Source organism: Malaclemys terrapin, chromosome 4 (genome assembly GCF_027887155.1).
Source record: "Malaclemys terrapin pileata isolate rMalTer1 chromosome 4, rMalTer1.hap1, whole genome shotgun sequence".
NCBI lineage: Eukaryota > Metazoa > Chordata > Testudines > Emydidae > Malaclemys > Malaclemys terrapin.
The window spans coordinates 53,853,317-53,925,405 of record NC_071508.1 but is presented as its reverse complement, the minus strand read 5'-3'; the positions used below and the strand labels follow the sequence as shown (position 1 = coordinate 53,925,405).

At 42.9% G+C, this 72,089-nt stretch overlaps 1 protein-coding gene across 3 annotated transcripts; it reads left to right on the top strand.

Annotated features, from left to right (window-relative positions):
* Positions 1-28,963: 28,963 nt before the first annotated feature.
* RIC3 (RIC3 acetylcholine receptor chaperone) lies at positions 28,964-71,388 on the top strand. Of its 3 annotated transcripts, none has more exons than XM_054026084.1 (7): positions 28,964-29,190; positions 40,799-41,022; positions 44,128-44,206; positions 46,727-46,820; positions 65,662-65,807; positions 66,978-68,760; positions 70,802-71,388. In XM_054026084.1, exons 1-6 carry the CDS (start codon positions 29,055-29,057, stop codon positions 67,469-67,471), a joined length of 1,173 nt encoding a protein of 390 aa, XP_053882059.1. In that variant the 5' UTR covers positions 28,964-29,054; the 3' UTR covers positions 67,472-68,760; positions 70,802-71,388. The 3 variants fall into 3 exon arrangements, with proteins under 3 accessions (XP_053882059.1, XP_053882060.1, XP_053882058.1); XM_054026085.1 differs by having other exon boundaries at positions 65,659-65,807; positions 67,164-68,760; XM_054026083.1 differs by having other exon boundaries at positions 65,659-65,807.
* Positions 71,389-72,089: the final 701 nt, after the last annotated feature.

The following is a 72,089-nucleotide window of genomic DNA, read 5'->3' as shown; positions in this document are numbered from 1 at the left end:
ACCAGTGTCTAAGTGTTTAGACAAATATTGGGGCTTTCAGACTCTGAACCAATGGAGAATGAGGGCATGGAGACACTATGGGTACTACAGTGGTGCAGCTCCGGTGCTGCAACCACATTGCAGTAGCACCATAGTGCAGATACTTCCGATATCAATGGAAGGAGTTTTTCCATTGATGTAGGTAATGCACCTCTCCTAGTAGTAGTAGCTAGATCAATGGACGAATTCTTCTGCCTACCTAGCCACATCTACATTGAGGATTAGGTCAGCTGAGCTACTGCACTGAGGGGAGTGAATTTTTCACACCCTTGAACAATGGAGATAGGTCGCTCCAAATTTTAAGAATGGAACAGGGCTGAATGTGGCTGAAGAAAAAGAAAGTCATCCCATGCAAAGAGCATTCCCTTGCTGAATAGACAAAGGCCAACTTGCCAAAGTAGTGGGCGGCTTTCAGTAAGGATGCAGGAAGTAGCCAAGTGTTGGAAAAAGGAAAGTGAACAAATGATAGGTGAGAAGAAGGGGAGAATTGTATATAAAATATTAAAAGGGATGTATAAAGAAAGAAGGGAAACAGATTTCTGTTCCTTTCCTGGGAATAATGAATGCACTCAGTAGTAACCCCAGGCTAAAAAATAGACCAGTGACTCATCATAGGAAAAGAAAAAGATTGCAGACATTTTTAAGTTAAGCTTTTTAAAAATAAATAAATCTGTAGAGTGCATCATAAATCAGCCATCTCCTTCCCCCTCCTTCCCCTCTACCCCCAAACATTAACTGAAGGGATTGGAAACATTTGTTTAAAAAATATATATAAGTGCTTTTCTTTCCTTTTTTTGCCAAATCATGCAGAAGATGCTGGCAGCTGCAAAGATTCAATTATACACAATGCAAAAAATAATTTAAAAAAATAATGGCACTTGAAAAAAAAATTGCCTCTCCAGAAATTGCGTGGAACAATAAATCTGTTAATTAGCTAATTAATATTCAATTGGGGTCAGTGGGCTTAATAGAACCTTTTTCTGAGACCCAAGAAATTTTCAAATCACAATGTTAAGTCTGCCCACTTTCATTATCATCTAAGTGCAGGCAGTCCTTATCTAGCTGCCAGATGTCTTAGAACAATGCAGTGCCATTATCATCCCATTGCAGTGGGTAAAAATACTACATTTATATGTTGCAGGCTGTGAAGTAAAAATGCTTGAGCATTTAGCGTAATTGATATATGGTTTCTGCTGTATTGTTTAGGGCTGTTTGTTTGCTCTACTGGTATTTAAGGCAGTGGAGCATCAGAAGATTGATTTTCATTGGCTGCCATTTTTTCTACCAAGTCAATGACAACTTGTCAATGCAAGACCCTGACCAATAGAATCTATTAAATAGTCATGACAGCATAGGGTTTATTTGCTATTCAGCTCTGAATTTGGAGGCCACATATGTGTATTTACGGAGATGCTGGGGCCAATGAACCTTTAATATATTTGTCGGATTTTGTCTGGCAGATGATCTAGGGTAACAGTTGCTTCTACTATTTTCATGTTAAACCAGAGTCGCTTTTAAAGGGCAAAATGCAACATCAGGCTTCTTATGGCTTTTTTAATTATCCAAGTGATTACAGCCCTCCACAGTGAGGCCAATTATCTCCTTCCTCCCTGACGATCAAAGTGGGGATGTTTGGACTATTATTACAACTTTTGGAGTTCACTGTAGTGAACACAGTTGTTTATGGCATTCCACAAAACTTTATAAAATAGTTGTGATCAGAATTAGATTTTTTGTTTAGTTTGTAGTAAATCTTCCAAGTTAGTTTAGAAAGGCCATTTAGGCCCAAGCAGTTTGACACAGACTCTTTAAATCACTGTCATAGACCCTTGACATGTAATATACTCTTTTGATGATTAGATTGTAAATGAAAAATACTGTCAGCATTAACACTACAGAAAATGAACATGATCTACAGTGCTACTACCTGCCTTTACAAGGCCTAATTTTAGCTCAATATTATAAGTGACACCAAACAATCTGAAAGTCGTCTAGAACACTTAGCAATTTCCTACTCTAAACTTTTATATTTTTCCCCCAAAAATATGTTTCTCCATGGAGGAACAATTCCTCTTTTTTATTTATTTTTTCCCCAGAAGTTTTGTTTGATAAATGATCTCAGAGAGCTGAAAAGTATAAAGAAAATGTTTCACTGAAAGTTCAGTCAGACATTTTTTTTCCTTCTGTGAAAGTTCTTTGCTGCCAGTGCTCAGGAGAGAAGATGAATGTCTTAAAAGAAAATTGTGAGAATTTTACAGGCATTTCATAAATAGCATGCTTTGTACTTGTTGGCTTTCTGTGTAGTTAACTTTAAATTAGAAACTCCTAAACATTGATAGTTTTGTACGCACGTCTGCTAAGAGAGAATAACTTTGGAGCGCTTCCTTTCAGGGTTAATCTATAGGTTAAATGATTTCAGTGTGCTGGTGTTTTGTAGTGTCTGCCTTCCTGCATGACTTTTATGCAAAAGGAGGTTTTCTTCTGAATTAATTACCATCACATAGGTACTTCTTGGACAAGGAGAAATATGAAAGAGGCTAAAATGGGGATTGGGTGAGGCACCATGAGATCCAGCTGTTTCCATTTATTCTCTTTGTTCTTTCTTACAGGAAGCAGAGGTTTGTTATTTATTTGTTTATTTTTAGCCTGATTTAGCAGGACTCAGATGTTTTTTTAATCAGTCTTTTTCGACTTTCTTGCAAGTCACCAGAATGTTGTATTTAATTCCTGCATTGCCTGTGTGCAATTGTTCAGATTAGATCACAGTTGCTACCTCTCTGCTATAAAAGCACAAGTATCGGAAACCTTATAAGAAAAGGAAAGCTACTATTTCATATGTTCAGAAATGAAAAGATGTTTCAAGTATTGAGAGATACTGAAAGAAATTCTGCAGTTTGAAGATACTTCAACTTAACTACTAATTGCAGAGGACCAGTGGGCGTAATTTTGGCACTATATTAGCTTTGCCACTCCATGAATAATTTGCATACAAAATGCTTTATTTTGGCAATCTATTAAAGAGCTATACAGTATTTGTGGCTTATCGCATTCACGCAGGAAGCAGGATCCTTGGCCATCTCGTTAAATTCTGTTGATGCATAACAATTTAAAGCATGGCACAAGCTGGTATGACATTTAAAGATGCCTTCACTTAATTATATTATACAAATATTGGGTTGTTTATCCTTGGGAATAAAGTCTTTTTGAAGTCAGAGTTGGCATGTGTATAAAGGAGTAAATTTTAACTCATCCCTCAAGTGGGCCTCCGAGCTGCAATTTGGGGTTCTTGCATTTTAAAAATTATTTGTGATAAGAAGCATTACATTTTTGAATAGTCACTGGAGTTTGGTTTATTCTTTTCCCCTCCTCCCTCCCCCATTTTTTTCTGTGGTGGAAAACGCTCCGTTTAACAATAAATCATGTCATGAAAACCCTGAGAGGTGAGGGGGGGAGGGAGGAGGGCTGAGGAAAGAGATGGTACAAACAAATACCACTTGCAACAGCGTTTCTGGCTCCAGAAAATATCAACTTTTGTCTTTAAAAGGAGGTGAAATAGTAATTTAAAGTTACTTCTAGCTTATCTATGCAGACAGAAAAAGAACAAAGAATAGGGCAAAAAAAGAGGCATTTTTTCAGTAGGATAATTAGCATGAAGCAAAAACTGGAGTTTGGGTTTCTCCACAGATAATAAATTGAAAGTCTGATAAGCTGAAATATACATTGTTCACTTCCAGTGGAGCTGCTTAAATATTCTCCAGTAGTAAAGACACTATTTCATCTTATAACCGGAAAGATGAAGGCAGTTGGACGACAGATAAGAGAGGAGAGGACGCCATCCCAACAAAAGTCATGCTCAACATGTAAAGATTGCAGGTGAAAAAATGAAATCTTCAGTCTTTCAGTATCTGGATGAGGTCAGGCTCATTCTGGTCCGTAGATGATGTTAGCGGAGAAGGGATTTAAATCGTGGCTTAGTGGACAGTAGCAGAAGGGATCGGAGTTTTATTTACCTGCTAAAACACTGTGGGAGGAAAATAAACAGTAGATTGGAATGCAATCTTCCCTGTCATTTTCTATGGGCCTCCTACTTGGACAAGGGACTGATTCTGCACAACTGTACTCCTCTGAGTAGTCCCAATTGACTTCTGTGGAAAGACTTTCATAAGTAAGGATCTGAGTGAGTAAGGGTGTGCAGAACTCGGCTCCTACTACTTCCTATGCTATGTGTGACTGGTTAGCTACATCATCGACGTTGCTCATGGATCCTACTGTCTGTCTGATCCTTACTTAGTGCAGGAATGGGAGGCTAGAGAAAAGTGGCTTTAAGCAGCCAGCCAAAGGCTGGATCATTCCCTACTGTGAAGCAGATCCGGGTATAGGCATATATTACACCCATCTACAATGGCCCTAAGAAAGATAGGCATGTCTTGGCCATGCCCCTTTCCCCTGGACATGCCCCATACAGCAGGGACTGGCAGAGATCATTAGAGTGATACAAAGAAGCTATAGCAGGACTGAGGATCTGCCCCTTTACCCCTTTTTCCAAGATGCAGGAGAGTGGGAATCAGATCCCCTCTATGTAACTTCAACCATAAGCGGAGCCTTTCTTTTTACTCAAGCTGAAGTGATTTTACTCTTAGTTTCAACATTTTCCCTATAATTAATTTAAAAATGAGCTGATGTCAAGTAATTTTTTATATCATGGACTATGGATAAAATAAGTCTTAAGTATTTTAGTAATTAGGAAAGTAAGAGGGTGTTAGGAATCCTTATGTCCAATTAAGTATTATAATTTAAATTACTATCCTCCCATTATACTCTGCGCTTCAATCTATAAACTGTCCTTTATTTATGATGGCTATGGATAGATGCACTCCCTGAGAGGCTAGAGTGTAACTTGGACTATGCATCTGTTCACAGGGACAGATTAACACATAGGCACCACTGGCCCGGGCCTAGGGCTCCAGTTCCTCGAGTCCTGTGATTACATCAGGATCTCAGCTTTCTGGGTTTTTATAAGACAATTTCTGGCCTTTGTAGTGGGGGGGAAAAAAGCTTAAAAACATGAATCAAACATAAGTGAGCAATGCAGACCTATCTTCCTGAATCTGCTGACAGTCGGAAACAATAGCTCTGAGAGGTGTGAACTATTTCCAGTATATAATAGCGTTTTCATGGGGTTAGAATTATGAAGGCAGTCATAGTGATAGTGTAAAGGAACAAGGAAAAAGCATTGTGGATCAATTTTAAATTTCCATTCAAATCCATGTGCTCTATACTGCAATATAGGAGATCGGCTCTCCATGCTGGCAAAGCTGGGAAACAGAGCCTCACTCAATGGCAACCTCTTCCCTGAGCCAGTTAAGGCCTTGTTTTCAAAGGGGCCTCAACATGACCCACTATTTGTTATGTATTGTGTGCTCCATTAGTGCCCAATTCACAAAGGATGTGAGTGTGTTATAGTCCCCTTTTGGCAAGACGGATTCTTTAGCTCAAACTATTGAAACTCATACTTTTAGCTCTGAAGGGGCCTAGTTCAATCCCTGGTTTCAACCAATATGGCAGCCATCACATATGCATACAGTTTTGCTCATACAAAGTACTGTGTTTTCAAAATTGCATGCACATAATAAATTAGCCATTCCTGCATTCAGAGACGCAAAAGCAGAACCTTATGCCTGCATAGAGCCCCATCAGAGCCTTAGGTACCACATTCTGAAAAATGTAGAAAGGATGTGGCCCTCAAAGGTAGGCAGAACCTTAGTGTGCCATCAGGAATATGGAAGATGGCCTGGTGGAAGAGGGAAAAATGCAATGTGTTATTCAAGTCTCTGACATGCTCCTTTAAATTCTACTCCCTAGAAGGGTCATTTTATGACAAATTGTACAGATTTATCATTTACAAAGAGCATTTACCAATTATGCCAAACATAGGACCATAAAATTACACATCAATGAAAAATAACTACTGTACATAGACCACATACTTAATAATTTCCAGTGACAAAAATTGATGTTGCTACAATGTTACTCTCGATTCTGCATTAAGTGGTTTTTCAAAAAAGAGTTAATTCGTATATGCTGATATTGCAACTTTTCATCATTTTCATTAGCTATCCATATAATATATTTAGAACATGTTAATGGTGGCATAGCAGACCATTACATTATTCAATATAATGTTGGCTGTTATAAATATGATATTTAAACATTTTAGAATCTCTGGCTAGATCGTCGGGCTCAATGGATAGTGATCAACAGCTTGATGTCTAGTTGACAGCCAGTATCAAGGGGTTGGTCCTGGGGCTGGATTTGTTCAACATCTTCATTAATGATCTGGATGATGGGATGGATTGCACCTTCAGCAAGTTCGAGGATGACACAAAGCTGGGGGGAGAGTTGGAGGGTATGGATAGGGTCTGGAGTGACCTAGACAAATTGGAGGATTGGGCCAAAAGAAATCTGATGATGTTCAACAAGGACAAGTGAAGAAGCCTGCACTTAGGACGGGAGAATCCCATGCACTGCTACAGGCTGGGGACTGACTGGCTAAGCGGCAGTTCTGCAGAAAAGGACCTGGGGATTACAGTGGATGAGAAACTGGATATGAGTCAACAGTGTGCCCTTGTTGCCAAAGAAGGCTAACAAAATATTGGGCTGCATTAGTAGGAGCATTGCCAGCAGATCGAGGAAAGTGAATATTCCTCTCTATTCGGCACTGGTGAGGCCATCTGGAGTATTGCGTCCAGTTTTGGGCCCCCCACTAGAGAAAGAAAGTGGGCAAATTGGAGAGAGTCCAGCGGAGGGCAACAAAAATGATTAGGGGGTTGGGGCACATGACTTATGAGGAGAGGCTGAGGGAACTGGGCTTATTTAGTCTGCAGAAGAGAAGAGTGAGGGGGAATTTGATAGCAGCCTTCAACTACCTGAAGGGGGGTTTCAAAGAGGATGGAGCTAGGCTGTTCTCAGTGGTGGCAGATGACAGAACAAGGAGCAATGGTCTCAAGTTGCAGTGCGGGAGATCTAAGTTGGATATTAGGAAAAACTATTTCATTAGGAGGGTGGTGAAGCACTGGAATGGGTTACCTAGGGAGGGGGTGGAATCTCCATCCTTAGAGGTTTTTAAGGCCCAGCTTGACAAAGCCTTGGCTGGGATGATTTAGTTGGGGTTGGTCTAGATGACCTCCTGAGATCTCTTCCCACTCTAATTTTCTATGATTCTATACCCTTTCTGGTTATTAAAAGACATTTTTGGTGGGATTTTCCACAGTGCCTAACAGGATGTCCAACTGTAGTAGCAAAGAATTTGCCAACTGGGGTGAGAATGTGCCCCAATTATTGTAGCTCACTGATAAATATTTACTTAAAATCATGAGCCAAACTATGCAACCCTTTGACTTTGTCGAGCAGTTACACATGTGATTAATTCCACTGAAGTCATTGGGACTACTTGTGTGACTAAGCACTCACTCGTGTAAGTGTTGCACCACTTAGCCCTAAGGATGGCATAATTCACAAATGTGAAAAAGTAGCATGATTGGCAATGACACAAAAATACTAACTTTTAACACCAGCATAAGGTCTGTCTTCCTTTATGGAGCAGAATCATGGAAATCTACAACAGAAATTGATAAGAAGATCAACACATTCCGAAGTAAATGCCTTAGTCTAGTGGAAAGAGTTTCTTGCAACTTCAGAAATACTAAGTTGAACAAGCCAATCTGAAGTATCAAATATAGTAAGAAGATGATGATGGACATATTTAGGACTTGCTTTAAGGATGCCACCAACACAACTTCTATGGCAAGTGATAATTTGGAAACCACCTGGAAAGAGAAGAAGAGAGCAACCTAGAGAAACATTACACAGAACAACTGGGAAAAAGGCCAAATCCATCAACATGACATTCAGAAGCCTGACCAGACCAGACCAAACCAGCATAAGATTGAAATAAATGATGGAAACTGGTGGCTGACCTAGGTCCCTGAGGGAGGATAAAGGAAAAAAAGATCATGTGCTGCCAAATTGAATTTCATCAATAAGCCACACCTCACCATTATTAAAATATAGTATTATAGCTACATTTAGCAGAAATAGGAGCGATAGATGTTGCTCTTAGAGAGTTGCCACTGCCAATCTATTGAGGCTGATTTTCTAAGGAATTGGGCCCTCAGCTACCACTGAAACCAAGTGGGAGTTGAGCATGTAACTCCCTGGTGCTCCTCTGAAAGTCCCAGCCACAATCTCTTAGTTGAGTGACGAAGGCCACGTGTGGAGTAGCATGTGAACTCCCCACTAATACTCCAGGGGACATATTCTTGAATGAAGATGAGACTGTGAGTAATAAAACAGAAATATTTAAAGGATAATAGCGCATGTAAATGGAAACAAACATTTATCCAAATAAACAATCTGCTGTTTACTAGGACACACATGAATCTTGTCTAATTTGTGTCAGAAATAATTGCACTGGGGAGACCGCATTACATCAACATGAGGCATGATTTAAGCAGGCTCTTTTTCTATATGTTGTTTTAGGACAGTATTTCTGTACAGATGTTATTTATTGCTGAGATGCACCAAAATTACAGTCTTATTCTTTTAATAAATGATTATTAATATGATATTATGCAGATTAACAATTGAAAATACCCGTTAGCCACTTTTAAAATACTAGCAAATGGAGTTATCACAGCATAAAACTGGGGGAAGGCTATGAGGATTCAGATCCAGTGTTTCCAATTCTTTTTCAGTATAAAATCAGATATTGCTGAACTGATGCTGGGTTTCAGTTTACAATAGCAACTTACAAACAATTAATACAGAACATGGCAATTGATGAGTCTAATTCCTATTACCAACCATTATGGCTCACTTGGTCTGCATGTGCATGGACAGTTGCGTATGTTGGTGCCAATGCAGGTTTTCTGTCATTAAGTGGATCAGCAATATTTTAACCCACTGGGGTCAGGGGATGGGGGGGGGGACACACAAGAATGTAGCAAGTGAGTGACCTGCTGCCCCACTCCCACCCTTCCCAGCCCATGGATTGCCAACCCCATAGTGTACCTGAGAGAGGCTTTTGTGGAACTGGTATAAGGGGAGACAGTACAGCAGTGCAGATACTTCCAGCTCTTAACAGCCCCCACCCCAGAGCCACCAATTTGTTGCTGCACCATGGACAGAAACAGAAGAAATGGCAATAATTAGGCCTGTGATAATTTTCTGAATACTATGGTTGACTGTAAAGAAGGAGGAACTGCTGCTGGTGCTGGTGGAAGTGAGGCTATTTGCTGTTGGATTTGAGAGTAGTTCTTACCGGTGGCTGTCCTTAGCAGCTGCTAGTCACTAGAGCCGTTGTTCTACATGTGTGTGAAATTCCCAGCCGTCTGGGCCTACAAATTATCAGGGAGAGCCACTACTTTCCATTGAAAAACCACAACTGCCCTTGAGACCAACAACTGCTGGGTATTTAGCTGGGCGGTTAATTAGTTCGTGGTAGCAAAGGGTGTTTCGTCCTGTCCTACTTTAGTCTAAATAGCCAGTTTTCCTCTGGTAATGGGTCAGATTCATCCAAATGGTGCCTTCCACATCCACATTGGTCATGCCCCTTTGCTGGATGACACCGCCCTCTTTGGGACCTGGACTTCCAGTTGTTCAGACACAAGCGGAGAGAGACTTTAATAGCTTTTCTTTACACTGCCTCACACCTCTGCTCTCCTCCCAACCCACATACGAACACACACGTACACTCTTCTGGTGGACTTCCCACCTTTTGGGGCTACCACTTGGATCTTAAACTGTTCTGCCATCTTAGTTAGAATCACTGATGTTCTCCTAAATCCTCAAAGGCACAGGTCTGAAACGCCTACAAATTATTTTGTAGATAACGGGGGGCTAAGAATATGTGTGTTACTGCCCCCTACTGGTTTCACTCATGTAGTAAGTTTCCAGGTACATTTGAGTTTTCTTTATATAATCTTGCTGCAGTTCTGTGCTCTGAGCAACCACCAGCTCTCTGTGTTAGAACTATTTGGATCCTTATACTCTACTATCACCTGTGTTGCTAACCTCTTCTTTTTCCAGGAGAGTCCAGATCTTATTTGGAAACAGCAATATTGCCCTTCATCCATGAGAAGGCTGGGTTTTCAGGGAGAAAATTTCACTAATTTTGTTCTTTCTCTAACTTGCCATTTTCTTTGTAACATTGTTTCACATCTTCAAACTTATCTGGCACGGCATTGGTCTTATCTAAATCTTACTCTCTCCTGGGCTCAAAGTTTATCACTGTGGGACCTTACACTTGTAGCATTGTTCAAATTGTTTGAAGGGTCCCAAAAAGATCTAGTTCAGATCCTATTTCATTTGCTTTTTTGAACAATATGGGTCATGACATGACTGCAGGTTTCAGTGTTACTTGTATAGTATGACAGCATCACGTAGATACGCAGGCTCAGATCCTCAGCTGATGAAAATTGGAGTAACTCCATTGACTTCAACTATGCACTTTCCCACCAGCTGAGGAGCTGGCCCATTGTTTTGATCTCTGCCAACCCAGTGTTGGTTTTCTGTGAGCCACATGGCTATGAGTGCAAAATTGTTGTTTGAATGTCCTTTAACTATCCCAGCCTGAATGCAGACAAGACTGAATGCAGACTTGTCACACAATGGGTAGCATTAGTGTGGATATCTGATTTCCTTCTTGATTAGTTCCCTGTGATAGCTGCATTATTTATCCTGCTCTTGGGACACACAATTTTGAAGTTACTTTGATATGGAACATTGTGCTGAACTCTATATCTGATTGTAGAGTTTCTAGAGTCATCATTTGAAAAGCCTTTCTGTGCTGCAATGTATGTTGTCATATATGAATGCCACAGAAGATACTGAAACACCTGTTGGACGTGGAAATTCTCCACAGTGACTTTTGGATTCCCTGCTACCAGGGCCGGCTCCAGCGTTTTTGCCACCCCAAGCAGCAGAAAAACAAAACAAAAACAAAACCTGTGATCGGTGGCACTTCGGCGGCAGCTCTACCGCCGCCGCTTCATTCTTCGGCGGCATTTTGGCGGCAGGTCCTTCCATCCGAGAGGGACTGAAGGACCCGCTGCCAAATTGCCGCTGAAGAGCCGGATGTGCTGCCCCTTTCCGTTGGCCGCCCCAAGCACCTGCTTCCTGTGCTGGTTCCTGAAGCCGGCCCTGCCTTCAGACTTGTAATGCAGACATGAGAACCAACATTTCCATCACTTTGCCATTGTGGGGTCTCCAACAACATTGTGAAGAAAAAAAAAATGAGGTTTAAGATTTTATTGTACAAATAAATGTATCACCTCTACTGATTCTGTTCATACCTTACAGATAATACCAGATAAGGTTTCCTTCATTAGAGATGATGATATAACCCTTGTTTATTAGAATTTCCTTCTATTTTATTTTCTTAAGACTCACTTACTTGATCTTGAATTTTAATTGTTTTCAGCTGATTGTAAAGTTTCTAGGATGTTTAAGTGCAAGAGATTGATTGATTAATTGGCTATTCCTGTTTTCTATGAAAGAGCATTATTATCATGAGAACCAAAACTGGCAAGTGCCATGGGAAATAATATTTGAATTCCTCATTGTAGTAATTCTTGGTTTAGCAGCTAAAGATTCCTGGACACTATTACCAATGAGTTCAAACTCACAGCTTTTGCAATACTTCCCTGACTAGCATGAAGCTGGAATTAATGCCTTTTATATGAAATATTATGGCTTGTGAGGCTGCTTCTTGCTGTGAAGTCCAATTTGGGACTATCTGTCTAGGGTGACCAGATGTCCCGATTTTATAGGGACATTTCCAATTTTTGGGTCTTTTTCTTATATAGGCTCCTATTACCCCCCACCCCCTGTCCCGATTTTTTACACTTGCTGTCTGGTCACAATATATCTGCCAGAGTTAGGCCATTAGCTGTGTTGCCACAGTTGCTGCTGCAGTCAATGTGATTGTTGCTGATGCAAATCCTCCCTATATAGTTATTAATGTCAAAAGGATGGTCTGACTCCACAGTAGTGATTTCAGACTGATTTCACTGGACTGAGTTCTGCTTTGTTGTTAAACCCTTGTAATCATGTTGAAATCATTGGGGTTGCATGGGTAAGACTGAAAGCAGAATTTGGTCCACTGGCTTTCCAAAGAATGCTGACAAACAAGGCTGGGGAAGTTTTCCTAAAGCACAATGACAAAATTCCCATAGCCAAGAATACCAGAGTTTCCTTCGTGCTTGTCTGCACTGAGCAGGCATTTCAAGATTCTACATCTTAATGGTTACAACCTCTGTTGATCTACCAATATCCTTGCGTTACCTCTGGCTAACAAACCAGGGCCTGATGTGAACTCCGCTGAAGTCATCTTTCCCTTCACTTCAATGAGTGTTATTGGATCAGGTCTCAGGTTATTTATCCTCAGTGCACTTAAATATTGATTATTGTCACACAAAATCAAGGGTCTTTTGAAGACCCAATGAACCATATGTATCTTTGCCCCATGCAGAGGAAAATACAAAGCCTACCAGTGACCAGACAAGGTTGTTCTCCCCTTCAACTGACTGCCAACTCCTTGAGACAAATGGATTTATGTTGTGAGCTCTTACAAGACGCTAAGTTGGGTACTGAGGGCAGGATCAGTTGTAAACTTTCAGCACTTTTTAAAAAAAAGTTTCAGTTTTCTGGCCTACTTGAATCCAGCTGAATGATTTTCAGGTCAAGAGAGAGGAATTCTAATACCGACTTTGCTAATTTTTGATTCTCGACAAAAGGTCTTAATAAAATGGGATGAATTTTGTGTGAATATGTTTTTAAGTATGGAATATCTCTTCACTGGCCTTCTGCCCATGGAAATGTTGTCTAGCTTTTTTATTGTGAAAAGAACCTTTTGGTAATAAAAGACCTATACAAATATAATAAATGAATGAAAAAAGAAGCACAATCCGTTCTTTTTATTGATCACTTATTTTTAGTAAATCATATGTAATCATAGCACAAACACTACGTGACAAAAAATAATCAGAAATTAACCTCAACCTGTAAATTACCTACATCAGCTTGCAGAATACATGAAAGCAGACTCAAGATATTTTAGACAATGTAGTTATTGTACTGTAATCTATTTAGCAGTGGAGTTAGCATATTACTACAACTGGTGCCGTGCTGTGTTCCTTACTCATTTTCAGTACATTTTGGGGGGGGGGGGGGGGCACGCTAAGGTCTTATGAGCACTGCAAGAAGTGTTACTCCATCCCCTGAAATTGGATTCAGTGTTCAGTTTTACTTAACAGCCACTGTAAGTATTTGTAGTTTTTGTAACACCTGTACTTACAATACCAATTGAGTGCGGGTGAAGGAGAAGATTCAACATACAACGTGAGCATGTGTAGCTAAAATTAATTATAGTATACAATCAAAATAATAGAAGTGAGCTTCTGCTAAATTATGTCTCCTGTTTTTGTTCAGATGGATTAACGTTTGTCGTGAACCCTTGAGAAACCAGACACACTCCAAAGTTGTAATGAGTGCTATCGTTATTGCCTTGGACATTCATTGAAGTATAATTATCTGATCATCCGCCTCTTTTTAAAAAATATTTAAAATCTGTTATAAATCAGTTCTGAGCTGACAAGTTACAAAACAATCTCCTTCCAATGCTGTTGTTTACTGTACTGGCACTGACATCTTCTGGGGAACTTGCAGCATTGCAAATGTTCTAGCTTTCTGGGAACGAAGCTTTCTGCGAACAAGACACTTTGTGACAGGGGGGTGGGAGAATGGTTAATTTTTAATAGCCAGGACAGTAAAATAGCTGCTGAAATATTTGTTGATACAAAATATAATGGTTGCCTATTGTGTGCGTCATTAAAGAAAGCAAAACTGGATGTGTTCTTGTAAGTAATATTAATGATCAAATAGAGCCTCCTCTGACACACTACAGAAATGAGGAGACTATGGTATGTTTTCTCACAAAAACTAGACCCATGTTGGTCTATATTTTGGCCAGTCCTTATGTGGGTTTAGGGTGACCAGACAGCAAGTGTGAAAAATTGGGATGGGGGTGGGGAGTAATAGGAGCCTATATAAGAAAAAGACCCCAAAATCAGGACTGTCCCTATAAAATCGGGACATCTGGTCACCCTATGGGGGTTCACAGTGACAATGTGAATCCTCCCCTAGCCTTGCATTGATGTGTGGCGTGTTGAGGATGGCTTTGTTGGAATTGCTAGCTGTCACTCTAAGAGCTGGGTGGGGGGGTTCCTGGGGCCTGCTTCCAGTCTAAGAAGTCCTGTAGCAAAGCTTGTGAGCATAGTCAGTTTGGAAACAGACAGCTTAAAGCAAGGTGGGATGAAATGTGCCTCTCTGCCTTAGGGAGCAGCCTCATTTGTCTGTCTGTCTCTCTGTTTTTGAGTTCTTGTGCATTGTTGTTCTGAATTCTAAGCAATAAAGTAATGTTATGTTGCAACCACCAGTGCTTACTTTGTGCCAGGGTCTGAGCCCCGGCACCGCTAGGCTCACTGCATCTGTTCTGAATGTAAAAAAATTGTTTGAGCCCCAGCACCTAATTGCTTGTGCCCCGGCACCTCTTTCATTACAAATTAAGCACTGGCCACCTCCCAGGAAGAGTATTTTTCAGACTTCTCCGTGTGTGTGTCATGAACATAACAGTCTGCATAAGAACCAGGAAGCACTGCAGTGGCTCAGAATTGCTCTTTAATTATTCGAATGCCACCCTGAAGGAGTCAGGGAGGGATCAGAGAGTACACAGATGCATGGATCCGATGCACCATTCACCAGCCAGCTAGTTCTGCTGGCCATTTGCCTAGAGAGGAAGTATGCTGTACCCTTTAGAGGAGTGTTGCAGTGTGGAGGTGCATCAGGGAGCCCCCTAACAGAACGCCTCCAGCTCTCCCTCTGGGGTGATGATGCCCCACATTGTCCCCAGGATCGGGTGATGCCAAATGGCGCAATCTAGCCCAATATGAGTAAGCCTGACACTGACATGGCAGTTGCAAAAAAGTTCAGAGGGGAGCAGGGAAAATGTGCAAAGAGCAAGTTCAGAATTTACAACTGTGAGTGTTCAAAAAGGAAACCTCTTTGGAAGATTGATACCCATCTACAGGGAATGGAAACCTGCCATATGACACATGTCCAATCAAAACTAACCGGCACAGTGTGAATTGTGAATACTTACAACAAACTGCTTGCAAGGCACCTGGAAGCCAAATATTATTTCCAGAAATTATCTGGGAAATAATTTTAAATAACAAGTAAATTTGAGTGTAACCACCCGGTGGCTGAATATGGGTTGTGTGAGAAAATGGTGAGCTGCTCACAGTCAACTTATGAACAGAAAAAGAGGAGCGATTCATTGGATACATTATTCACTGTGGACTATTTACCAACTCTAGCTCCCAGTTTATCAGCGCTTCCTTCTACCATGATGATGTACAGCATCGCTTGAAAGTGGGAAGTCAACAACCAAAACCAAAGAGATTCCAGAAATGAACAAAGAGAAAAACAAGAATTATATGCAAGTATGTGGCAAGATCCACTTCTGGAAACACTGGGCCATATCCTCAACTGGTATAAATTGGTGTAGCTCTGTTGACATCAGCCATGCCAGTTTATCTGAGCTGATAATCTGATATATTCAGGAAACTATAGAACAAAATAAAATGGCTGTTTACCACTTCTTTTGGGCCTTTTGGCTATGAGCTAGGGCCCAGGCCTTCATTTCTTTTACACCCAAAACTCCCACTGAAGTAAATAAAATATGTGAGTGCTCAAAAAAAAATTGGATCCCAGATGCTGTGTTAGTTTAATATCTAATACATTGTCTACCGGGTGACTGGCCCTTTAAGTAGGATCAGGGTCTAGTGCACCTGTGATTTGTTGGCTGTCTCCCAACTGGGATTCAGAGAAGGCATGTGGGCCATATAAAGAACAATCAAGGAAAGGTGAGCTGCCTGAGCGTACAATAGAGGGTCTAGCTTTCCGATCTTCTTGAGCTGAATGCTGGGAGGCTGAGTCATTGCACTATGTTTTGGACAGAAGAGTCATGAGACTAATCACTCTCAGGTGAATGGCCGAGAGAGTGCAGCCCTGGAACAAGGGCAGAAAGGACCAGGGAACCTGTGTGCTGGTGGACTAATGGGTGGATGACCTGGAAGTGATGTCCTTGGAGAGGGGAAATGAAAATGGTAGTATTTTTGTATTGTTTACTGTGGGACTTGGGAGTGCGATTGTACCATGATGGTTCTATGGATTATTGTTTGTGTACACAAATAAATTATGCCTTTTTATCACATAGTGAGAAAGACTGTGCTCTTTTTATGGCTGGACTGAGGGGAAACTGATGCACTTGTGTCATGGCCGTCAGGGGCCACCCATGACAGAGACTATATCATGCCCTTCCAAGGGAGAATAACTTAATGATTTAATGGGTCTTTCCCATCTCTGAGTACTCTGATCGTATTTTAGGAAACAATTCTTAGAATCCCACTGTCACCAAGTCTGTACTCACGTGGTCTTTGCTCTGATTACTGCAAGTTTCTTGCCCCCCACTCCTCTTTTGGCATGGATCCCACCCAAACCATCTTCTGGCTGAGGGCTCAAACTGTTACCTCCAACCTTATGGCCGGAAGTCAGTTCTTGTTTCTCAAGAACGTCCAACAGTGATTACCCCTGAGCTTTATCACCAGACTCCAGGACACTTTGTCTTCAGTAAAAGCAGTTTATTTAAGTGCAATGCAGAGAATCTCATATCATAAAACAAGGTGAAGTGAATGTAACCATATCTCAATCTCCTCCTGCTAAAATACAGTTAGATGGATGAGATAATTAGGGGGCAGATTCCACTGGGTGCAGCAGACAGGGGGAGGGGCTCCCTGATTCTCAGGCTAGTTTTAAGCATCAAGAAGTTTTAAGTTTTTAAGCATCCCAACTCCACTAGCTGGTGATGTTTCCCATGGCACTGCTCACCAGCTGGGGGCAGCCAGAGTTCAGTGTGCTCTGGCCCTACCCCTGCCCCTCCCCACCCTGACATACTCTTGGGGCTATAGCAGCTTTGCGCCTACCTGGGAGCTGCTGACGGGTTTTAGTAGCACAAAGGGGCTGCAATGGGCCAAAGAATCTGGCTCTGTCACAAAATATTACCCGTTACCTCAGACTCCTAAATAGGGTAAATCTTTGATTCCTTCCACATGTAGGTATGATGAGTCCCCATCTCAGGACATTCTCTCCTTTTAGTTTACAAGCATGTCCAGCTATCCCCTAGGAGTGTGCGCCCAGCAGCCTCCAGCTCCCTCCCAGAAGAATTTCTTTACCCCACAAGACGACTCATTTTTCTTTCCCATCTCCCAACAGGTTTAATGAATTTTGCCCATCACTTCTTGACGTGATCTCTTTTCAGTCCTGATCATATATAGCCATCAGCCGGAATAAACTCCTTGGCCACACAGTCAACATCCTTAGAGAGCTATGTCTGGATAGGTTCCCCCATGCAACACAAGTACAAAATAACATTCACATGTTGAAAGGATAACAGTGCTAAATCAGCTGTCCCTATACAGCCATCTGACTCACATACACCTATCATGCTAATATAGGTAAGTCACATCCTACAAAGGAGATTCCTGTAGAAAGCACAGTACTAACGATGACCCCAGTCCTACAATTACATCCATACAGAAGAACCTCTGCGCCCACACAGAGACCTGTTGGCTTCAGTGGGACTTCACATACATGCAGGAGTTTGCCCAGGCAGAGTCCACTGAAGTCAGTGGGGCACCACCCAGTGCAGGGGTATGCCTGCATCAACCCAATCACAGGAGGGAGGCCTCTGTATGTAGCTGCTTTATCTCATTGTCCATAAGATAAGCTATATACTTTAAGAAAGGCTTTATGTTAGGATGCTTTTAATTAACTGTACCTCAGCCACAATGAAAATTAATATTATCATAAAAGTTAAAGATACTTTTTTTTAATAACTTAAAATGAAAGTTTTGCCTAGTTTGACACGGTGGGCAGATGATATAGAGACCATGTTCTCTGGGTTCTACTGTACTAAATGCATCCTCCAGCTGAAAGAAAACAGTGATTATCAAAAAGTCAATTGTCATTCTGCCTCTTTAGAAAAATTCCCATTAAAGATAAAGCCAATTTTAATTAGATTAAGTATCCAATTACTGTAATTACATTTTTAAAAAATTCACATCATGAGGATGACCCTTTTTAAAAGGGTTACAAGAATAATTAGTGTATTCATATTAACCAAAATGTATTGGATAATATTTATACCCAGAAGGCAAAGTACATTACACATATTTCACCTTTGGGGAAAGCCTGCAAATGTTTTGGCAGTGGTATGAATATTTATAGGCAAAAGTGTGCTTTAGCAAGATTATATGAGAAAGCACTTTTATGCTCACAAATTTTTACCCAAGGGTAACGTATACATAAAATGTAGTGCAGAGATTATGGATATGCAAAGTATGATTTAAGTAGGGAATTTATATCTGTTTGTTTAATTAATTGGAGCAGAAGACTATTTGCCTTATTTTTGACAGAAGCGCCCAAGGAATCCAAGTGTGAGTTTGCTTTCTGCCCACTAACCACAGCAAAGGTAATTGGCAAAGGAGTTGCAAGGAAAAGTCCTTACCTCACCACTTGCCAGAACAAAGACTAAGCCAACCATTTTCACTCATTGCCTTCATTCTTGGTCATACTGTACCGTGTAGAATCCCCTGACTCTCCTTTTTCTGATCCTGGGCTCATCAGGTAGCTGGAAAGCAGGCAGTCTCTAGGGAATTTGCAGCCACATCACTACTAATTTGGGGTCAAATCCTTAAATTCTTAATATGGGGAAGAAGCAACTAAATGGAAGGGATTTAGGACCTAATCCTCAGTCCAGGCTCCCTGTATAGCACTAATATGGCACATAGGAAGACATAGATACAGTAACTCCTCACTTAACGTGGTCCCAGTTAATGTTGTTTTGTTATTACATCACTGATCTATTACAGAAGATACTTATTTAAAGTCACGTAATGTTCTGTTATAATGTTGTTTGGCCACTGCTTGCTAGTAGGTAACTACTTTGTGATGAAAGCCAAGCGACGCTCCCACTTCAGTGTGGCAGCCATCGTTGTTTACGTTGTGTCGGTACAAGCATTCCCTGAACATTTCTAACTCATGATTGTATCACCCAGCATCATGAGTCAAAAATGCCCAGCAAGTGATAGTGGAGTGCCTAGCAGTGATGACGATCCTAACAGAGAACGCAGCTCCAAAGTGATTAGAGGAGTTGGTGGTGTAATGAATTGCTATAAAGAAATGTACCAAGAAAAGGAAAAGCAAAACAACAATCTCTAGATGTGTTTTTTTGAGTTGGGAAAGTTCAGCAATAACAGCAAGAGGAGCAGCCAGATGATCCACCCTCTGACTCCACTACCTCAACCAAGCTTCACCATCATCATTGGTGAGTACAGTATTAAATTGTGTTTAAAATTATTTAAAACTTATACTGTATAGGGATATAATGTCTTATGTCTGGTGAAAAAAATGTCCCTGGAACCTAACCCCCCCATTTACATTAATCCTTGTGGGGAAATTGGATTCGCTTAACATCGTTTCGCTTAAAGTCGCATTTTTCAAGAACATAATTACAACATTAAGTGAGGAGTTACTGTCATATAGCCCACAGCTATCCCTACTTGGGAATCTTAGTGGAACCAAACAGGTCATCAATCCATTGGCTATACATCTGCCCTACTCACAATATTCTCTTTGCAGAGGAGCTGCAGAGATCTGCTATGGAGGCTCTCAGCAACCAATGCTGGTGGAGCATTTTGACTGATGTTATCCCTCTCACAGCTTTTAAGAGCTTTGGAGCCTATCACAGGTATTTAGGAGCGCCACAATTTGGCCTTACATTCTTACTCAGGAAAGGCTCCCACTGATTTCCAAAGGAGTTTGGCCTTAGTAAGAACTGCAGAATTTGGCCTTTTACTTTTAGACTTTTCTCTTCTACACTGCCACTCATCTTGGGTAGCTTTGCCTTTTTCAAAAGTTTTAGTACTGGATTGCAGAGTCAAATCAGCGCTCCAGGAAACTCAAATCAGTGGGAGGCACTTGGCCTGGTTCTTTTTTCACTCATGCCACTTTTACATCAGTGTACTACTGTTGAATACAAGGAAATTGTTCCTTATTTACACTGGTATAAATTGAGCAAAATTAGGCCCACATTTTAAAGTCCGCTCTCAGATATGATGAAATGAAACAAATAGACCCAAGATGATTCATTCAACTAATTTCACACCATATTTCTATTCACAAAATTATCAACAATTGAACTTTGATTTTTATGGATTTCTGTTATTCAAAAATGTTCAATTAATGTGTTACGTGAACAGATATCAGCCTATATATTGTTCAGGTGCTATCTGTTGTTACTCTTTACTTCAAGCTGTGCTGTTGATTAGTCACCAAAATCACATGGAAATGTTTCTGCTCTGTGGATGAGTGAAACTTTTGTAAAGAGGAAAAAGGCTTGAATAAGTAATTTGTGGTGCAAACATTTGCGCAAACACATATTTGCATGAGTATTCAAATACGCAGTGTAAATATTTGTGTTGCATACGGATTAGCACATTTTCTGTTTCTATGAACTTTTTTTACAAACAAAAATATCAAACGAATATTCTCAGCAAATGAATAAAAGCATGGAGCAACAAAGCAAATTCATGCATCTTAATGGAACAAATGTTGTCGAATGCATTTTCAGTATTCACCCAGTGCTAGGGATAAGTTGGGATGATTGGAAAGCAAGGGTCAGTGGGAGGGTGGGGGTGGGAATGGATGGGGTCAATGTCAGGAAAAGAGAATGAATAAAGAATAAAAAGAGAGAATTAAAGTCTAATTTCAGAAGTTCAAGATAAACCATTTTGGCTTTAATGGTTGGAAGTATTGCTATTAATATCCATTATATGCAAACATACACACATTACAGTAGCTAGAAGTTGTTTTGCCACATAAATCCTGCTATTTTGAATACCATAAGGACTGTATTTGGAACACAGTACAATACAGCAGATTCATGAATAAATATCAACTCTTATGCAGACATCACTTCTTTAAAAACACCTTCTATGTGATGGCAAGCAACATCCAATGTACCTTAACTGTAAAAAAAACCTCACTTCATGAGGCTGACCCTTTATAAAAATGTTGTGGGAATAACTAGTGTATTCATATTTGTGAAACTCTGTTTTGGGTAATAGTTATACCCAGAAGGCAAAGTACATAACACATATTGACAAGGCTTTCATCTTTTTGCTTATTCTGTTTGTTTATTATCCTATTTCCATACGTATATTTGTATATGATAAGGACTAGATGCTGTTTTCGGTTTAGTTAATGGGAGTTTTTCCACTGACTTCAGTGGATGTAAGATTGAGTCCCTAATACTCATGGAGTTTGATTCTACATACCTCATGCACCTAAAATTTTTACTGAAGGAGATGAAGATTTGGGTGAAGGAGGAAAATTGTTCTTCTAACCATAATTTTGGTGACAGAAGACTTTATACTGGGTCCTGATATCCATACCAGTATATCTTGTTTTCCTTGTTATGGCTGATTGGTCTTCCACTTTACTAGTTGTTGAATCTTTGTTTATTTGCTAACTGTATTATAAGTTGTTAAATAAAAAATATAAATAATAATAAAAAATTGCAGCAACTGTCTTGCTCCAACTAAACAAACAAACTAGAACAACATTTCAGAAAAAACATTTTTGGATGGTCTTATGTACTCAACTTGTTCATCTCCCTCACCCTACGAGCTGCAACAGCTACCATATGCTTCTTCAGTGGTCACTGTACAGTGCTTCCATAGTCTGACTGGGGATTTGATTATCCAGTGTGTGGAAAATGAGTTTTAGAGCATAGTGAGTATTTCCATTCCTCCCTATTGTGAAAAGTAAGGAAGGGGAAGCTAGAAAACTAGTGACCTTTGATAGGAATTTTCTATTCCTTCCACTTGTCTTATGTCAAGAAAAGTCCACTAGCAGTGATACTACCCTCTGTTCCATGCTGTTAAATGATTTCCTCATGGAAAAAGATCCCGACTTTCCATATATTAACCATCACTGGCTCGATGATACTTTCAGGACTGCTAATAGTGCAATTGTCTCCTGACAGTTATTCATTGCAGCCTGACATAGGGATGCTCATAGAGGTGCTAGAGATCTGTTAGTTGCCTCTGACCTATTACAGATGGTCTCACTATCTATCTTGAGTGCATGTCCTAAGACAGATTTAAAATGGAAATAATGCTTACATACAGGGTGCCCTGATATGGTACTGATTTCCTGTTTGAGTTGACTGATACTGCTTCTGGAATGGCAAAAGCTTTGTCTTGTGAAACTTCAGCCTCATGTAAGCTGATTCTTCTAAGCTGGTGCAACATCTCATATCCATCCTAATATTGTTAGGCAGATATTTGTTCTGACTCAACACACAAAGCTGTCATCCAGTTTGATGTTTGAATGACTATAGAAAGATAACTTCAAATCTAAATGTAAACGGAAGTCCAAGACTTTTGAAAATCAAAAGTTACATGCTATTTCAAAGATTTCTTGCCATGTGTATTAAAACAGCAAATGTAGTTCATCTACACCATATGTTGCACTCAGCACAAAGTTTACTTAATTTCAAATGGATGATACCTACCGAGGAAAATGTATAAATACCATATTTTTTACTTGTAATCACAAAAACTCATTCTACGGCTCATCTCTATATATTGCACTTTTAATTAAGCTTAAACGGTATTTTGTTGAGTGCACATTACCGTTTAATCTTCAGAGATAAAGAAAATAAATACCAGTAATTGATCCATAGACTGTGCTATGTAGCTATAAAGTCATTTAAATTCTACATCACTAGAAGACATTTATCAATGCAACCAAAGGGAGGGCCACACTCTGCCACCTAACATTAGGGTGGCAGAATCTGGTCCTAAGTGAGTAGTGGAACACCAACTACTGGCCTGTCTCTAACCGATCCTCAATAGAATCTTTCTGAAGGTAGCAGCAAACATGTGTCAGTCATGATGGGCTCTCCTTATCCTCCCCAAAAATTCTCATTTGTGGGTTCTGCAGGGATTGATTCTGTCATATACATTAAATGTCTCGGAGAGATGTCTCAGGGTAGCTGGCCCTCTGTCAGGGGGTGCCAGAAGACAGATAGCTCCTCAAGAAAGGGACTTCTCGGGGAACTGTCTAGGGAGCTCACCAGGACAGTGAATCCAGGAAACATACTCCTAGAGTTAAGAGGTTCTGAAAGGGGAGAGTTACAAGTGTCTAGCCCATAGGAGACCTGGTCTCAGTAGAAGGACCTTACCAGACAGCAGTTGATGGTTCACATCCCAGAGGAATTACACACTGTTCCAGAGAAGAGCTGTAGTGATTTGACCTCTGAAGGGGCCCTGATTTCAGAGAAGGAACCCTTTGCTGGGGCAGGTGGGGGCTGGGTCAAGAGGGCCTTAGTGGTAAAGAACCTATATGAAGGAGATGGGTGGACTCAAATGGGGCAAACAGACTAAGATTAACCCCCACTCCCTCCCCCAACTAGGACACTCAAGTGAAGACTTCCATGTGTTTTTGTTTGGTCTTTGATTAAATAAATTAGACCCCCAAAAGGGCACCATTCAGTCTGTAAACACTTAATTGAACTCATTGAAAGCCCATTGGGGAAATGGAGGCAGAGATGTATCATGCAGTTCTGACTGGGCCACAAGGAGGTGCTCCATGGGTGAGTGCCCACCACAACAAGAGCTCATAAGACAAAACCCAGCTCCACATTTCTTTCTCAACAAATAATCATATATGGACTTTCATAGTGCCTGGAAGAGAAAAGCATATTGGTGAAACAGCTGGTTCAAGCTAAATGCGGAGAAGACAGAGATGATGCTGTTTGGAAGCATAAGCCTCTTTGAGGAGTGAGCTAGGATACTAACCTCAGTCACCTGCCTCTGAAGGAATCTGCTTTCCTATTATCAAGAGAGTCTGCAGTCCAGTGTTAAATTCTTCATTGTTCCAAAACATACAAAAAACAGTGGTGAGCGATACCTTCTGTCGTATTTTTTCTTGGGATTTTTAAAAATCTGGGATGCAGCTTGTGTGTGATGTCACTAAGGTGAGCAGCATGACTAGACATTCTGAGTACTCCATATCATTTTTGGTTTGCAGACCTTTATCTGTACCTGCTGAGGGCATAGGAAGTGGTGAAGAAGAGTCCCACGGGGAGGAAGAAGTCTGCACAGAGTGGTGAATGAATCCCTCTAGGTCTGTGACAAGGCCATTGAGAATTGGTAAAAGACCTACTGGGCTGTTGAAGGAGATAGTCCACAGGGGCTCTCGTTAATGGGAAATAAGCTAAAGGCTGCCCTCTCCCCAGAGGTGAAGCATTGTATAAGAACAATTACTGGAACCATTAGAATGGTTTTCAAGTGTTCAGAAGCCCTTGCACTGTGATTTTACTTTTATAGTAACTTGAGACCTTTCAGTTTTGTGCCTCCATAGTGGTTTACTGTGCCTTAGTGGAAAGCAGGTCAGTCCTCAGTTCAAGTTCAATTACTTGTGGAAAGTGAGTTAAAAACAGCAGTTGCAACCCAGACCCTCTGGAAAATAGTCTAATTCAACTACAGTAATCTAGTGTAATATAAATATAATGGAAATACAAAACCATGACATTTAATTTGATGTGACACAGTTTCTGCCTATGATTGTAAGAATGAACCAGTAGAAACACAGAACCTCTCTCACCCTAGCAATAAAGAGTGAGAGCAGAGTAGAGTTTATTAGAAAGGTAGTGTGAGAGACGGCTTTCACAATAGCAGTCCATGCTTACAAATTATTTGCAATCTTCAGATTTCAGACTTCCTCCTGAAAAAAATCACTCCAAGAAGTGAGTATATTCCAAGAAGTTTTTGGCAGTTTTAGTAGTTGGGACAGATTTTTTAAAATTCTAGTGCTGCTTGGCACATTTCTAGTTCTGTCCTTTATATTTAAATAAATGCACTCACGGAAGGATTCAGTAAATACACAGTCCAGAGGCACCCAGGAATCAAGACATTGTCTAAATTAGCTTTTTTTTCCTGCTATTTTTTTCCACTGTAGCAGCTCCAGCTGTGCTAGTAACAATTCGTGAGCAGACAAATCCCAGGCAGCTGCTGGAATTTTAACCACTATGTCATCAAGATTTGTTCTGAATGGGGTTAGACAGCAATGGGAAATTTTAAGGGGAAATAGCTAATGTAGACCCCTTTCAATAAGTGTTTCTTGGTGCAGTTAAAAAAAACATTAAAAAAATATAACGAAGTACATTAAATACATCAGAATACATAAATACACGAACAATACTCTGTATTGTAAATAGTGGATCCAAAATTACTCCTTGCTGTAATCTTATTGCACTCTTTCTTCCTGCATCTTTCCTTCAGGAAAGTATGATCCATCGTTTTTTTAAAGTTTGAACTGGCATTCTATTGAGAGCTTTGTTGGATTTGTCATCAAAATATGCATAAGTGGCAATAATCTTATTAAGTGTTGACTGCTTAGTAAATTTTAAATACAGACTTGCTGCAAAATCCTTTAAAAATCTCAAGATAGCCTACTGGATTCTGAAATAATTAAGATAATTTTTATCCAAGCTGATAGACCTGTTGCCGGCACAGAGGGCCTGAGGGGGCAGCAGCGGGGTTCGTTGCCCGGTGCGCTTCGCACCAATGAACACACCAGCAGACAAAGTTTATTCAAGAGCTCTGAATAGGCACTAGGAGACCAGCATGTCTCAAATCAAGCGCACCAACATAAGCAGTTTCTCTCTTTTTATACTTTACTTTCTCCCCCCACTTTCTTCCCTACCCCCCGTTCCTCCATTTCCCCCTCCCTCCTCCTACAGCAGTTACATTTAAGCAGTTAAGTCAACTTGGCGGCTATAAGTCTAGCTCGTTAGTAACTCTTCTTCGAACCGTTATCTTGTCCTTTTCCCTTTGATCTGTTATCTTGCCTTTCAGCCAGAAGCATGCAGGCCTTATTACTATCGCTTCCCAGCTGCTGGCCTGTGAGGTTAGTAAAGTTTAACATGCAGGGGCTTCGGTTCACTTTGGCCTAGAGCGGGGGGCTTCATCGACTCTCGTGGTCTTCCAATCCCCCGAGTTACCTAGGGTGATGCCTAGTGACACCAACATATCCAATGTTAGGTTTTTCAAAAAACTCTCGTGGGGGCCCCTGCAGGGCCTGGGGCAAATTGCCCCACTTGCCCCCCCCCCCCGGCAGCCCTGGTTTAAAGTTGTGCAATGCTCTCTTATAACGTCATTTGGCAGCCACCTGCTTTGTCCACTGCTTGCAGGAAGAGCAGCCCGTTGCAGCTAGCTGGTGGGGGCTTGGAATCAGGGTGGACCAGCAGCCCCCCATCAGCTCCCCATTCCCCTAAATTCCCTGTGCAGCAGCTGCCCAGCAGGCTATCAATTTATTTACATTCCCCTATTTACATTCATTCTTATGAGGAAATTGGATTTGCTTAACATCGTTTCGCTGAAAGTCGCATTTTTCAGGAACATAACTACAACGTTAAGCGAGGAGTTACTGTACTAGTGGAGATCTGCAGCTGGGTGAGTTGTGTCCAGGAGGACCGGGGGAAACCTGGTTACATCCTAGCTTGGGGATGTAAAGGGAGAGAGTGTCACCTCTGTTGCATTGTTCTTCCCCAGACTTAGAGATGGGGATCAGCAGATGGGGAGGAGGTGGGCAAGGGACATGCGTAATTCTCCCTCTAACTTGCTGAGATCCAGATTTAAGTACTGATCCCCTGCAACACATGAGAGAACTAGAAACAGGAGTTTTATAGTGTCTCTTGGAAAGAGAAAAATCTCACTTTTTCAAAGGGATAGAGCACTTGCTAGCCTTGCTCACAAAATATTGGACCTGAACACTATACTATTGTCTCATATTGACAGAGAGTCTGAGGTTTGTCCACAATGTTTCACAGTAAATGGGTCTGGGGGATTTATAGCAAGAAAAATCTATTCTTGCCACTTGGAGAGACCACTATACAGACTGGATACAGCTAGACAGAAGGCATGATGTAACATCTATTGCCAAGGACAATGGATATTATCTTAGAATCCCACCCGCTTTGACTAGTGAACATGGCTAAAGTAAAGAGTTGCGAAGTGGCCTTTGAAATACTTAACTGGGAGCCAGGAAGATAGAGGATGTTAACAGAATGAAGGGAATGGTCATTGTATTTCCTTGCATTTTTTCCAGATGGCATCCCTGATTTCAGCCACTGATTGTGGAAATGTTTGATGAGAAACTCAATAACCAGGGATCTGTCTTGGATCAAGGAACTTGATAAGCAGGTCTGGAAAGCTCTCTGGGACAGCCAAAATAAGGCTGCATCAGGTTGAGGAGCAAATGGCCAGAAATACATATTTAATAAATGATTTTTTGCTGTACCTTGGGCATTCCAGGCTTATGAGATGTGTATATCTAGATGTGATATGCAAACCACTTCTGTTTTACTATCCCTTCCTCTGTTTTCAATAATTCTCTTAACCCACTTAATTGACAGGTCATCTGTCTGTAAGGTAACTTCACACATACAGCCCAAAAAGATGAGTTGGCAGAAGTACAAATGACACTGGTGTTTAGAACATGGATATCCCTCTCCTTGAGATCTGTACATTTGGATTCATGATACTGAGGAAATTTGGCATTACAAGTGGAAGAATACAAAAAAAAGTACTGTAATGGTTTTTAAACTCTCAATATCATTTAGGGTGTGTGCCATTCTCTCATTCACCGAGAAGGTGAGGTTGCTAACAAGTTGTAAACCACAACTGCCAATAAAATGTTCAGGCCAGACCCCACCATCATATGCTCTCACATGTGTTATAGGGGGTGCAACAGTGACCCCATAGTTAGGCTACCTATCAACTTCCATTATAACTTTTTTTTTTTTTTTTTAGTCTAATACTTCCAGTGTATGCAGCAACTCTTTGACATTTAGCAGAGGGATAGTCCTAGGGCTAGGGAGGCAACTTGTGCTGTCCTCATAAAGAATAATTTAAGTTAGGCCAAGTGATTAGTTGTCGAAAAGCACTATTTCCCATCTGCATTTTGGTTTTGTTCTTAATCATTACTAAGACTTGTGTGCACTTCTTTAGCGTTGCACATACACTATCCTGCTGCCTTTCTTAGCATAGGCCACAGAACCAAACCTCTGGATGGGAGTGAGGAAAAGTGTATAGTGAAAAAAAATTACATCTCGAGATAGGCTATTCAGCATAACAAGGATGCCTATGAGCCTGTGATAATGCATTAACCTTACATGCCAGTTACACGGAGTGAGCTGGATCACTCATTCCTGGGGTAAAGCCTGTAGGATAAGGAAAACTCCACAAGGTTCCCCTTGCAGTTGCCCCAGAAGGGCATTTAGCAGCAAAGTGACAAGTTTTACTCCAGTGAGTGACCCACACGCGACGCCCCCCTCCCTTATCAGCAACGGGAGAAGACCCTTCCGAAGAAACTGGAAACTCCGCCTCCCTCAGGCTGGGCCGAGCTGAGCCCCCGGACTCCCCCCTCGGCCGGTGCAGGGGCGCGCTGGCGATGCGTGGCTCTGCTCGGGGACGGGAAGCAGCAGAGACCGACCCGAACCAGTCCGGGCAGCGGACGGCACCAGCCCAGCAGTCGCTAGTGCGCATGCTCCCACCGCTCGGACACGCTCGATGATTAGCCGATTGCGAGGAAGGCGGAGTCTGAGCTTGCACCTGCCTCAGGCAGCACGTGCCGGAAGTACGTCAGGGGCCACAGCCCGGATGTTACCCTTGAAGCCGGCTCTCGGTTCCCATTGCGCTCCGCGGTTTCCGGTCGGTTGGGGGGTGGACGGGCTGCTCTGGGGCGTGCGGCCGTTGGGGGCGGCCATGGCGTATCCGACCGTCCGGAAGGTGGCGATGGTCTCCTGCCTGGTGCTGTGCGTCTCCCTGCTCCTGCCTAGGACCTTCCTGTCCCGGGGCGGGAGGCAGGAGCCCGGCAGCGCGCCGCCTGCCCCGCCCCAGGGTAAGAGGCCTCCCCGGGGCCTGGCCCCTCGCCCCCGCCAGGGACGTGGCGACCATTCACATCCCTATCAGGGGCCTCGGCTGCTGAACTGCCACCCTCACGCCTGGGGCTGGTCTCCGTCCCGTCCCCCGGCTGTGCACCCCCTTCCTCGCTGAGGCCCCTCGCTCTGTGTCGCTCTTGGGTGCAGGGGGGTGGGGGGCCCGCTCTAGCTCTAGCTCTGGGTCCCTGTGTGCAGAGGGGACGGAGCAGGTGTCTGCTGCTTGCTGTGTCTGAGCCCAGCAAGAAGCCCCCCTGCTAGAATCCGACCATAGGGAAACCCTGGGACTAGCCTCCCTGGGACTAGCCTGATCTCGGCCCCAGCCACAATTGGCAGCATTTTATTATTTGTGTTACCTACCGCTTAGGAGCCCTAGTCTTGGACCAAGGCCCTGTTGTGCTAGGTGCTGCACAAACATGGTAAAAAGCCGGTCCCAAGGTGCTTTGTGCATTTCAGTGGATGCTGTTTATAATTCCAGGATTCTCATTCTGCATTTTGCATTAGCTGGTAGTATAGAAGCTTAGGTACTAAGTTTAAAATACTACTGTAGGTAGGCATAGAGTCATTTTAATACTTTGCGTTTCTCACTTATGGGTGTAAAGTACTATAGGATCTGCAGATTTGCAAGTTGAAATGATCATTTTATTGAACTGTTTTGTAAGAATATGTTTGCCTGGCCAAAAATTCCCCCCTAGTATTGTATAGTGTCTGTTTGGCTGCAGCTCTGCTCCCCCAAGGTTACAGCTTTCATTTTGATGGTGGTGTTTGTGCAATGCTTGTATAAAATGCATTGGTGGCTTTTGGAATGAAAAGTATTCTATAATTCACCCAAATGTTTTTCCATCTCACCTGTTCTTGTTCTCATTTCAGAGATCTTTTGTATACCGTGGAATTTCAGAGGCGGAGTAGTAGCTCATTGTACCCATCTCTGACATGATTTACATTTCTTCTTTCCCAAAAACCTTTTAATCAAAACTCTCAAGTTTCATTTGAGTTTTATTTCTTAATGTGTGTAGTAAATTTTGTCTGAGTTATGTAAAGGGAGATCAAATTACAGTATCCTTCATTTGTTGTGTTCTGTCATTTATTTGAAAGACATTTTCTTATGTTGTTTTTACATTTTGCTTTTGAAGTGTCATGAAATAAAAGTTCATTTAAATCATCTACATTGTTTAGTTTCCTACTCCAATATTATTTCTGATTTTGTTACCAATATATCAGGTTTTCATAACACATTTTACATACATATAGTTAGGATTATTTATGTACAGTAAGAATTTTTTTTAAATATTGTGCTAATTGAGGTACATTTACTTCTTTGCCCCTTACTATGCAATCATAATCCACTAGAGAGGCCCCTTGTGCAGAGTCCTATCTTCATCAGTGGGGCTCTGCAAGGGGGCAGGGATCCACGCTAGCAGATCTAATTGCAGGAATGGGGATTTAATAAGGTGACTTCATTGTACACCACCTTTGATAAATTCCATTTTCTTCTAGTTCTGTGGCATCGATATGATCATATAGTTAAATAGTCTTACTAACTCTACTCTCCCTGGGATAACCTGTGTAAGCAACAGAAAGACGTTCTTATAAAGGTACTTGCTAGAAGACCTCATTTTGTATCCAGAGGACTAACATAGTGCTTATATCGTAGAGGTACACAAATCCAAACTTGTTGCAAATTTTCATATTTGCAAATGACTTCAGTACAGATTTACAAGCTTTTTCTGTATATAGTTTTGTCATCTCACTTTCAACATGGAAGGCAGAAAGAACGTGCTTATATGTCTAGTATTAGTTTTTTGGTAGCACATTAAGGACTGGAGCTAGCAAGGTGCTGAACTCTCTGCCCCCAATCCATCAAAACATTTAAGCACTTGACTTCAATAGGGCCACTCTCATGCTTAAAGTTAAGCTTGAGTTTGTGTGTTGGTGGATCAGGGACAGTGCTCAGCAGCCTCCAGGACTGACCTTACTCAGATGTCTTACTCTGAGGATGTAACCTCTGTCAGCTGCACAACTTCAGTTTAAGTTTATAGTCCATTTTTCAGTTTGATGGCAGCGGTTTCATTACAGTTGTTACAGACTAAACTTTCATTTTCCATAAAAAATGAAGTAAATCTTGATTAAACAGCTGTGATTCATTTTCTTGTCACTAGTTGTCCTCTTAAACAGTAACTATAATATCAATTTTTTCAAATACCCTATAAATTCAATCAGATGTTATTTTAAAACCTAAAGCAAATGCCTCAACGCTAGCCTGAATAAAACATGCTTAAAGTTTTCTGCTATTTGTTCGAATCAGACGTTGTCCAAAAGAGATTTATCATACAAGTCTATAACTTAGTGGGTATGTCAACTACTGTAACAGCAAAGCAGTGTTCAGAAGTATTTTTTTATTTAAGAAAGCAGTAAAACACACTACTGTAGGAGTTAAGCAGCAGGGGTGACGTATCTTTAATGTCCACTATGCCATCATACAAAATGCTACTTTAATTTTATTTCGGAAAACTCCTGTATCTACTTAAATCGGCAGTGCCTGTTTACATTATGTACAATCTTCAAATTTTTTAAGAGTTTGAAATAAGTTATTGGTTAGAGGAGAGGAATAAAGCCTATATTGACATTTTAAAAAAGTACTTTAAAATATAGTCTTCAGCAGTGCATCCTGTGTATTTTATAACATTGGTCCCTTTTATTCACTGTTATTTTAAAAAAAAAAAAAAAAAAAACCTTTGCGTCTGAATGGCAAAAAATATTCCTGAGCAATGGATTTGCAATTAGTTCTGTATTAAAAATTCTGAATCATAAAATCAAAATCATTCACCTGTATTTTGAGCGTACAACAGATTCTACTTTCGATCAGTCTTTTGAGCAACTGGATCTTGACACAATTAGCATTTGAATTTCCTTCAGTCAGGTTGGTTCTAGGTAGTGAGAGCTTTTCTGTTAAGGGTAACTATCTTGTCCTTTTTCACCTTCTCCCCCCTGCTCCCTCTCCTTGAGTGTTTATGCACACATTTTATAAGATCAAACAAAAATTAGTCATTTGGCAACCTAATTTCATAATATGTATATTCCTAAAACAGCTTAATGTTTTTTTTTTTTCAACTTTAAACTTTTAAGAACACAGCAAGAATCCTTCCCTAAAAAGCAGTCCTAAGCCGGGTTTCTATAAGAAATATATATTGCGTCTAGTACATTCTTAGGAGAAATTACACCAATTGCTCATACCAAAAGCATATATAGTTGTCTTCACCATTGCCTTAATAATTAGCAATAGCTCAAGTGACACAAGGTGTGTCAAGAAAATAAAACAAGTCATTTTGGGGGAAAATGTAAACTAACACGTGTGAAGAAAAATAACCAAAACACAGATCTAGTGAGAATTGAAAACCTGGAAAATAGAGGCCTGTTAATGATCAGTGATTTAAACATAAGCTTGTAATGTAAGGTGGCTTGAAAAAGGTTAACATAATTTGGGTCTCCTATAGGTAGAGAGATGATCTTTGTTTGGTTTGACTGTGCCTGGAATAATGCATTCAGTTCCCAGTAGAAAGATATTGGCAAACTAGCGAGAGTTCAGAGAAAAGCAATAAAAATTATTTGGTGGCTGGAGGAAAAATTTAGATTAAATATCAGGAAAAACTGCATTAGTTTTTAGTGAGGTGCATTAGTTTGTAGAATAGTCTCTCAAAAGCAAGTGATAGAAGCACCCTGGCTTATAACATATAAAACTGGACTGGAGAAAACATGAGAAAATATGTTGTAGGAAATAGGAGGGAGATGTACTGAGTGATCTGATTTTTTTTTTTAATTACTAATTTCAATGATTGTCTGAAAAACGGTTTTCTCTTTACTCCCTATAGTGAAAAACTCAAAGGAAAAGAATAAATGGTACCGATGCAACCCATAATTATGAAGTGTCATAAGTATAATTTGAAGGTAGATTTCTCACGATACTAGTATTTGCATTCCTAAAGTCAAGGATGTTTTTGTATCTCACTGCTATTCTTGCAATTTAGGGTAGTGGCAGAATGTCTGACGGAGTAGGTGCCTCCTTCATGGTTTGTTCTAGCTCTTCTGTGCTATGCATGGGACTTGAAGTTTATCATGAAGCCACTTTTCACATAGCTGGAAAGTTATATAAAAAACTTTACCTTGTAAATTTTGATTAATATAGAAGAGTTTTTATTTTTATTATTTTACAATTCAGAAGTTAATAGCTAAAAGTTAGACACAAATCTCATTTCTGTTTTAAAAGGAATTAACTGTTTGGAGTTTAATATTAGGCTCACTTAACAACTAGCACTTGTATAACCTTAGAATTCAAAGCACTTTACAAAAGTAAGCCAAGTTTACATTAGAAAACTGAAACACAGATGTGAAGTGATCTGACCAGTGCCACACAGTAGGCCAGTGGCAGAGCAGTGACCAGACCCTGTCTTCTAACTCCTAGGCTTTTTACCCCAGGTGCTGCATCATGTGTCTGTTTAACTAGTGCTGTTTGATTGTTCACAGTTTGTGGAGTGGTTAGGACACTAGCCTGGGTTCATTTCTGTGCTCTGCCACAGACTGACTTCCTGTGTCATCGTAGGCAAGTTACTTAGCCTCTGTGTGCCTCAGTTCCTGATTTGTAAAAGGAGAATAATAGTACTTTCCTCCCTCATAGGTGTTTGAGGATAAATAAGTTAAAGATTGTGAGCACTCCGATACTACAGTAATGAAGCCATATAAGTACTATAGAGGTCTGTATAGGTGGATTACAAATTTAACGTGACAGTGGGTTATATATACTTCCTGTGTGTCCCATTGATATCAAAAGTCAGCACTTTGCAGCTAGCCAGCTACGGCCGAATCCTGTATTACACCTTAAATCCAGTTTTATGATTTAAGCAGTTTAATCTTAATGAGAAATAAAATGTATAGATATTGATAAATAGTCAAGCTGGGTATAGTAACACTCAATAAAAGAGTCTCGCTAGTTGTACCACATGCAGTATCCTTACAGAAGTAGCTGTTACTGTGCTCTGAATGTTATCACTTGGAGTTTGAAGTGGATTATTGTATCGTTTTCCTTAATCACATTTAAATTAGAGTAGATTGTTTAAAACTTCCTTTAATCAGTTTTAGGATGAATAAACTCTGTGATTATGACATGCAGTCAAATTTCTAATTAGGATTTCACCTACAGTCTAGAGAAAACTCAACCTCTTAACACACATGGATACAGTGCAAATGTCAGTTTGACACTTACCTCTTTTATTTGAATCTGTAGCCCCACTAAAGTTAACAAGGTTAATGTGAGCTTGCCCTTAATATCTAATTTTAGCTAGTATGAAAGGTGATGTGATGTATTTATGATTACATAACTAAAGTTCTGATTTAGGTTAACTAAACTGCAAAGACATTCAAGGAGTGGTATGTGAGGCTTCCATACCTGGTATCTATCTCTGCAGGAGTGTAACAGTCTTAGTCAGGAATGAGTTAGAAAACCATTTAAAAGGGCTATGGCATGATATTTTTAAGCTTAAGAAAAGGCTGCATAAAGCCTACCATGAGATAGTACTTTCCCCTTCCCAAAGTGTTAAAGGGACCTATAGAAGCAGTACTTGCTATCAGTATTGGGGACTAGATCCTGCAGTGTTACTCAGATAGCAAAGGGGACAGAACAGGAATGTGGCTTTGGGCTCTATCAGGATTTGTATTTTGGTTAGGGGCAGGAGGGAAGAGGGAGGTGTGTCGTCATCTTACTGAGGCAGAATATTTAATGAGCTCAAGTTGAAAGAGAAGGAAGACAGTTTAATAACTTCTAGATAAAAAATTGTAATAGACTATTTGTGACGGGTTCGCCTCCCCTTCTGGGATGCCACCTGATGCACTGGAATTTCACTGAGCCTGCCTGCTCCACTAGCCTGGGCTCCCTCTCCCTGTTTTGCTGATTAGGCACTCTGGCAGAGCGCACGCACACATACCCTCTCCCCAGAATCACACAGAGTCTACAAACAGCTCTCTATGAGAAGACTCACCTAGGAAATTGCCCAGCACTCAAGTACAGCTCCCCTCTGGAAAGTACACCTAAAATAATATTGTCTTGCACTGTAGAGAAATGTATACAATGTAAGCTCATAAATTCGCCCCCTCCCTCAATGTGGAGGAAGATATGCACAACTTCTTGCCCCCAGTTTAGAAATTGCACAAACTAGGTTTAATACTAGTTTATTTACAATAAAAGGCAGATTTTAAGTGATTATAAGGGATAGCAAACAGAACAAAGCAGATAAGCTTATGCAGGTTTTGTTTTATTGGCTTAGTTAAGATCTTAAAGAGACTGGTTTCAAGAAGTAATTTTTCATCCTAAATGTTGTTTTAGGCAAGTTGCAGAGTTTCTGTAGCTTAGTGTTCCAGTTATTTCTCTTTACAGCCCTTGCCTTTCCCGCCACTCAATTCCTTTGTCTCTTCAGGTACTTCCAGCAGTCTTTTTTCTTGGGCAGGAAGGCAATGGAGAAGAGTCCTGTTTGCCTTACTACCTGGCCTTAAATAAGATTTACATAAGGCGGGAATCTTTTGTTTCCCAGTCTTGACCTCCCCCTCCTTTTAGTGGAAAATTACTAGAAGTCCAAGATGGTGTTTAGTACCAGGTGACAGGACCACCTGACTTAGTAGTGTCACAGCTATGTCCCAGGATGCTTCTCAGAAAGGCGAGAGATTAGTCTCTTCAAAGTCTTATTGTTTCTTCCTAATGGCCCATCAAGGCTGATGGCCTGTTGTCTAGTGGGTGTCTCCCAAATACACACACAGTTGTAATTGTTACATAGTCCATATTTCTAACTTTAGATACAGAAATGATGCATGCCTATAAATTGGATAATCACATTCAGTAAATTATAACCTTTCCAATGATACCTAACAAGACCCATCTTGCATAAAATATCTGTTATACCATATCATAAGCATAGTTCCTTAAAAAATATGGAGTGTAACATCACACTATTCTATGAATGTTTTGGTCCTGGAGGGCAGAAGTCCTTTATTTCCTGGTACCTACAAACTAAGAATAGCTATCAAGGACTATTCTGGTATCCTCCTGGCTGGGTGCTAATCTGGAAAGATATGAACCTTTTGGAGTAGGGGATTTAATCCCACCACATGGTGATGTGGCGATACTGACTCTTAGCACAAAAGAGGTGGAAATGCATCTAGTGAATCTAAGGGAGTCTGTCCAGGTGTTACACTAACACCACTTAGTGCATCACTTCTGAACTTGGTTGGCCCAGAGGACCCAACTACTCCTATGTGGTGCTGGGTTCTAAACTAAGTGTAACCACTCAGGAAAGAGGGCATTAATGTGGATAATTCATAAGAAGCCCTGCTACTGTATAGCCATGGTGTAGAAAACAATGTTGGAATGCATAAGAAATAGCATGGGAAATACTGACAATGTTATAATACTATTATATAAACTAGTGATACACCATTACACAGGCTATTGGGTTTGTTAGGGTCACCTCTCTCAGAACAGGTGTTGCAAAAATAGTGTGTGGGGGGGTGGGGTTTCAAAGACAGACAATGAAAAATATTAGAGTTGTAAAGAACTTCCATCTGAAGAGAGCTTGAAAAGATTGAGAGGATTGTTTAGAAAGGAGACCTGACAAAGTATACAAAATAATAGGTAGTACTGAGAGAGTAAAAGAAGATAAAAATTAATCCAGACAAAGTTGTGGCACTAAAAAGATGTATGCTTATCAATCTACAGACCTGCTTTATATTCATCTTCACTGGCCCTTCATTCATACACCATCTATTTGGATTTGCAAGCTCTCAGGGCAGCAATCTTTTGTATGTTATTTTTTGTAAATCACTTAGCACCCTGTTGGGGCAATGCAAATAATAATAATAAACATTCATCCTCGTGGGTGGCATAAAGGAACTTGGAGAAATTAAAGTAACATGTAACGAGTGAATGGTAACATGTGAATAGTGTAACCAGAAGGACCCATTTCAAGTAATGAAATCTGGAACCCTTCACCAATCATCAATTTGCATCCAGCCTAGGACAGTAGTGAATTTAAGTTTTACTGTCTGATGGATGCTCAGCAGCCTCTGTGAAATCTGGTGGTCTCAATCCAGTTGTCCCTGGATGACTGTGCATATCATAAACCCCAGTACAATGGTATCAATTAGTAATCTTGTTTATAGCCTCCGCAGAGAGGTCAAGGAGTGAATGAGTATGGAAACTGAACTACATCCAATGGCAGAGCTGGGTAAGGAAGCTCATGCTGGAAGAGCATAAGTTGTAGCTGTTCTATGTGTGACGGGTTGGATCACAGAAACCCCCTTGGGAACTGCCAGACTGATGTGCCAAGAATACTTCTGCCCCTGCTTTCCCTGCCAGCTCGGGACCCCAGCACCTTGTCTTGCTGAGCCGGACATGCCGTCTGCTCCAACACAGACCCAGGGTCTGAATTACTTGCTCCAAAGCTGCAAACTTAACTGAAAGTAACTTACAGAAATGAGTGTTCCTGTCTTTAACACTCAGATGTCCAACACCGAATGAGATTCAAACCCCAAATAAATCTATTTTACCCTATATAAAGCTTATACAGGGTAAACTCATAAATGGTTCGCCCTCTATAACACTGATAGAGAGAGATGCACAGCTGTTTGCCCCCCCCCCCCAGGTATTAATACATACACTGGGTTAATTAATATGTAAAGAGTGATTTTATTAAATACAGAAAGTAGGATTTAAGTGGTTCCGAGTAGTAACAGGCAGAACAAAGTGAATTACCAAGTAAAATAAAATACAACACACAAGTCTATGTCTAAGAAACTGAATACAAATAAAATCTCACCCAGTAAGCTTCCTTTTACAAACTAGTCTCCTTCTAGTCTAGGTCCAGCAATCACTCACACCCACTGTAGTTACTGTCCTTTGTTCCAGTTCCTTTCAGGTATCCTTGGGGTGGAGAGGCTCTCTCTTTAGCCAGCTGAAGACAACATGGAGGGGTCTCCCAAGGGTTTAAATAGACTTTCTCTTGTGCGTGGCAACCTCCTCCTCACTCCTATGCAAAGTCTAGCTCCAAGATGGAGTTTTGGAGTCACATGGGCAAGTCACATGTCCATGCATGACTCAGAACTACAGGTAGCAGCCATGGTTCACATGGTACCTTGAATGTCCTCAAGTAGATTTATTATGTGAATTGGAGCATTCCAAGATCCATTGTTCTTTAAGTGCTTCTTGCTTGGGCACTTAACTTTGCAAATTCCTTTCTAAAGAAGCGGACCAAATGCCTTACAAAGCTTACTTATAAATCAAGCAAGTATATAACTAATATTCATAACTTCAAGTACACAAATGATATAGGTGTACAAATAGGATGAATAGATTCAGTAGACCATAACCTTTACGGAGATAAGTTACATGGCACATATAGCATAAAACATACTCCAATTATGTCATATTCCCATAAAGCATATATCATCACACTGTGGATAGAGGATTTCATTTTCTAGGGATGTCAACCAGGCATCTTTTACAAGCACTACGTTCAAGTGACATACACACATCACTGAAAACTGATAATAGCACCTATTTATCAGGGTTTGTTGTAATTTTCACAATCAGCTGTGTTTTAGGGAACTGTTTCAAGTTGCATTGGGCTGAAATATTGGCTCTACGCAAATTTTCTTTTTTTAAAAATCAAGGTATTTTTAAATCTGTTTTTCTCATTGAGATGAGCAACCGCATAACATACTTATGTGTTTGTATTTTTTCCTCTGTCCTGCAACCAAGGGCTTAATAGGGAAACACAGTCTTTTATAAGCAACTAATACCAAATATGAAATAATGTTTTATATTACATATTTGTGAAAATTGCTTTTTAAAACTACTTTTCATTACTTTTTTACCTACTATTGGCACCAAAGTTTACTAGAGCTGAAAGAGATTGGAGGGGAAACTGTTTCCCTTTATTGACTGTGGATTTGACAGCACTTTGAACTCCATCATTTCACATTCTCCTGTGTAGTCAATTTCCTCTGTTGTTTGTGTGTGGGTGTGGGTGTCCTCACAAAGTAAGGGAAAGGGATGGGGAAGTGATTTTTTTTAAAAACAGAAAATATTGCCAAATTACAAAAATTGGCAGTGAAACTCAGGGGCAGGCGTAATATAAGAAACTACTTCAACTCCTTTTTTGTAAATGACTAGATTTCAAGTTGACCGTGTCCCTTTAGCTCTAAGTTTATCTCTTTATGCAAATTTAAGTTTTTAAAGGGTGGTTGGTGCTTCATGGAAGATGTAGAAAAATAATCAATTTAAAACAGTTCTGTCTCTCACATATTTCTGTCCCCTCCACCCTACAACTGATCGCTTTTATAAAGGGCATTTTAGTGAATATGAGATCTTTCCTAAGAGTTTTTCCCGCTCCTGCTGCTTACTCCCCACCTGAAGTGATAGTGCTTTGTGTATGACATTGTAATTGTTTCCATAGCAACCTGTTGTTACAAAACATTCCTGCTGTATCTACAAGACTCTTGTAAATAAGATATTATGTCTTACAAGGTACACTTTTAATAATTCAATAAAATAGACTATAGTAACTCTGAAAGAGCTGTTAGAGCTGTGTTAGATTGAGAATTCTTTGGTTAGTGACATGCACTCCCCCAGCTCGCTTTAACAAAAAGAAAAGCTGCTACTCAGTCAGCAACTTTTAAAATAAGGTCTTAATTAGTTTTAAAAAATAATTTCCTCTAAAACAATCTTTCTACTCACTGTAATTCATAACCTATACTCGGGGCCCCAGGTGCTATGTGGCCTAGTGGGATGCTGGGGCAAGTACCCCTCAATTCAGTGCCAATATTAATTTATTCCCTTTCCGTGAAATACCCTTCATTCCACTTCCCACCCCCTGCAAAAATACTTCCCTTGCTCTTTGTATCTATCAATCTCTCCATTAATATTTTGTAAGTAAATATTTTGTGCCACCAACACCTTTCTTGAATTAAAAGTTAGTAATTAAAATAAGACCATAAATACTAATTTATTACATGAGCTGTAAAGAATCCAGTACAGTTTACTGTGCCAAATAACATCACAGTCCTGTAACCAGATCTGCCAGCATGGATTCCTGCAGAGTTCCCTGAAGTACATGGGCACTGTGTCTGTGCTAACAGATTCTACTGCAGAATTAGGCCTGTCCAGGAAAGAGATGTATATTTAGTGATCTATAACGCACAGAACCAGGAGTAAGAGTTTCTGAGTTCTAATCCTTGACTTGCTCTATAGTTGGGCAAGTTAGCTATCTGTTTATCTCAGTCCTTATCCACATCTCTATTTCCCCATCTGTAACATGATAGAAATTATAATTACATATTTGACGATATTGCACATAGTGAATTATTGGAAAAATAGTCCACAATTTTATCTTCAGCCCACTACACTTTCATCGATGCAAATGTGGTGCTTTAAAACAAGAACACAGAAATGAAGCCAACCCTGCAAACTACTATTTCACTTCTATACAGAAAAATAAAAAGTAATCGAAGAAAAATCTTCAACTTGTTTTTCAGGGAAGACAAGTCGTTTTCCACCAATGATGCATCACCAGATGTCCCCTGATGGCAGGTCTTCTGGTGCCCATTTTCCAAGGTCTCACCTGGCAGAGGCAGTTGCCAAGGCCAAGGGTGGTGGAGGTGGTGGAGGAGGAGGTGGCAGTGGGAGAGGTCTCGTGGGGCAGATCATACCCATTTATGGATTTGGAATACTTTTATACATACTGTACATTCTGTATAAGGTAAGAATAAACATCTGTTTTTAAGACACTGATGCATCTGTGAAATCTCCTAAAAAGTCTAACTTTGGGCTTGTTTTAAAAAATTATTTAGACAAAAATATTTTTAGTTCAAGCCAGCTCAGAAGAGGATACAAATTAGTGAGTCAGCAATTTAGGGGACAGTGACAAATGGGCATATTCCATATGATAGCTTTCACGATAGCAAACACAGTAATTAAGGATGTGCCTATATTAGAGACACAGGTGTAATATCCATCTTGTGTAGATGTACCCACGCTAGCTTGCTAAATATAGCAGTGGGGACGCGACTGTGCGGCCCTAGCTGCTGCAGTGTAGATGTACCCTTAGGTTGCAGCAAAGGTCTTCCTATAATTTAAGTCCCACTATTTTCTGGGTTCATTACAATTCTTGTTTCTCCACAAAGTCTGAGAGACATAGTTAACTCTATTTTAACTATTTAAGGAAAACATCATTAGCTGGTGTAAATCATTGGAGTTGCATTAACTTCACTAAAAAGCAACAGAGAGTCCTGTGGCACCTTTAAGACTAACAGATGTATTGGAGCATAAGCTTTCGTGGGTGAATACCCACTTGGTCAGACGCATGTAATGGAAATTTCCAGAGGCAGGTATAAATATGCAGGCAAGAATCAGTCTGGAGATAATGAGGTTAGTTCAATCAGGGAGGGTGAGGTCCTCTGCTAGCAGTTGAGGTGTGAACACCAAGGGAGGAGAAACTACTTTTGTAGTTGGCTAGCCATTCACAGTCTTTGTTTAATCCTGAGCTGATGGTGACAAATTTGCAAATGAATTGAAGCTCAGCAGTTTCTCTTTGGAGTCTGGTCCTGAAGTTTTTTTTGCTGTAAGATGGCTACCTTTACATCTGCTATTGTGTGGCCAGGGAGGTTGAAGTGTTCTCCTACAGGTTTTTGTATATTGCCATTCCTGATATCTGACTTGTGTCCATTTATCCTTTTACTTAGTTACTGTCCAGTTTGGCCAATGTACATAGCAGAAGGGCATTGCTGGCACATGATGGCATATATAACATTGGTGGACCTGCAGGTGAATGAACCGGTGACGTTGTAGCTGATCTGGTTAGGTCCTGTGATGGTGTTGCTGGTGTAGATATGTGGGCAGAGTTGGCATTGAGGTTTGTTGCATGGATTGGTTCCTGAGTTAGAGTTGTTATGGTGCGATGTGTGGTTGCTGGTGAGAATATGTTTAAGGTTGGCGGGTTGTCTGTGGGCAAGGACAGGCCTGCCTCCCAAGGTCTGTGAAAGCGAGGGATTATTGTCCAGGATGGGTTGTAGATCACTGATGATGCGTTGGAGAGGTTTAAGCTGAGGACTGTAGGTGATAGCCAGTGGAGTTCTGTTGGTTTCTTTCTTGGGCTTGTCTTGTAGCAGGAGGCTTCTGGGTACACTTCTGGCTCTGTTGATTTGTTTCCTTATTTCCTTGTGTGGATATCGTAGTTTTGAGAATGCTTGGTGAAGATCTTGTGGGTGTTGGTCTCTGTCTGAAAGGTTGGAGCAGATGCGGTTGTACCTCAGCGCTTGGCTGTAGACGATGGATCGTGGGGTGTGTCCGGGGTGGAAGCTGGAGGCATGAAGGTAGGCATAGCGGTTGGTGGGTTTTTGGTATAGGACCTAACCAGATCAGCTACAACATCACCGGTTCATTCATTGACACCATCAGATCAGGATTAAACAAAGACTGTGAATGGCTAGCCAACTACAAAAATAGTTTCTCCTCCCTTGGTGTTCACACCTCAACTGCTAGCAGAGGACCTCACCCTCCCTGATTGAACTAACCTCGTTATCTCCAGACTGATTCTTGCCTGCATATTTATACCTGCCTCTGGAAATTTCCATTACATGCGTCTGACCAAGTGGGTATTCACCCACGAAAGCTTATGCTCCAATACATCTGTTAGTCTTAAAGGTGCCACAGAATTCTCTGTTGCCTTTTACAGATCCAGACTAACATGCCTACCCCTCTGATAATTAACTTCACTGGCATTCTCCTAGCTGAGGATCTGTCCCAAAGATAATTTTTTTTTAAAATCACAGATTAAACACTTCTCAGATAGCTTGAACTTTTTATGGATACTTATTACTCAGAAATGCCTAATACTTACTTTAATGAAAAATGGAGGTTTATACTACATGTTCATGCAGGGGGTGTAAAGTGTGCCGTGTATGGGCTACCTGCATCACAGGTTACAGCATGGGGGAGGGAGAGCAGCCTCTGCAGGACTGTTACATCCTTTTCCTCCCAGATTGCCAGGGAGCAGATGAGCTGAAATGGACATTGCCTTAATTCCAGTGACACGATGTGTCAGCCTGCAAAGGGGAGAAACTAATCTCTGCTGCATAAGGAGCTTGGGGAGATTCCTTCTCCCCGCAGAACAAGGGGTGAACCAGGCATTGACCGGCAACTTGGAACAATTGGTAGTCTCTGCCCAGGAGAGTCCCAGGATAAACAGGGCAGAAGTGTTCCTGCAGGCCAGGAAAGAGGCATATTGACTGGGCTGGTTAAGCACAGTTAGCAGCATCCAACCTTTATACAGATGAAAGGGCGTGACTAAAGAGCATATCGCTTTTTGGTAAACCCTGATGACATCTGTGTTGCTGTCACAGTGTTAATGCAAAGCCAGAAAAGTACATAAATGCCAGAAAACTTTTGCCAAAGAAAGAGAGGCAAATAGGTTGGACTTAATTCCTCCCCCAGTATTTTTAAAGACCAGTCTTTGCCCAAACAAAACCCCTTTTAGTAGTGGGTCTCTGTGTACAGATGGATTATAGGATTGGGGCCTTTAGAGTAATGTACGCAGTTTTTAAATGTAAATGTGATATTTTTCAGTTAATCCTTATTTTTGGTTAAAAAAATCGCCAGTTATAAATATGTCATAGCAGTTTTTGGTTAGCTAGGTTTCCACAGTTTCTTTCATGATCACTGTCTGTTTTTTCCTCTGGTGGTATTTTCTGTGATTAGTTTCTAGCATAATTTTAGCTTTCTCTCTTTTTCTTGGTGTGATGCTTGTGGGGCTTCTGTACTTCTGTTGCTGTAAATTCCTATAATAGTAATTTTTTTCCACTTTCAGCTCTCGTCCAAGGGAAAAACCACTACAGTGGAGAGGAAATCTCCTTCTCCTATACCTGGAAACATGAATAGGAAAATCAGTAAGTATTATTTCCCAGGTGATTAGAAATTACCCACATAACCATACAGTTGGACAGTGTCTTTGTCTTCTGGATACATTGTAAATCTGCAGTTCCATGTAAAGTTGATGTTAGATAGTAGTTTCTAACAAGTTGTTTCCCTGAATTTGTTCTGGAACCTTCAATGCCAAATAGGAAAATAGAGCAGCAAGCATTATCTTCTATGTTGCGGTAGGATAGAGGAGATGATGTAAAGCAAATTACTGCTCCATCACTTTCTAAGTGAATGTTTAAAATCAAAACGTTTAAAGGATTGACATGTTTACAATAAAAGGTGAAATGTGCAATGAGTGGGAGCAACACAACATAGTACAAGAAGTGTCTGTTCTCTTTTCTTTGTTCTGCTTGAATAAACAAATTAGTGAGGGTTATAGCTTAATATCACGGTGTTTTAAAAAAATGTTTTTTTTAACCAGTGCTCATTAGTAGTATAAAGAACACTCCACCTACAAATTCTAAAAGCTGAGAAGTAAACTTCTCACAGCTAAATGCCTTTTCTTAATGTCTATGTTCTGGGCAGTTACCAGGCTGTCTGTTACATTCTCTTCCCATTGGCATACCATTTAAATTGCTGAAACATTTGATATGTGTAGGTAAAGGAAGCAGCCAGCTTCCCCCCTCCACCCAGCTGTTACTGTTTCTTTTTCCCCAAGTTGTATGGTCACAATACCAATGAAATAACAAATCTGCCTATTTCTAAATATACACGTTTGTTGGATAATTTAATACATTAGCTTTAAAGCTCAGGTGAGCAGTTGTTTGTAATAACATTTAAATGTATTTTATTTAGTTGGCTAAATTCTCATAGAAAACACAAATACTTGGTAGAGTATTAAAAAGACAATGTTATCACAGGGTTCAGGTGATATTGTTGTAATAATCATGACATAAATGTACATCATGATGTTTTATAGAATCATAGAAATTAGGGATAAATAATATCTGTTGACTCTGTTTTCTACCATCTTTATTCCGGCCCCACCTCTTCCCCTGAGGCCCCCCCCCCACTTTTGCTCCTCTTCCGTCCCCCACCACCCACGGGTTGGGAGGGACTCACCTGCGGAACCGGGGCTGGGAGCTGCAGCCACCCAACACAGGTGGGAGGTGACCCCAGCTGAGTAGGGGCTGGCACAGATGATGACCTGGCACCTCCCCGCCTCCCCTGCCCTCAGTAACTGGACTTTAGTTGTCCAGTCAGTAGTACTGGCTGGACACTGTCAGGTCCCCTTTGGTCGAAAACCAGGCATCCTATTAAAGAATCTATCACTAGTCAGAGGGGAGGCAGCATAGTGGATAGATCATTGGACCTGAATCCTTGTTCTACCATTAACCTGCTCTGTGACCTTGGGATCTCACTTTACCTGTCTCTGCCTTTGTTCATCTTCCCACCCTGTGTCTACTTGTCTATTTAGGCCTCAATCGTACAAAAGCTTGAAAACCCACAGTGCATAAAATTAAGCAGATGCTTTGTGGAATCAGGGTCTTTGCAGAATTCGGGCCCTGACTGTAAACACTTTGAAGAAGGGACAGATTCTCATTACATGTTTGTGCAGTATATAGTACAAGGGACCCAATCTTGGTTGTGGCCTCTAGGTGTTACAATAATACATATAATAAATGGAGAGACTGCTTCCTTCTTGCTGCCTGAGAGCATATGTGCCATACGTGCCAATCAACAGCATTAGTTTGCTAGTGCACTGGGGTTGTGGGGGGAAGAAGAGGAAGTTCAGAGACAGCAAGTTGCTTCGCATGCAGGGCTGTACCGTACAGGCACGATTAATTTCCGTATCTGGAACCTGAATGTTTCCTCCCCTCCATCACTCCATTCTCTTATGGGCACTAGGGAAGTGTATGCTGCACTAGCAGCTCCACCATCCTTAGAAGGGGTCCAGCCTTCACCTTTGATGGGTTAGTAATGCTAGCCAGGAGGTTGGAGCCACGGCTATATCCCCCACCCAGATTGTGGCTGGCTCATGTGCATAGGTGCAAGTTCCTTGAGCTGTCTCCCTATATCCTTGCACATCATGAAGAGCCAGACATTATCTGACAGCAGAAAATATATTAACTTGAGTGGCTTTGAATCTTTATTCACAGGAATTTAAGAGGTACATTCCATGAGAACTGTTGATTTTACAATAGGGCAGCATATCACTAAATTTCCTCTAGAGCATCAGATTAGGTGGCTTTTTTCTGTCAGATCATTTCAATCTGCATATCAAGTGGTTGCTTGTTAGCCATTCTGAGAAGTGCTTTCTGTGCATCTCTGTGCCTTTGGGAACCTCTCTGCACTCCTTTTGTTATGCCTGGAGAAGTGAAAGCGAATGTTTCCAATAATTCTATGGAGACTGAACTTTCATCTGCTCTTGTTAGATCCCTCAGAACCAGTTTTGTCTTAATACTGTGTTTGCTGAGACAACCAGTCTGTAATACTACTAGAGGAATACGTTTTCAGAGCTGCTAGTGATTGTGTTTGTTTTTCAGCTGACTATGAGCTCACGCAACTACAAGAAAAGCTGAGAGAGACTGAGGAGGCTATGGAAAAATTAATCAATAGAGTAGGACCTAATTGTGACAGGTATGTTTTATATTACAGGAATTTAAAGAAGAACTCCTTTCTGTATAGGGTAGATAAATTAAATTTTCTCTTGGAAGAAAATCTTCTTTTTATCAAAATGTAAATCTCTTGTATATGTTAAAATAGTAATTATGTTTCTACTTCATAATGTTGACAATATTTTGCTCTATTTTTTTCACATTTTTCTTTTCACATTCTATATTCAATTATTTTTTGCAATGTCAGTTTCCTTAAGGGGAACCCCCCGGGCCCCATTGTACTATGTAATTTGGAAGATAAAGACAGATACATCTAAACTGAACATGAAAATGTCTTAGGCCCAAAAGCAAAGCAAAGCAAAAAAAGCCAATGAGTTTGCCCAAGACGACTATTTCATTTTCTGTTAGCTTCTAGTGTTCTGGATCTTTTTATAAAACAGTAATACGGTTATCCTTTACATAGATGCCTTTTTGAATCTCTGTAAAATGTTTCCTTAGAGGCAAGGCTGCATATTAATCTGCTCCAGTAAGCAATTTCCACCAGTTTAACTTGCAAACCCTCTTGGTTAGTAAATATGAAAAAAGAAAATTTGCTAAATTCGTATTTTTAAATTTGTTTTTTCTTTGATAATTTGCTCACTAATATTTGGTGTAAAACTTATTAACATATACGCTGTTTAAAATTATTTTGAAATAATGATTGCATATTCTTCCATAAAAAGCTGAATTATTAAAAAATACTCCAAGAAATATGCTTTGTATTTGGCTGTAATATGAAAGTTGAATACAGCGAGATTTTGTTACACATTTTACAAAATTACAAAATAAATGGTATGGGCCATTTTTAATCTGCTCCCATTTCCTTTTGATTTTAAATGTATACTCTTTACATCCAGAATGAAAAACCTTAGCCCTGCTCTAATTTTGTTTCTAATTGTTTATATGTTATTTTTAAGGGCTTGATCCAATGCCCAGTGAATTCAATTGGGGACCAGATTGAGATTTTGAAAACCACCTAAACTGGGGTTTGAAACTGGAATTTTTGTTTGGGCCTTTGTAAAAATAGGGTTGATTTGTAAAATTTGTTTCTGGATTCCAATTTTGATGTCCCCTAGGTCCCATCTGCACAGATCTCTGGGTTGATCAGTAAAGTGCAATATTTCTTGCAGGTCTGGCTTGATGTGAGTAATTAAACATGGGAGAGGCCTGATTTTTTGGAAGACAGGATTCGGGAGGTAACTAGGTCAGCAGGCTGAAAGTGGAAGGTTTGTGCTAAGATAAGCGAATGGGTCAGTAAACTAGAAGACAGAATGTTTGAGCTAGCTAAGAGAAGAGGGGGGAAAGGATTTTTTTTATAAGTATTAACAGAGAGGGAGGTAAAGAAAGATCTGGGATGGAAGAGGCACAAGTACAGGGCAATATAACAATGTCTAAACCAAGAAACAGATGACATTACTTACATAATATAGACTTCTCGATAGACACATCTGATTAAGGGCATCATGAATCATAAAGCTTTGAAACAATCTCAAAATTCTCAGTCTTCTCTTTTGAACAAATGTAATCCTTTCCCAGTTTGTGAATTCAGTCATGCTGTTATTATTTATTATAGCATCCAGTTAGGATCGGGGTTTTCTTAACATTTAGTTTATTTGCTGGTTTCCATTTCTTAGCATAGACCTCCTGGCCACTGCAAAATCTCCCTGCAGGAACTACTCATCTAGATTGCTCAGACCTTTGCTGAGATTCTGATGACGGAAAACAAAGATTTGTGGGTGTGTAGGGCTATTATCTCTGTTGTTCTTCCAGGCTCTTACTAGAATGTTTTAATATGGGGACATGGCTGCAATATGTGCAAAATCTTTCCATACGCATTCCAACAAATATCTAAACCATATGCCATATTCCTGTTTTCATCATTCTGTTCACTGTACAGTATATCTTGAAATATTTTTTTTTGCTAAATTTCTATTCAAGAGATGTTTTATTCATAAAGTTTCTATTCAAGAGATGTTATTTGATATCTAAATGACCAGCACATGTTAATCCACAAAAATACTACACAAGTGTCCTTGAATCTATCTTCAATTCTCAGAAAGGACAGTTTAAAACACTCTTTAACTCACCCTGTTGTGCCTTACCAAGAGGTTTAGCAGCACATGCAGTATATTGCGCAAGAACTTAAAGTGCAGTTTAACTCTGAAAAGTGATTTTCAGATCAAATTTGCTCAGGTTACAATTAAAAAAGATTTTTCTAAGTGCTCGTCCCAAAAACTCAGCCTGGGATCTGAATGTCAAGCTAGGATCTTTCAGGCTACCGCATCATAACCAGCAGGACAGGTTCTATAGGTCAAATGCTGCCCCCAGTGACACCTGTGCAACCCCAGTGGCCTCATGTTATATCCCCCAAACCTATTGGTTTCAGTGGGATTGTACAAGTGTAACTGGGGAAAATTTGCATACACTGAACTGGTGGCCCTACAACTGGAACTTAGTTAAAAATTCTGTTGATGCAAAGGATCCATCTGTCTTTCCTAAAGCGGTGTGGCTGTGCAGGAATGAGTCAAGCAAACAGTAAAATCTTCCTTTTACACTGAAGTAAAAAGGTCTGACTGACACACGGAGCAGCTATGTAGGATAAGAAACTGCATTTGCTAGTTACTTTTTATAGTGGAACTGCATTTTCATTTGACATAGTTTTGCAGTTTAAATTTGCTTTAGTCTTAGATAGTTTTGTTTCTTCTTTTGTTTAATTATAGTTAGCAAAGAGAATGTAAAAAATGGTATGTTGTCATTCAGCATATCTGCTCCAAAGGGGTTGCTTTTCAGACCTGGATGTCTGACTCTAACAACTAATGGCTCCACTCAGGTGGCCCTAAGATGCCCAAATATCTATTTGATACACCCATATGCTAAGTGATGGCTTGAGTTTCCCTAACACTCTCATTTTGGAACCCAGCTTTCAAACTTAGGCTCCCCAGCGCTCTGAGGCCTATCTAATTTTTTCTCAACAGTGCAGAGTCAATGCAACTAAAGAGCTGGATTTTATTCTGGCTTGTGCATCAATGAAATTGTCAGCTAATGTTCAGCTGCAAAAATCTTTATTTCTGATGATTAGGTAGGAGGTAGAAATGACCCAACTTCATTGTAAGGTACAAAGTCACATTTACAGAGATGGCAATTAGAAAAACCATCTTTTTACCACAAACTGAACAAATGTGCAGTGGAAATTGAGAGGGAATAAATATAGAACTCCATGGAGCCATTTTTACAATCTCTCTTCTGCCTATAGCTGTGTTTTAATGGTGCTATTTTAAGAGGATGAAGGCCAAGAGCTCCAAATTGAAGTGTATAAGACACCAAGTTAGATTACGGATTTTCATAGCAATCATGATAGCTCCTTAGGAACTGTTATGATCTCAGTGTAAATATATAAAAACATTGCTGTACCTGCCAGTGAGTATTTTGGGATTCCACAATGCAGCATGTGCTTCATTGACATGATAAATTGTAATAGCTCTTTTGGAGCTACAAGCATGCACAGCAAGAACGAACACCTGCCGGTCTCTGAAATGATCATTTCTGCCAGTGCAAACAGTCTGCCGCCTCCTCTTATGCAGTATCCAGGCATTCAGTGTCTCCTATGTGAAAGTCTCCCTGTATAGAAGACCACCACATAGCTTATGCAGAATTTAAGTTTCTTTTAAGTCCTAGTTTGAGGGCTTTGGTGGGATGTAAATAGTGCATAAGGACTTGTGCTGCCCCTCTGCATCGTGGTGAATTTCACTGTTTGAGCAAGACACTTAAAGCCACACTGTAGAACCTTACTCAGGAGTTTCAAATATAAGTAATATAGAGTGCTGAACACCTCTTCATAGACTTTTCCTTGTGCTAGGGCCCTGCCTCAGCACCAGGGCCGGATTACCTTTTGTGGGCCCAGTGCCAAACGTATTTGTGGGCCCCCACGGAGGCAGTTGAGCATGACGCAGGGACATCAGTCCCCAGAGCGAGGGGCCAGACGAGGCAATGGGGCATGGCATGGCACCATTTACAAACCGGCAGTTACCAGACGCACAGTGGCCTGCCCGGCCCTGTGCTGCCAACATGCCCCTTCCCCTTGAGGGTGGGCCCATCCTGTGCCACACTGCCCCCCCGGCCAACACCAGAACACCTCCAATCCCCCGATTCCCAATGGCCAGAGCTCCCCCGCCCCACAAATGCACAGCACCCTGCACAACACCACCCTTGCCCAGCGCCCCCCCCCCCCCCCCACCCACAGCCCCACCACCAGGGCCATCCTTAGGCTATGCAGTATTATTAAACTGGTGCCCCTATGCCCAACTTGGGGCACAGCCACCACCCCCACCCATGGAGCCCCAGAAGAACCCCCACCCATTTCTGCATATGCAGGAGACGCTGCGGCAGCCTGGGCTCGCAGCCCAGCGGGGAGGGATGAAGCACCAAAGGATACTGAGTCTCACGGTGGAGGAGAGTCACAGTTCCCCACAGAGACCCCTGTACCCTCTCCCTCACGCAGAATGTGCCGCGCTGGTGCGGCCCCTGCCTAAGGATACTGCAGCGTGCGCCAGGTGTGCAGGAGCCAACCCGCTCTTATTTGCTGTCCCAGTGGTGCCCCAAATTTTCGGGTGCCCTACGCAGCTGCGTATGCTACATATGCTTAAGGATGGCCCTGCCCACCACAACTGCCCAGCACCCACCACAGAACTTCCATTCCCTAGTGCCCCACCCACACAGATCTTCCCCACCACCTCACAGCCCAGCATCCCCCAGAGACACACTCCCCACCCCCTGCCTCCTGGCCGCACTCACCGGCCCTGCTGGGAGGTGACTGTGTCTGCCAGGCTGAGCCAGCAGCGCAGCCAGAGCTGGTCCCGGGGCAGGGAATTGCTCTGGTCACTTGGGAGTGGTGCAGTCAGCCCAGGCACGCTCCCCGCATACTGTCACGATCCCCCGCCCCCAGACAAGGCTGAGATTGGCCAAGCTTCTCCACCAGTCACTTCAGCTCTGGGGAGACAAATGGGGCCCCACAGGTGGAAGCAGAGACTGCCCAGAGCTTGAGGTGCACTGGGGTCCGGCCAGGGGACAGAGAGGAGTAGGGGGATAGGGCCAGGGGGCAGAGAGGGGCCATCGGCCTGAGGATCAAGTGATGGGTGGTGAGGAGCCAGTGGGCTGACAGGGTCTCGGCACGCAGTGCAAGTGGAGCAGGCCGGGGCCCTTCTGAGCATGGGCCTGGCTCCATGGAGCCACTGGCACCACTGTAAACCCGGCACTGCTCAGCACAGAGTCACGTAGGCTGCTGTCTCAAGGAAATATTTCTTCAGTTTATATATTTTTTGTCTCTGGAAAAGGGGGATTGGGCTGGCAGTTCTATTTCATCCACAGCCCAGGGTAGAAAACTGACAAAACTCATTTCATATAGTATGATACATTCATCTCAAATACATGTCTTCAAATTCCACAACTGCACACTTCAGATATTTATCATTTGTGATCTTAGAACCAGACTAATTTTATGGAGCGGATTCCGCCATCAGAGTTTAGTGGAACCCAGAGGTGGAATTTGGCCCTATCTGATTTATAGCATGATGGTGTAATTTTATCAAACAAGGCTTGTCAAATCCATAAAGACTTGCCCTTTGGAAGTTCCCTATTGTCTGTCAGACCTGCCCATTGTTGGTTAACAAAACTGGAGCTAATAAAGTTCCAGTTCCATTGCTAAAATCCAAGTAAAAATGAGAACGTAGCAAGATCATAAAATCCATCAGCTCTGTAAACAGCCTGTTTTCTAGTATCAGAGTGTGTAGAGAATTTCAACTATAGTAGGAATTTGAGTGACGTACAGGTGTCTTCTGCTAGTAAGAGTGTGAACACGAGATGGGGGATGTGTGGTGGGAGTGAAGAAAAAATATAGCCTGTTGTCAAGCATCTATTTGGCCCATATTTGGAAGTTCTCAATTGATGTTCGCAGCTCTCATCTTTCCCAGAGCAGCTATACCAGAGTGGAAGTTGTGTGCAGAGCAAGGAAGCTGCAGAGCGAGCCCTGCATCCCCAATTGTGTGCTGTTTCAGGAGCTCTCCCCCACTCCCTGTTAGGTTTGATATTCATCTTACAGGAATACTTAAAAATAAGATCTTCTGTTACTCACAGGGCGAAATTTTGATCTCCGTCCCTGCGATGCTACCCAGCGGTACCCATGGTTGTGGGGCACCTTGCTCCCATCTGCCCCCATAGCGAGAGGGAGCTCTGTCTCTGCCTGCTAGAGGTCAACTACCTAACTCTCCCAGTCACAGGCAACACAAGCACTCCCCTCTCAGCCCAGGCAGGCTTGCTGTCCCGTACGCAGGCGAGCATACAGAGTGTGCACACGCCAACCCGAGTCCAGCATCTTGCTGCAGTGGCCAGCCCCTGTTCCACTGGACACTCCCAGAGAAACTGCACACCTCAGCTTAACACACAGCATTTAGATTTGTTTATTGAAAAAGCAAATGTAAGTTTATTTAACAAAGAATAGAGAGTCATATGATAGCAAATAGAAATACTGCGGGGAAGGAGGGTTATACAGTAGAACCTCAGAGTTATGAACACCTCAGGAATGGGCTGGTCTACACTACGAGTTTAGGTCGAATTTAGCAGTATTAAATCGAATTAAGCCTGGACACGTTCACACGGCTAAGTCCCTTTTTTCGACTAAAGGGCCCTTTAAATCGGTTTCTTTACTCCACCTCTGACGAGGGGATTAGCGATAAAATCGGCCTTAGCGGGTTGGAATTGGGGTAGTGTGAACGGAATTCGACGTTATTGGCCTCCAGGAGCTATCCCACAGTGCTTCATTGTGACCGCTCTGGACAGCACTCTCAATTCAGATGCACTGACCAGGTAGACAGGAAAAGCCCCGCGAAGGTTTGAATTTCATTTCCTGATTGCCCAGCATGGAGAACACAGGTGACCATGCAGAGCTCATCAGCTCAGGTAACCATGATGGAGTCCCAGGATCGCAAAATAGCTCCAGCATGGACAGAAGGGGAGGTACAGGATCTGCTCACCATATGGGGAGATGAATCAGTGCTAGCTGAACTCTGTAGCAGTAAACAAAATGGCGAAATATTAGAAAAGGTCTCAAAGGCCATGAAGGACAGAGGCCATAACAGGGACACACAGCAGTGCTGCGTGAAAATTAAGGAGCTAAGGCAAGCCTACCACAAAGCCAGAGAGGCAAACGGAAGGTCCGGGGCAGAGCCGCAAACATGCCGCTTCTACGCGGAGCTGCATGCCATGCTAGCGGGTGCAGCCACCACTACCCCAACCGTGTGCTTTGACTCCTTCAATGGAGAAACACACAGGGAAGAGGTTCGAGGTACGAGGAAGATGAGGATGAAGATAATGTAGATAGCTCACAGCAGCAAGGAAGCGGAGGAACCGGTTTCCCCAACAGCCAGGATATGTTTATCACCCTGGACCTGGAACCAATAACCCCCAAACTCACCCAAGGCGTGCTCCCAGACCCTGAGGGTACACAGGGGACCTCTGGTGAGTGTACCTTTGTAAATATTACACATGGTTTAAAAGCAAGCGTGTTTAATGATTAATTTGCCCTGGCAATCGCGGCCAGTACAGCTACTGGAAAAGTCTGGGGATGGAGCGGAAATCCTCCAGGGACATCTCCAGAACGCTCTCCTTCATGTATTCCCAAAGCCTTTGCAAAAGGTTTCTGGGGAGGGCTGCCTTATCCCGTCCGCCATGGTAGGACACTTTACCACGCCAGGCCAGTAGCACGTTGTCTGGAATCATTGCATAACAAAGCATGGCAGCGTATGGTCCCGGTGTTTGCTGTCATGCAGACAACATCCATTCCTTATCGCTCTTTGTTATCCTCAGGAGAGTGATATCATTCACGGTCACCTGGTTGAAATGGGGCGATTTTATTAAGGGGACATTCAGAGGTGACTGTTCCTGCTCTGCTGAACAGAAATTTTCCCCGCTGTTAGCCACGTGGTGGGAGGGAGGGGTGAAGTGATCATCCCCAAGAATTGGGTGTGGGGGGGAGGAGGGTTAGTTGGGTTTGTGCTGCATGTTAACCCGGAAACCGCAGCCCCGCCTTTTACATTGCAAACCCATTTTAAATGGCCAACCCAACGGGTGCTTGGTATGGGAAATGAGGGCACTGCTGTTTGAAACCATTCCCACATATTAAGAAGGTTAAAAAAGCCAAAAGACTGTGGCTTACCATGGCTGCCTGCAAGCCGAAATCTGTTGCCTGGCACTGTGTGAGTGATCTCTCAAACCAAACTGGCAGGCCCTCAATATAAGAGGAAAAATGTGACCTTGTAACGAAAGCACATGTGCTGTGTAATGTGAACAGCAAAATTTAACGTGAAAGAGTGTACCCATTGTTCTCTAAAATGTGTCTTTTTTAACCACCTCTCCCTTCTCCTCCACTAGCTGCAAATGTTTCTCCTTCACAGAGGCTAGTGAAAATTAGAAGGAGAAAACGGCGGACTCGGGATGATATGTTCTCAGAGCTCCAGATGTCCTCCCACGCTGACAGAGCACAGCAGAATGCGTGGAGGCAGTCAATGTCAGAGTGCAAAAAAGCACAATATGAACGAGAGGAGAGGTGGGGGGCTGAATCGCGGGATGAACAGAGCAAGTGGTGGGCTGAAGATGATAGGTGGCGTCAGCTTGCAGACAGAAGGCAAGAGTCAATGCTCCGGCTGCTGGAACATCAAACTGATATGCTCCAGCGTATGGTTGAGCTGCAGGAAAGGCAGCAGGAGCAGAGACCGCCGCTACAGTCCCTGTGTAACCAACAGCCCTCCTCCCCAAGTTCCATAGCCTCCTCACCCACACGCCCAAGAACACGGTGGGGGGGCCTCCGGCCACCCAGTCACTCCACACCAGATGATTGCCCGAGCATCAGAAGGCTGGCCTTCAATAAGAGTCAAAGTTTTAAACTGCACTCCCTCCTCCCCCACCCATCCCGGGCTACCTTGGCAATTATCCCCCTAGCTGTGTGATGAATTAATAAAGAATGCATGAATGTGAAGTAACAATGACTTTATTGCCTCTGCAAGCGGTGCTCGAGGGGGGCAGGGGAGGGTGGGGTGGTTGGTTTACAGGGAAGTAGAGTGAACCGGGTCGGGGGGGGAGGAGGGTTCATCAAGGAGAAACAAACAGAAGTTTCACACCGTAGCCTGGCCAGTCACAAAACTTGTTTTCAAAGCTTCTCTGATGCGCACCGCGTCCTGCTGTGCTCCTCTAACCGTCCTGGTGTCTGGCTGCGCGTAATCAGCGGCCAGGTGATTTGCCTCAACCTCCCACCCCGCCATAAATGTCTCCCCCTTACTCTCACAGATATTGTGGAGCGCACAGCAAGCAGCAATAACAATGGGGATATTCTTTTCGCTGAGGTCTGAGCGAGTCAGTAAGCTGCGCCAGTGAGCTTTTAAACGTCCAAATGCACATTCCACCACCATTCGGCACTTGCTCAGCCTGTAGTTGAACAGGTCCTGACTACTGTCCAGGCTGCCTGTTTACGGCTTCTGAGCCATGGCATTAAGGGGTAGGCTGGGTCCCCAAGGATCACGATAGGCACTTCAACATCCCCAATGGTTATTTTTTGGTCCGGGAAGAAAGTCCTTTCCTCCAGCTTTCGAAACAGACCAGAGTGCCTGAAGATGCTCGCGTCTTCAGGCACCTTTCCCGGCCATCCCACGTTGATGTTGGTGAAACATCCCTTGTGATCCACCAGGGCTTGTAGCAGCATTGAAAAGTACCCCTTGAGGTTTATGTACTCGGTGGCTTGGTGCTCCGGTGACAAGATAGGGATATGGGTTCCTTCTATCGCCCCACCACAGTTTGGGAATCCCATTGCAACAAAGCCATCCACTATGGCCTGCACGTTTCCCAGAGTCACTACCCTTGATATCACCAGGTCTTTGATTGCCCTGGCAACTTGGATCACAGCAGCCCCCACAGTAGATTTGCCCACTCCAAATTGATTCCCGACTGACCGGTAGCTGTCTGGCATTGCAAGCTTCCACAGGGCTATCGCCACTCGCTTCTCAACTGTGAGGGCTACTCTCATCTTGGTATTCTGGCGCTTCAGGGCAGGGGAAAGCAAGTCCATGAAACTTCCATGAAAGTGCCCTTACGCATGCGAAAGTTTTGCAGCCACTGGGAATCGTCCCAGACCTGCAACACGATGTGGTCCCACCAGTCTGTGCTTGTTTCCCGGGCCCAGAATCGGCGTTCCACGGCATGAACCTGCCCCTGTAACACCATGATTTGCACATTCCTGGGGCCTGTGCCTTGTGAGAGGTCTATGTCCATGTCAATTTCCTCATCACTCTCGTCGCCACGCTGCAATCACCTCCTTGGCTGGTCCTGGTTTTGCTTTGGCATGTCCTGGCTCTGCATATACTCCAGGACAATGCGCGTGGTGTTCATAGTGCTCATAATTGCCGCGGTGATCTGAGCGGGCTCCATGATCCCAGTGCTATGGCATCTGGTCTGAGAAAAGGCGCGAAACTAGTATCTGACGGACGGAGGGAGGGAGGGGCAAGTGACGACATGGCGTACAGGTATAGGGAATTAAAATCAACAAAGGTGGCTGTGCATCAGGGAGATACACAAACAACTGTGACACAGAATGGCCCCCCCGAAAGATTGAACTCAAAACTCTGGGTTTAGCAGGCTGTTGATTTCACAGAGGGGGGGGAAGCAAATGAATACAGAACAAATCTATTTTTTACATCTTAAGCAGACAGACGACGGTGCAGCATGACTGATAGCCCTCGGCATCTTCTGGGTGCTTGGCAGAAAATACTGGGCGCTTGGCAGAAAATAGCATACTACGACTGATAGCCATCGTCGTCATTGGGAAGGCAGTACGACGACGACGGATACCAGTCGTAATATACCATCTTCTACCAAAAGGCAAGGGGCTGCTGCTGTGTAGCAATGCAGCTCCACGTCTGCCAGCCCCATGTCTGCCAGCACCCAGATCGCCGATGAAGGGTACCAATCATACTGCAGCATCTACTGCCAAAAGGCAATTAGCTGCTGCTGTGTAGCAATGCAGTACCACGTCTGCCGGCACCCAGATGACATATGGTGACGGTGAACTGAGCTCAGCTGAGTGGGCTCCATGCTTGGCGTGGTATGCTGTCTGCAAAGGTAACCCAGGTAAAAAGGCGCGAATCGATTGTCTGCTGTTGCTCTGACGGAGGGGGAGGGGCCTGACGACATGTACCCAGAACCCCCCGCGACACTGTTTTGCATCATTCAGGCATTGGGATCTCAACCCAGAATTCCAATGGGCGGCGGAGACTGCGGAAACTGTGGGATAGCTACCCACAGTGCAACGCTCCGGAAGTCGACGCTAGCCTCGGTACTGTCGATGCGGTCCGCCGACTTAATGAACTTAGAGCACTTTATGTGGGGACACACACAATCAGCTGTATACAACCGATTTCTATAAAACCGGCTTCTATAAATTCGACCTAATTTCGTAGTGTAGACATACCCGAATGGAGGTTGTTCGTAACTCTGAAATGTTTAGTATCAGAGGGGGTAGCCACGTTAGTCTGGATCTGTAAAAAGTGACAAAGAGTCCTGTGGCACCTTATAGACTAACAGACATATTGGAGCATAAGGCCTGGTCTACACTAGGCGTTTATGTCGAAGTTAGCGCCGTTACATCGAATTAACCCTGCACCCGTCCACACCGCGAAGGTATTTAGTTCGACATAGAGGTCTCTTTAATTCGACTTCTGTACTCCTCCCCGACGAGGGGAGTAGCGCTAAATTCGACATGGCCATGTCGAATTAGGCTAGGTGTGGATGGAAATCGACGCTAATAGCTCCGGGAGCTATCCCACAGTGCACCACTCTGTTGACGCTCTGGACAGCAGTACGAGCTCGGATGCTCTGAACTGCCACACAGGAAAAGCCCCGGGAAAATTTGAATTTGAATTCCTTTTCCTGTCTGGCCAGTTTGAATCTCATTTCCTGTCTGGACATCGTGGCGAGCTCAGCAGCACTGGCAACGATGCAGAGCTCTCCAGCAGTGATGGCCGTGCAATCTCAGAATAGAAAGAGGGCCCCAGCATGGACTGATCGGGAAGTCTTGGATCTCATCGCTGTGTGGGGCGATGAGTCCGTGCTTTCCGAGCTGCGATCCAAAAGACGGAATGCAAAGATCTACGAGAAGATCTCTAAAGACATGGCAGAGAGAGGATACAGCCGGGATGTAACGCAGTGCCGCGTGAAAATCAAGGAGCTGAGACAAGGCTACCAGAAGACCAAAGAGGCAAACGGACGCTCCGGATCCCATCCCCAGACATCCCGTTTCTACGAGGCACTGCATTCCATCCTCGGTGCGGCCGCCACCACTACCCCACCAGTGACCGTGGACTCTGAGGATGGGATAGTGTCCACGGCTGGATCCTCGGACATGTTAGCGGACGGGGAAGATGAGGAAGGAGATGAGGAGGACGAGGCAGTCGACAGCGCTCACAACGCTGATTTCCCCAACAGCCAGGATCTCTTCATCACCCTTACAGAGATCCCCTACCAACCCTCCCCAGCCGTTACCCCGGACACAGAATCTGGGGAAGGATCAGCCAGTAAGTGTTGTAAAAATCTAAACATTTATTTGTAACAGAACAGGAATATTAACAATTTAAAAAATGGGTTTCTCATGATTAGTTTGATTAGCTTAACGGTTCAGTCATGGGCAGTGCAACTATTGAAAAAAAATCTAGCAATGTCCGGTTTTGCATGATTGTCCTGCCCAAGCCGCTCTACTGGTTAGTCACTGCTACAGCAGCTACAGTAAAATGCGGTCTATATGTCCGGGGATGGAGCAGAAATCCTCCTGTGACATCTCGAGGAAGCTCTCCTGGAGGTAATTGGAAATCCACTGCATTAGGTTCTTGGGGAGAGCGGCCTTATTGGGTCCTCCGTAGTAGGACACGTTGCCACGCCACGAGACTATCAAGTACTCTGGAATCATTGCTCTGCACAGCATGGCGGCATACGGCCCTGGTCTTTGCAGGCTTTCCCGGAGCATTCTCTCTTTCTCGCTGTCAGAGATCCTCATGAGGGTGATGTCGCTCATGATGACCTGCTTTGAATGAGGTAGGGGAATGTTAGTGTTGGGACTGCTTTGCCGTTCCTTTACAGAACTGTAACCGCTGGTTTGCAGCCACGCGGTGGAGGCGGGAGAGGGGCAGCCGAAAGGGATCGTTCCCGGGGACAGCCGCGAGGGTGTGGGACAGGAGCAGACTTCCTGCTTGCCGAATTGCTGGCAGCAGGGACCGACATTGATTTCAATGTGAAATGAGGCCATTGCTAATATTAAAGTTTTAAGCTGCCACAAGTCTACGGCTTACCATGTCTGCCTGCAACAGAAATTCCGTTCTCCTGAGAGGCTTCTCAAATGTGCTGTAGAAGACCCCAGGCACTGAATGCGAAGGCCGAGAATTCGACCTTGTGCTGAGTGCGCATGTGATAGGTGCTGTGCATGGTCTTGTTAACAGAGAAAGACTATGTTCTTTGTTCACAACTACATTTATCTTTCTGAGGAATTCACTCCCTTTTTCCCATTCCCACAGCCCCATCTGCGACTGTCTCACAACCTAGCCTGTCATCACACTCCCAGAGGCTAGCGCGGATTAGGCATAAGAAGAAGAGGACACGGGAGGACATGTTCTCGGAGCTTATAGCCTGCTCCAGAGCCCAGGCAGCACAGCAGACCCAGTGGCGGGAGAACTTGACCCGAATGCACCAAGCCAACATGGATCGGGAGGAGAGGTGGCGTCAGGAAGACCAGCAGGCGACTCAAACCCTGCTTGGACTAATGAGGGAGCAAACGGACACGCTCCGGCGCCTTGTGGATGTTCTGCAGGAACGGAGGCAGGAGGACAGAGCCCCGCTGCAGTCCATCTCTAACCGCCCTCCCCCGCCACCAAGTCCCATACTCCCCTCACCCAAAGTGCACAGAAGGAGAGGCGGCAGAGTCCCTGCTAACTCTCACTCCACCCCTGCAGAGAGCTCGAGCAGCAGAAGGCTCTCATTCCCCAAAATTTGACAAGTTCTTTCCTTCCCGCCTGACACAAGCCCCCGTCCAAGTTTCACTTTCCCAGTTCCATGTTTGGTTGATAATAAAAAATACGTTTCTGTTAACTACTGTTTCCATCATGTTCTTTTGGAGGAGGGGGGGATAGGGGGTTGGTAATTCGACAGGACAGTCACCTTTGGCAGGGTATATAGTCGGGGGCAGGCACAGCAGCAGGGCACATACATAGTGCAGTGATGCAGTGACTAGTTACCCTGGTTAGTCTGGGAGGTTGTTTTCATGTTATGTGGTGGGGGGTGGGTTGCTCTGTGACTTTGTGGCAGGGGAGGGCAGTTACAGATCTTAAGCGGCGGTCCTTAGGCAGGATCACAGAGCCACACAGCAGGGGATCTGTAACCGTCCTCCCCCTGCCACAAAGTCACATAGACCACCCCATACACACAGTCCCTATCAGGAGGGGTGACAGGCTCCGTTGAAACAACCATCCCACCGCAGCGGAGCCTGTCAATCCTTGAGTTTAGAAGCTGCATTCGCGCCACTACAGTACACCCGCTCCGCACCACAGTCTGCGTCCCAGTTTTAAAAAATTCCCGCAAATACAGTATTAAAGAAAACGGTGTGCTTTAACAAAGTAGAACTATTTTTATTTTGAAACGTGTGTTGGAAGTGGGGTGAAGGGGGTATGTAACTGGATAGGATAGTCAACATTAACTGGGTAAAGAAACGGGGGCAGGTTTAGCTTCTCAATACACAAACTTTAAAGTCACAGGTTACCCTGCTCACTCAGGAACTTTGCTTTCAAAGCCTTCCGGATGCACAGCGCTTCCCGCTGGTCTCTTCTAATCGCCCGGCTGTCTGGCTGTGAGTAATCAGCAGCCAGGCTATTTTCCTCAACCTCCCACCCCGCCATAAAGGTCTCCCCCTTGCTCTCACAGAGATTGTGGAGCACACAGCAAGCTGCAATAACAATGGGGATACTGGTTTCGCTGAGATCACAGCGAGTCAGTAAGCTTCTCCATCTCCCCTTGAGACGTCCAAAAGCACACTCCACCACCATTCTGCACTTGCTCAGCCGGTAGTTGAAGAGTTCTTTTTCAGTGTCCAGGGCGCCAGTATAGGGCTTCATGAGCCAGGGCATTAGCGGGTAGGCTGGGTCCCCGAGGATGACTATAGGCATCTCCACATCCCCAAGAGTTATTTTGTGGTCCGGGAAGTAAATACCTTGCTGCAGCCGTCTAAACAGACCAGAGTTCCTGAAAACATGAGCGTCATGAACCTTGCCCGGCCATCCCACGTAGATGTTGGTAAAACGTCCCCTGTGGTCCACCAGTGCTTGCAGCACCATGGAAAAGTAGCCCTTTCTGTTAATGTACTGGCTGGCCTGGTGTTCCGGTGCCAGGATAGGGATGTGAGTTCCATCTATGGCCCCACCGCAGTTTGGGAATCCCATCGCTGCGAAGCCATCTATGATCGCCTCCACGTTTCCCAGGGTCACTACCTTTGGCAGCAGTACATCAACGATTGCCTTGGCTACTTGCATCACAACAACCCCCACGGTAGATTTGCCCACCCCAAACTGGTTCGCGACTGACCGGTAGCTGTCTGGCGTTGCAAGCTTCCACAGGGCTATGGCCACTCGCTTCTGGACAGTCAGGGCTGCTCGCATCCGGGTGTCATTGCGCTTCAGGGCAGGGGACAGCAACTCACAAAGTTCCAGGAAAGTTCCCTTCCGCATGCGAAAGTTTCGCAGCCACTGGGATTCATCCCAGACCTGCAGCACTATGCGGTCCCACCACTCAGTGCTTGTTTCCCGTGCCCAGAATCGCCGTTCCACGGCATCAACATGACCCATTGCCACCGTGATGTTCTCGGCGCTGGGTCCCCTGCTTTCTGAGAGGTCTGTGCTACTCTCAGACTTCAGGCCATCACCGCGTTGACGTAGCCTCCTCGCCTGACTTTTCTGCATCTGCCTCAGGGAAAGGTGTATGATAAGTTGCGAGGCGTTGAGAGCGGCCACAACTGCAGTGATGGTTGCAGCAGGCTCCATGCTCGCAGTGCTGTGGCGTCCGCGCTGTCACTGACTAGAAAAGTGCGCGAACTGATTTCCCGCCGGCGCTTTCAGGGAGGGAGGGCGGGAGTGATGGACGGATGACGACAGTTACCCAAAAGCACCCTGGACACATTTTTTTTACCCAGAAGGCATTTGCGGCTCCACCCAGAATTCCAATGGGCAGCGGGGACTCCGGGAACTGTGGGATAGCTGACCACAGTGCACCACTTCCAATGTCGACGCTTTCCCCGTTAGTGTGGACTCACAAAGTCGAATTACTGTCCTTAGTGTGGACACACACGTTCGACTTTGCAATATCGATTCCAAAAATTCGATTTAAGTAAAATCGAACTACTCTCGTAGTGTAGACAAGGCCTAAGTTTTCATGGGTAATACCCACTTTGTCAGATGGATGCCATGAAGTGTTTGAAACTCTGAACAAAACCCTATGGTTGTTCTTTCATACGTTTACTACTAAACATTGACTTAACACAGCTTTGAAACTTTACTATGCAGAAGAAAAAGGATGCTTTTAACCATCTTAATTTAAATGAAACAAGTACAGAAACCGTTTCCTTACCTTGTCAAATCGTTTTTTTAAAAACTTTCCCTTTATTTTTTAGTAGTTGACATTTAACACATCACTGTACTGTATTTGCTTTTTTGGGGGGGTGTCTCTGCTGCTGCCTGCTTGCATAATCCCGGTTCCAAATGAGGTGTGTAGTTGCCTGGTCCGTTCATAACTCTGATGTTCGTAACTGACGTTCTACTGCAGGGTAGGCAACCTATGTCACGTGTGCCGAAGGCGGCACGCGAGCTGATTTTCAGTGGCACTCACACTGCCCAGGTCCTGGCCACCTGTCCAGGGGCTCTGCATTTTAATTTAATTTTAAATAAAGCTTCTTAAACATTTTAAAAACCTTATTTACTTTACACACAACAATAGTTTAGTTATATATTATAGACTTATAGAAAGAGACCTTCTAAAAACGTTAAAATGTATGACTGGCAGGCGAAACCTTAAATTGGAGTGAATAAATGAAGACTCGGCACAACACCTCTGAAAGGTTGCCAACCCCTGTTCTACTGCATAGCAAATAAAATCATAACACATATTCTACAGCCTAAACTCAACTCACACAGTGCCTCTTCGCGAATAAGGTACTGCTTTCTCCCCCCCCCCCCCAAACTCTTTCTCACAGCGTTTTTCAGTCAGGATAGCTGAGTGCCTTCTTTCATGAAGCCAAGTCCTGTGGCAACTTGTTTCACCTTGATGAAGAACAAGCAGGTGTTCATTTGCACCTCAGATGTACTTCCAAAAGTTCATTGTCTTTGCTCCAACACAGGATAAACCCTGTTTCCCCCCCACAAATCTAACATTTTGCTCAGACTGTAAATGGGTGTGCATTGTGAACCATACAATACTCAATTTCCTCACTGCCTAACAGGAGGGTGAGGCTCACCTTTAGGTGACTTTCCTTAACTCTCAGACCTAGATAACATATCTTTGGTGAACTAGAATGTAGATCCCAGACCCAGAGGATCCCTGTACCCTTATGCACCCTAGCTGGGACAAAGAGGTTCCTGAGTTACAGTCATACAGTTTAAATTCAGAGTACTTCAAATGAAATCAAGGGGCTTACTCTGGATTTACACCTGTGTAACTGAGAACAGCATCTGCCCACGATCCCTAACCACTCTGACAGTTTTACCAGATGCACAATTCTAATTTCTCACTGCTTTTGTGCTAGCATAACTCCATTGACTACAGTGGAATGATTCCTGATTTACATCAGCGTAAATGATAGCAGAAGCAGGCCAATCATTTTAAAATCACAGCTGTGCTGTATGTTTATCTGTTTTTAGAAAGACAGTAACAAGAATAGTTTGTCAGACCAAGTGCTTCTCTGTTCATGGCATTTAATCAGCATGGGAGAAACTGACGACAGAAACAATGAATCAATTGGTTTTAACCAATGGGTGGAAATAGGAAAAGCCTGCTGCCTGAATATTTTTCCCCCCTGACCAGACTGAGATTACTGTACAATGAGCAGTTATAGCAAAGAGCTTGTATTCACTGGATAATAAAATATATCAATAAATGCTGTGAAATGATATGCCTGTAGAGACTATACTTTTGACTTAATCCTAAAATAACCTCATTTCTCTCACCCCCATTCAAATCCAGATGCCCCCGTTAAGGTTAAACTCAAAAACACCCTAATTTTTCATCTCTCCTTCCTGCCCCATGGAGCTATCCCGCCTTTGCTGTCTGATGATGACATTATGTTGCTGGCCAACTGACTTAATCACGGCTGCCAGGCTGCAAATAAAATACTTCAACTTGCCAATGAGAATCCAGTATTGTCAAAGCAACAATTAAGGAGCTGCTTGAGCAGCTGCCCACAGTCAGTGAGGAGTTTTCATGGGGTGCTACACACACACTGTGTCCTATGTTGTTTAAAATTTAGTGTAGATCCTGAATGAAGCAACATGACAGGACGTGCATTTTCCTGTCGTTTCTCAACCCAGGATCTGCCAAGTCCCATGCTGCATTCTCCACCAACCAAGCAGCTTCATAACTGTAGTTTGTGTATGGCGTTCTCCTAGCCCTCCTGCTTGTTGTGACCATCCTATTGTACACAAATATTAAATACTGAGAATATTGCCATCCAGACTCCTTCAGGGTTGGTGTTTGATGTTTTCTAGCAGGGCCCAAAATGTTACAACAGACCAGGAAAAGAGATTACTCCAGCAGCTCCGAGAGATCACTAGGGTCATGAAGGAAGGTAAACTCATAGATGGCATCTCCCCAGAGAAGGAAGCTGAAGAAGCTCCTTATATGGAGGATTGGGAAGGTAAATGTAGACTTTTATTTCTTCTTTACTGTCATCTGAACAAAGTAGTTTTGCCAGAACTGGAATATTTCCCCCCAGATGCAAACAGACTCCTGCACAATTGCCTCATTTCTTTTCAGAAAGGTGGCCTCTAAGACTTTTCAATTATATTAATGAGCAAATGGATTTTGAACTATCCAGCATCTCACATTGCCTGGATAACAGTATCTGTTGCCAGAATTGGCAGATGAGCTTGAGTACACGCCATTTGCTACTTTGTCTTGGCTGACAGAGATTTATTTCTGTGCTTTTCTTAATTTGGCCAGGTTTTATTTTCTTCAGCATAATACCACAGAAGTAAGAACCAATATATTTTGCCTTATTTACTTATTGGTTTTGTTTCTTTGCTTGCTCTAATATTGTAAAGATAATTGGAGACGTTAACTCCAGGAGTTCTGTTTTTCTAAAATTCTGCTTTTTAAACTCATTTTGATTTCTCACTGCTGTAAGCGTTGTATGATTGTGTTTTAAAAACATCCTGACGGTGTTATTAACTTGTTGAATTTTAAAGGCTCCCCCACCCGTAGACTTAATTTATTGCCTTTTAGGAAGCTTTCAGAATCGTTCAAAACTTAAATGGTAGCCTCAAGCTCTGCTTTCTTAGTCTAGTTCTTCATGCATTTTTAAAAAATGAAATAAACAAAAGCATTCAGTTTCATCTAGTTATCCAGCTTTGTAGAGGACGTTGTTTAATTCTATATCTGAGGTCTTCAAAACATGTCTTAGAGAGGCACTGAGGTATTCAGAAATGTATTTACTTAAAGAGCCATGGACAGATTTTCAAAATATTGTCACCCAGCAGCTCCCATAGCTCTCACTCTAGCCCCAGTGGTGTGTGTGGAGTGCTTTTGAAAATCTGTTGAAAATGGGAGTTTTGCCATTGACTTCAAAGGGGCCAGGATTTCACCCCATCCCCTACAAGTTTGGGATGGTATTAATTTGAATTAGCTGTACTTTAGGGAGCCTCAGCAGAGTAAAAACTAGGTGTTTCTCTCATAAGACTTTAACATTCTTATGATAAACTCTAAATTCATTAAACAAATTTGTCAGCATGGTTTTTGTATCAGGATGGTCTGTTCCTTTTAAAATTGGATTTAATATTTTAAGGCGCATGTCACTTTTGTTCCTAAGGTTATCCAGAAGAGACCTATCCTGTCTATGATCATTCTGATTGCTTCAAGCATAGACAGGACACAATCCTTGTGGATTATCCTGATCTGAACGAGCCCTCTGCTGAAGAGATAGCTGAAAGAATGGAGGTTATGGAAGATGAGGATTATTTGTGTAGTGAAACTTTACTGTCTGATCTCACTACAGAGTGTGAAAGCCATGATATGGGACAGAAAAAGGACCAGCAGATCAGCTTCAGTGACCAAGGTGGTATCCTCCATCACAGCCATAACTTTGAGAAGTGTTACTGTTGCCACTATGACGAGGATGATCCTGCTGTCATAGCAGAAAATGCTGGGTTCCATGCTGACAGCTGCAGTGAGGCTGAAGACACAGCCAAAGATGATCTCTTCATGGATTCTGACAACGAAAATGCAGGACTGAAAAGCCAAAAAGCCAATGATCCAGATGCAGTAGGCACGCTGAGAAAGCGAAACACAAAGGGACTTGAGTAATGGGGACCACCATGTGTGGCTATAGCAAGATTCCTCAAACTCTCACACCTGCGCTCTTTGTTCTTGACCCACATTTATCTTCTCCGTTTCCAGCTCTTGGCACTATTTCCAGTCCCTTGGCCATGATCGCACCGCCACCACCATCTGAATTGGAAGCTAATGGCCCTCTTTAAATTACTCCATTATTACATCCAGCACTTGCTTGCTAGAGGCTGTTATGAACGGGAACAGAAGATGATTCTGTTCCAGTATCCACACTCTGTATTTACTTAACCCTGTGCAATTACTGCCTCTGAATAACCACCTCTTCCTCTGAAATGTTAGCTGCACTGTAGTGTCCTGCCTTGCCAGTATTAGGAATGGACTTCCTGCCCCAACTGTCCAGAGCCTACCTGCTGACTTTGACAGCTATCAGTTATGAACACAAGACCATTTGCATCAGATTATTTAGGAAGATGTAGAGGACAGTGTTAAGTTTTATAGCTTCTCTTTTGCTCTGAAGCAGATGGTAATTCTCTCCTAGCCTAACCAGCAAGGAGATCTGCAGGGACAACATGAATGACCAACTCCTTTTTCAACCACATGGCTGTCACAGTAATTAATTAATATATACACCACAACAGGATATGCATTCCTTGACCACTGGGGCACTCTTGGCCAAGTGCCTGCATGCACTTAAGAAATGAAACAGTGTCTCAGGGCTGCATATGCTCACATGGCTGATTGCCTTTATCATGTGGCGTCTTAATTTAAACCCCTCACAAAGTGTACACTAAGGTTTACATTGTACATTATTTACGATAGCTTCCTACTGGGAAAATAGTCCATAGAGGAACAAGAAGGGAAAAATCATAGCGAAAACATTGTAAACTCTTTTCTTCTTCTAGTTGGAATATATTTATTTTTAAATGCATTCATTGTAAAGTGTTGTGGACTCTTTAGGGCCCCATCTTGCTCCATCTATGCCTTGAATAGCTTGATTACTTTCTGAGTATGTGTCCCAGCAAGATTTAGCATGGACCTCACTCAACAGAGAGACTGAAGGGAAGGTGGCTTTTACCCCCACCATAACTTGGAGCTGGCTAAGGGTTGCTTAACTTACCTCCTGCTAGCCCCCGTTCAGCTGGGTGGGGATTGCTAGCGCACAAGGCACGCCAGTCATCCCACGTCTGGCCCCTGCACAGCCCCAAGCAAATCCCCTATGCCAGAAGTGGTTCGCATAGCACCAGTCACTTGGAACATGTGGACGCCCCCTTCGCCAATGGAGCAGCTTTGTGCTGCTACTGAAGGTTTGTTTGTTTTCCTCACCTCTATTTAATGAATTGTTAAGCTGGAGCAGTAAGGGCAGGTGATTACCAGACCAGAAGTTGTTTCATGCGCCCTGCCCAATAATACTGTCATGTGCTTGCAAACAAATGCTCCAAGGAGCTGCTTGGTCTCTTGTTTGCCTACATACAACCCAGCTGCTGAAAAGGGCACTGTTCTCAGTGGCAAGACATTATGCCACTTCATTTAGGAAATATGCTCCCGCCCTTTACAAGCGGCATTTCTTCTCCATGTAGCTCCAGCATCAGTGCTTGTAAAATACTTTATTCACTGTACTAACACTTGTGTGAGAAGCAAATACTCCAGGGGAGGGAACGGCAGTCGGGGGGACTGTGGACACTTCTGGCTGTTAACAGAAGTCTTCATATATTACTCCTGGGGGAACTCTGCGCCAGTGGATGAGCGCATATGTCTCGTGCCATGCTTTTTTTCCTCCCACCGAAAATAACGCCTGCTGGAAAGTTGCTGCAGTTTCACCTTTTGCCCACCAAGGGGCCCTGTGGCACTAGAGCAGAGCAGCCACTCCCAGCCAACCCCAGCTACCGTAGGGAAGAGAATGACCCTGCCTTCTTCCCAGTGCCAGTCAGGAGACAGGGCCTCAGACAGCATAGGGCTGCTGGGGGAATCACAGACATGGGTTCATAAGGGCTAGTCGGGGAGAACAGCTTGTGGCAGGGGCTGAATGAGTGTGGAGGCTGAGGGCCACAGGGGGGGGGTGAAGTAGCTCTGCCCCCCCAACTCCAGCCCCCTTCCACTGTCGCTCACTCTTCCCCACCCTCACACACTCATTTTCACTGGGCTGGGGCATGGGAAGGGGTGAGAGCACTGGCTCTGGGTTGGAGCTGGGGATGAGGGGTTCGGCGTGTGGGAGAGGGCTCTGAGTAAGGCAGGAGTTTGGGGTGTGGGAAGGGGGTACAGTCAGAAATGAGAGGTTCAGGGTACAGGAGGGGGCTCCAGGCTAGGGCCAAGTGGTTCGGAGTGCAGGAGGGGTACCGAGCTGAGGCCAGAGGTTGGGGTGTGGGATGGGGTACAGGCTCCAGGGTCAGGCCAGAAATGAGGGGTCAGAGGTCAGTAGGTTGGAGGCAGTTTGGGGTGTGAGCTTCAGGAAGGAGTTTGTGTGCAGGATGGGCTCACGGCTGGGGCAGGAGGTTGGGGTTTGGGAGGGGGTCAAGGCTGGGGCAAGGGTGCGGGGGGGGTGAGGGCTCTGGGTGGGTCTGGCCTGCAAGAGGGGACTAGGGCTGGGACCGAGGGGTTCAGAGTGCAGGAGGGTGGAGGGACACATGGGGCTTGGGAAGGGGAAGGTGTGCAGGGCCACATGGGGGTGGCTGAGTGGGGGCACAGACACATATGGGGGAGGGGGTGCAGGGACACATGGGGCTTGGGTGTCTGAGTGGGGGTGGAGGGACACATCAGGACAGAGACAGATGGGCCTGACTGAATGGGAGAGGCTAGGGGTCAGCCAGGAGCTGCATGGGCAAAGCTCCCTAACACTCACTCGCCCCCCCTCCCCCCCCCCCAAAAAACTGGTTTCATATTTTCCCACTCACACCAACAACTCTCCAAGTTCACAGCGAGGCTCCTTCCCAGCAATTACTTCCCTCTCCTTCAGGTCCTCCCTCAGCATTTGCACTGTTTCTGAGGGGTGCAGACAACAGTCCTGAGGTGTAGTTTAAATGAATTATTACTTAGAGTTCTGTATTAATATGTCTTGTAAGGAATCTATTTGTCAAAAAAATAATGCCTGAATCTTTTTTGTTGTCTGTATTGGCACAGACATAGTTGCTGGTGGGTATTTAAATGACCAAAACAATGAAAACTGGTGTGATTATATTGTTATTTTTGACAAATAAAATATGCAGAATTTTAAAATAGTGTGTGCAGAATTTTTAATTGTTTGGCACAGAATTCCCCCAGGAGTAATATATTTGACTAAACAGGATTATCACCCGCAGTCATTGTTTTGTAGACTTGATGTAGCACACGGTGCATTTTAATCTGTTGCAGGAACCCAAATGGTATCATGACGAACAAAGAGATCATCTGGGTTCATGGAAACTAGGGTTTAGGAAATTCTAATGGCTGCACAGGTATGCTTCTGTTTATAAATACATCTCTGTGAAATTAAAGAGGTCTTTGTTTTCATTTGCTGTTTGCTCTACATCTCAAAACAAATGTAAATTGACTAAAAGTGCCACATGCATCTTGAGAGTTAACTCTCTTTAATAACATTTGATGCTAAAATACAGGAAGTTCTTTGGAATAGCAAAGTCAATTCAGATCCATTCAATAACCAAAGGCATAATCTGAAAGACAGTACTAAAGAAAGAACAATTGTGTGAGCATTACTATGTAAGTGTAGCAAACTATCAAGTAGCATGTCAAAATGTTTTTGTTGCCATAAAGAGCTTTTAACTTGCTAGTACAGCAAGCGTCTACTTGTCTGTGTACAATACCGTATAGATTACATACACTATGTGGAAGGCAGGGTATAAACCTAAGTTTCTGATGGCCACTTTACTGAGGACTGGTAAAAACACTCTTAATAATTCATTAATATCTCAAACATGTGTCAATAAAATCTTTGTACCATGCTACTATGTGATGTATGTATACTTGGGCATTTGTACAGCAAAATTATCACAGAGGGTTTTTGTTTTTTTCATTTAAGACACATTTGTACTATTTTCATATCCAGTTCTCCATAAAGCCTGGCTTAACACCAGACCTCAAAGGAAGAGAAATAACTGATAAAATATATAAATCTTTTAAAAAACCTAAAACAATATTTCAGAACTTAATTGAGTTGGCCCAACGCCCAACCAAGGCAATAGTGAATCCCTGGCCAGTGACACATTTGAGGTCTGATAACTTGGGCTCTACCAAAAGCTACTTATGGAAAGGTTCTCACTTTCTAAATATTCCTAGCCTTAACAGCTCATGAGATACTAGACTTTAAACCTACCTTTGTCCAGGACTGATCATCACAGATGAATGTAGATATGATGGGAAATACCAAATGTCAAGGGATAGAAAATTAAATAACATGACAGTTTTTCTATTTTCTTCATAGAGTTGACAGATGGTTGAAAATGCTTAGAGCATTAGTAGTAGCCCTAGCAGAGATGGATGACTAGGCATGATAAATACAATTCATCGCAAGGCTTGGTCTATTTTGAGCTGCAGTTTCACTGGTATAGAAATACAGGGAATGAAGGGAGTAATGCTGATGTTGCTTAATAGAGAGTTCTTGAGAATCTGTGGGGTCTGCTTTAGATCCAAACATAGATCTTTT

Coding starts and splice junctions, on each gene's coding strand:
- RIC3 (XM_054026083.1), top strand. CDS start 29,055: ATGGCGTATCCGACCGTCCGGAAGGTGGCGATGGTCTCCTGCCTGGTG. Junction 41,023..44,127: donor TACTGTACATTCTGTATAAG/GTAAGAATAAAC, acceptor TTCCACTTTCAG/CTCTCGTCCAAGGGAAAAAC. Junction 44,207..46,726: donor AAACATGAATAGGAAAATCA/GTAAGTATTATT, acceptor TTTGTTTTTCAG/CTGACTATGAGCTCACGCAA.